Source organism: Salmo trutta, chromosome 26 (assembly GCF_901001165.1).
Source record: "Salmo trutta chromosome 26, fSalTru1.1, whole genome shotgun sequence".
Classification (NCBI taxonomy): Eukaryota; Metazoa; Chordata; class Actinopteri; order Salmoniformes; family Salmonidae; genus Salmo; species Salmo trutta.
Window position 1 is genome coordinate 40,158,188 of NC_042982.1, and position 71,446 is coordinate 40,229,633.

Below are 71,446 nucleotides of genomic sequence, written 5' to 3' on the forward strand. Positions count from 1 at the left end.
TCCGTGTTGTTAGCACATGATCTAAGCCAGCCGGACTTCACTTCACTTCACGAACGGAAAAAATATATTTACGTTCGTTCAAACATGTCAAACGTTGTATCGCATAAATCATTAGTGCGTTTTTTAACCAGAACATGAATAAAATTCAAGGCGGACGATTGCGTTCTCTTTTAAACCGTATTGGAACGAGAGTACCCAACATCAACTCGCGCGCCAGGTGTCTAATGGGCCATCACCATTCCAAGGCTCTTGTTCGGTCAGATCTCACAGTATAAGATTCAAAACACTTTGTAAAGGCTGGTGACATCTAGTGGAAGCAATAGGAAGTGCCAAAACATTCCTCAGCCCCTTTGTTTTTCAATGGCATAGGCTTAAAGTCAATTCAACACATCAGGTATCCACTTCCTGTCAGAATCTGTCTCAGGGTTTTGCCTGCCAAATGAGTTCTGTTATACTCACAGACACCATTCAAACAGTTTTAGAAACTTTAGGGTGTTTTCTATCCATATATAATAAGTATATGCATATTCTAGTTACTGGGTAGGATTAGTAACCAGATTAAATCGGGTACATTTTTTTATCCAGCCGTGAAAATACTGCCCCCTATACCATAACAGGTTAAACAGAAGGCGTTGTGAATTTTGGCTGGTTCTAAAACATGTGACAGTTGGCTTCTAAACAAGTTGGACAAAGTGGGCTTGGTGTCAGTCTGTGTCAGTTTGGTGTCAGAATGATATCTTATTGACTGATGGACGCTGACTTGATGGCTGACTTTTGTCTGTTTGCAATAAGTTTAATTAAACAGTGATGAACCATCACCAAATTGACAGGTTGAAATCAACACCAAAGATCGTTGGAGAGGCACCGCTATCACTGCCTGGCAATCCCGAGTTCAACGGGCTAGTCAATTGGGCATTTCTGCAGTATATTAGAGCACGGCGTCAACACCACAAAACCACAGCCACTGCTAGCTAGCCAACTTTACCAACTAGCAGTACTGTAGAAACTAAATACATTACAACGGAACGATTTGATTAGTGTAATGTTAGCTAGCTACATAGTTGTCTTTGTATCAAAGATAAAGGTAAACGCAGCCCCTGCTAGCTAGCCAACTCTACGAGCTAGCAGTACTGTATCATTTTTAGTCAATAAGATTTTTGCAACGTAAGCTTAACTTTCTGAACTTTCGAGTTGTGTAGTCCACTTGTGTAGCTAGCAGGACTGACTTTGTGTTAGCTAGCCAACGTTTAATTACTTCTGCGTTATGAAAGGAACTAGACACGGACACGAATGATCCATTGGTAGTTTTTTGTAACCAAGAATTGGTGCTAACCGTGTGTTATTGGATGCTAGCATGCTAGTTAGCTACGGCATCATAGGATACGGTGCACCGGGTGGGTTTCACGGAAGAATACTGTACCAAGTTATCTAGCTGAATAAACTAAGTTTGAGCCTATTCCTGGACACATTGAACCACTGTAGTTTACATCAATTATAATTTCTAAAGTGGAAGTTGGAAAAGTTATATTTGAGTGTTTCAGTGAATGGTTAGTGAGGGAGGCCCTGCTCTCTCGCTTCCGCAGTTGTTTAGTTAATTTTCATTCCAATCTCCTTTGCATTAGTGTAGCCTCTCCTGTAGCCTGTCAACTATGTGTCTGTCTATCCCTGTTCTCTCCTCTCTGCACAGGCCACACAAACGCTTCACACCGCATGGCCGCTGCCACTCTAACCTGGTGGTCCCAGCACGCACAACCCATGTGGAGTTCCAGGTCTCCGGCAGCCTCTGGAACTGCCGGTCTGCGGCCAACAAGGCAGAGTTCATCTCAGTCTATGCTACCCTCCAGTCCCTCGACTTCTTGGCGCTGACGGAAACATGGATTACCACAGGAAACACTGCTACTCCTACTGCTTTCTCCTCGTCTGCCCACGTGTTCTCGCATACCCCGAGAGCATCTGGTCAGCGGGGTTGTGGCACTGGAATCCTCATCTATCCCAAGTGGACATTCTCTCTTTCTCCCCTGACCCATCTGTCTATCTCCTCCTTTGAATTCCATGCTGTCACAGTCACTAGCCCATTCAAGCTTAACATCCATATCATTTATCGCCCTCCAGGTTCCCTTGGAGAGTTCATCAATGAGCTTGACGCCTTGATAAGCTCCTTTCCTGAGGATGGCTCACCCCTCACAATTCTGGGTGACTTTAACCCATACGGCATGACGAGGTACTCATAATGGCCCGATGTGGTACTAAATGCGGTTTTCCACTCGTCTCCATCCTTAATACGCACCAGGTTATACGTGCTCCTGAAATCCAGTTTTGTGAAGAATTTTGCTCCGTGAAATGATTCCAACACCGTAGCGATGAGAGGTAGTGGGTAACTAAACCCCACCGTGATAGCATTTAGACCTCTGTAATCAATGCACAGACGCAGACCTCCCTCCTTTTTCTTCACAAAAAATAAACTTGAGGAGACGGGTGAGATGGAGGGCCGAATGTACCCTGTGCCAGAGATTCCGTGACATATGTCTCCATAGCCACCGTCTCCTCCTGTGACAAGGGGTACATGTGACTCTTAGGAAGCGCAGCGTTAACCTGGAGATCTATCGCACAATCCCCCTGTCGATGAGGTGGTAATTTGGTCGCCCTCTTTTTACAAATCGGCGTATTCAGGGGGAATGCGCACGGTGGACACCTGGTCTAGACTCTCCACCAACGTGGCACCTATGGAAACTCCTAGACACCTACCTGCACACTCCTCGGACCACCCCTGGAGAACCCCCTGTTTCCACGAAATCCGGGGATTGTGATCAGCCAGCCAGGGGACCCCCAGCACCACCTGAAATGCAGGCAAATCGATAAGAAAGAAACTAATCCGTTCCTTATGATTCCCCTGCGTTACCATGTCCAGTGGAACCGTAGACTCCCTGACCAGCCCTGACTCTAATAGCCGGCTATCTAGAGAGAAGGGGGAATCTATCGGCACTCGCGGAATGCCCAGCTTAATAGCGAGTCCGTGATCCATAAAGTTCCCAGCTGTGCCTGAATCGACTAGCGCCCTACGCTGGGAAGAGGGAGAAAAATCAGAAAACAAAATTAATAAGAACATGTGACCTACAATTCGGGGTTATGGGTGAGTTTGATGCTGACTCAACTGGGGTGACAAAGAAGTGTTCTGCCTGCCTTCTCGACTCCCAGACTGACTCCTCCAGCACCGGTCGGCCGTGTGTCCTCTCCGACCACAGCTGGTACAAAAGGAGCCACCTCCTCCGTTGCCACTCGGCACAGCCACCCCTAACTCCATAGGAGTAGGGGTGGGGGTGCACGGAGGTGGAACGTACTGGACCCTTTCCGAACGCCCGCGTGCAGCCAGCAGATTGTCCAGTCGGATAGACATATCGATGAGCTCATCGAGAGAAAGAGCGGTGTCCTGACAGGCTAGCTCCCTGCGGACATCCGCCCGGAGACTACACCGGTAATGGTCTATCAGGGCCTTGTCGTTCCACCCCGCCCCAGCAGCCAAGGTCCTGAACTCCAATGCGAAGTCCTGAGCGCTCCTCGTCTCCTGCCTGAGGTGGAACAGCCGCTCACCCGCCACTCTTCCTTCCGGAGGGTGGTCAAACACGGCCCAAAACCGGCGGGTGAACTCTGGATAGTGATCCCTCGCCGAGTCCGGACCATTCCAGACTGCATTGGCCCACTCCAGAGCTCGGCCCGTCAGGCAGGAAACGAGGGCACTCATGCTCTCCTCCCCCGAGGGAGCAGGTCTGACGGTGGCCAGGTACAGTTCGAGCTGGAGCAGAAATCCCTGGCACCCAGCAGGCGCTCCATCATACTCCCTCGGGAGCGCCAGACGAAGCGCGCCAGAGCCAGATGCAGTGGGAGGCGGAGGTGGCTGAGTCGGAGGAGCCGGAGGTGGAGAGAGGAGACCACTCCTCTCCCAACAGTTCATCCTCTCCATTATTTGATCCATCGCGGATCCAATTCAGTGGAGGACTGATGTATGATGGAGCACGCGTTCCTCCATCGAGGGATGGGGGTTGGCAGCTGCTCCTGCTGACTCCATAGGTGGTGCGGAATTCTGTAATGCTTGGGCGTAATGGAGGAGGAATCAGACGCAGGAAGCAGCGATATGGGTGATGGCTTTTAATGAGCGACACAGCAAAACACCAGCCACCCCAAATAGCGAACTGAGCGCACACAAATATCAAAGTGCCCCAAACACAAGGGACAAAACAAGTGAGCGCAAAACCACGCACTAGCGCTAAATACACACAGCGCGTAACAAAGAAATAATCCCGCACAAAGAGCAGGCGGGCCAACTAGCTAATATAGCCCCGCTAATCAACCCAACTAAGGACAGGTGCAAACATTTACATTTTTGTCACTTAGCAACTTACAGTAGTGAGTGCATACATTTCATTTCATGCATTTTTTTTTTTGTATTGGCCCCCTGTGGGAATCAAACCCACAACCCTGGTGTTGCACACACCATGCTGGCATTGCAAACACCATGCTCTACCAACTGAGCCACAGGGCACATAACAGAAAGGGGGAAAACAAAAGGAATCAGTGGCAGCTAGTACGCCGGTGACGACGACCGCCGAGCGCCACCCGAGCAGGAGGGGCCGCCACCTTCGGTGGGAGTCGTGACAGTGTGACCGCGTGACAGCGCACCTTTCTTGTTTTTCCTTTTGTATTGATGAAGCTATTGTCCAGTTGAAATATGATCAATTATTTATGACAAAAACAACATGAGGATTGATTATAAACATGGTTTGACATGTTTCTATAAACTTTTATGGTACTTTTTTAGATTTTTCATCTGCCTGCTGTGACTGCGCATTGTTCCAATGGATTACTGAACAAAACGCACCAACAAAACAGAGGTTTTGGATATAAAGAGGGACTTTATCGAACAAAATGAACATTTATTGTGTGACATGGAGTCTTGGGAGTACAACCATATGAAGATCATTAAAGTTAAGTGATACATTTTATCGCTATTTCTGACTTTTGTTACTTCTCTACTTGGCTGGCTACTGTTTGTAACGATTTGTCTGCTGGGTGCCGTTCTCAGATAATCGCATGGTTTGCTTTCGCCGTAAACACTTTTTGAAATCTGACACAGCGGTTGGATTAACAAGAAGTTTATCTTTAAGCTGATGTATAACACTTGTATCTTTTATGTATGTTTATTATGAGAATTTCAGTTTTTTTGAGTTTCACGCTCTGCAATTTCATCGGATGTTGTTTGAGACAGTGGATTACTGAACAAAATGCGCGAACAAAACGCCGTAAAGTCTTTTTGAAATTTGACACGGCGGCTGGATTAACAACAAGATAAGCTTAATTTTGATGTATTGCACTTGTGATTTTATGAAAGTTAAATATTTATAGTAATTGAATTTGAATTTGGCGCTCTGCAATTTCACCGGATGTTGGCCAGGTGGGACGGTAGCGTCCCACACCCCCTAGAGAAGTTAATCCATAATAAAAACATAAAACACGTAGCTACGTGCAAGCTGCAGGTCCAGTTCTGACATTATGTGTAGGCCTAGCTGAGGTGACCCCGAGTTTCGGCTCGATAGGTCATTCGGAGCCCGAGCAGCGACCTTAATTAGTGCTGAAAGTTCACTTTTTCCGGGTGTTGCTACGGGGTCCCCGAATGAGCTATCAGACAGAAACTTTAGGCGCCGTTTCTATGGGCCGAGTCAGTTTCAATGCACCGATTGTTGTGATTCTGGGACTTTTCTAAGTCATTGCAAATGGACAAGGCTCTGTCTCGGCCTGAGAACCTTCTAGAGCCACATAACTCACCATGCACTATTGACTTAAGCTCTAGAACATGTATGTAAAGTTTCCTATAAAGTTTCAGAGCTCTAGGTCTGACGGTTCTTTGATAGTTCGAACGCAAGTAACTTTTGCAATCTAAGGAAGTCTCTAGATTTTGCTCGCCTGAAGTAGAATATATTGTGATAAATTGCCGGCTACACTACTTGCATAGAGAGTTTTCAGCTATACTTTTCGTGGCTGTTTATTTACCACCACAGACAGATGCTGGCACCAATACTGCACTCCGTCAGCTGTATAAGGAAATAAGCAAACAGGAAACAACTCACCCAGAGGCGGCGCTCCTAGTGGTCGGAGACTTTAATGCAGGGAAACATAAATCAGTTCTACCAAATTTCTATCAACATGTTAAATGTGCAACCAGAGGGAAAACATTTTTTTTCAGCATGTCCCTGATTTAGTCTGTAATACCAACATGTTTCAAGCAGACCACCATAGTCCCTGTGCCCAAGAATACAAAGGCAACCTGCCTAAATGACTATAGACCCGTAGCACTCACGTCCGTAGCCATGAAGTGCTTTGAAAGGCTGGTAATGGCTCACATCATCACCATTATCCCAGAAATCATAGACCCACTCCAATTTGTATACCGCCCAAACAGATCCACAGATGATGCAATCTCTATTGCACTCCACACTGCCCTTTCCCAGCTGGACAAAAGGAACACTTATGTGAGAATGCTATTCATTGACTACAGCTCAGCGTTCAACACCATTGTACCCTCAAAGCTCATCACTAAGCTAAGTATCCTGGGACTAAACACCTCCCTCTGCAACATGATCCTGGACTTCCTGACGGGCCACCCCCAGGTGGTGAGGGTGGTGAGAGTAGGTAGCAACACTTCCTCAACACTGGAGTTCCCCAGGGGTGCGTGCTCAGTCCCCTCCTGTACTCCCTGTTCACCCACGACTGCATGGCCAGGCATGACTCCAACACCATCATTAAGTTTGCAGATGACACAACAGTGGTAGGCCTGATCACCGACAACAACGAGACAGCCTATAGGGAGGTAGTCAGAGACCTGGCCGGGTGGTGCCATAATAATAACCTATCCCTCAACGTAGTCCCACTGTAGCTCAGTTGGTAGAGCATGGCGCTTGCAACGCCAGGGTTGTGGGTTTGATTCCCACAGGGGGGGCAGTATTTAAAAATGTAATAAATGACTAAAATGTAAATGTAACCTAGACTAAGGAGATGATTGTGGACTACAGGAAAAGGAGGACCGAGCACTCCCCCATTCTCATCGACACAGGGCTGTAGTGGAGCAGGTTGAGAGCTTCAAGTTCCTTGGTGTCCACATCAACAACAACCTAGAATGGTCCAAACACATCAAGACAGTTGTGAAGAGGGCACGATAAAGCCTATTCCCCCTCAGGAAACAAAAAATATTTGACATGGGTCCTGAGATCCTCAAAAGGTTCTACAGCTGCAACATCAAGTGCATCCTGACTGGTTGCATCACTGACTGGTACGCAATTGCTCGGCCTCCGACCGCAAGGCACTACAGAGGGTAGTGCGTACGGCCCAGAACATCACTGGGGCTAAGCTGCCTGCCATCCAGGACCTCTACACCAGGCGGTGTCAGAGGAAGGCCCTAAAAATTGTGAAAGACCCCAGCCACCCCAGTTGTTGACTGTTCTCTCTACTACCGCATGGCAAGCGGTACCGGAGTGCCAAGTCTATGACAAAAAGGCTTCTCAACAGTTTTTATCATATATGCATAGTCACTTTACTATACATTCATGTACATACTACCACAATTGGCCCGACCAACCAGTGCTCCCGCACATTGGCTAAATGGGCTATCTGCATTGTGCCCCACCACCCGCCAACCCCTCATTTACGCTACTGCTACCCTCTGTTCATCAAATATGCATAGTCACATTAACCATATCTTCATGTACACACTACCTCAATCAGCCTGATTAACCGGTGTCTGTATGTAGCCTCGCTACTTTTATAGCCTCGCTATTGTTATTTTTCACTTCTTTTTACTGTTGTTTTATTTCTTTACATACCTATTGTTCACCTAACACCTTTTTTGCACTATTGGTTAGAGCCTGTAAGTAAGGATTTCACAGTAAGGTGAAATACAACACCTGTTGTATTCGGCGCACGTGACAAATAAACTTTGATTTGATTTGATTGCAGGCTCTGTGTGTCTGTAAGCCTCACACTGTGTCACTCCCCATTGACTGTGTGTGTGTGTGAGTTCAGAAAATCACATAAAATCAAAGAAATCACGTAGAGCTCTGAAATCTGCCTTAACGGATTCGTCTGAACACGCTGCAGCTGTCCATAACTTAAAAAAAATAAATGATTTAACCATCAATCAACGGACATTTAATTATTTCTCGTAAATTACGTTAGATAAATGGTTGGTTCTTTTTTTCCTTACACCATAGGTTCATGACCATTAACTTCTTGTGGGCCGGTGGCAGTATTCGGTATTTCGGATGACTGACGTACCCAAAGTAAACTGCCTGTTACTCAGGCCCAGAAGCTAGGATATGCATATAATTGGATAGAAAACACTCTGAAGTTTCCAAAACTGTTAAAATAATGTCTGTGAGTATTGCAGAACTGATAAGGCAAAAACCCGAGGAGAATCCATCCGGGAATTTAATTTTTTGAGCTCACCACTCATAGATTGGCTGTCAGTGGGAATATCAAAGGAATACCTCCCAGATTGCAGTCCCTAGGGCTTCCAGTAGATGTCAACAGTCTTTAGAAAGAGTTAAATGCTTGTTTATTGAAAAATGAGCTAGAGTTTGTAGTTTTTCTAAGTGGCTCCCATTTTGTCTGTAGTTGTGGCACACATCGGTGAGGGAGCGCACTTCGTTATTTATCTCCGGTAATGAACATACTATTCTCCGTCTTAAATTTGATTGTTTATTTACATGTTAGAGTACCTGAGGGTTGATTAGAAATGTTGTTTGACTTGTTTGGATGAAGTTTATTGGTAACCTTTGGGATTCATTTGTATGCATTTTGAATGAGGGAAACCGGTGGATTACTGAGTCAAGTGTGCCATTGAAATCGGACAGTGTGGTTCGATGAACGAGAGTCTTGTCTTTAAATAGCTGTAAAATAGTCATATGTTTGAGAAATTGAAGTAATAGCATTTCAAACGTTATGAAAATCGCGCCACAGGATTCAACTGGCTGTTACGTAGGTGGGACGAATTCGTCCCGCCGGTCCCATAGAGGTTAAAATCAATTTTTATGCCATTTTTCTCGTAAAAAAGCGATAATATTCCGACCGGGAAATCGTTTATTATTACAAAGAGAGTGAAAGTAAAAGCATGCTATCCCCTCATGCACGAGCCTCAGTCTGATGGCCCTCTGATAGAGCACTTGCCAAACGCGCTAGTGTGTTTCAGCCTGGGCCTTGAATTACGTCATTCAGCTTTTTCTCGGCTTCTGAGAGCCTATGGGAGCCGTAGGAAGTGTTACGTCATGCCAGAGATCCCCTGTTTTTGTTAGAGATGATCAAGGAGGGCAAGAAATGGTCAGACAGGCCACTTCCTGTACAGAATCTTCTCAGGTTTTGGCCTGCCAAATGAGTTCTGTTATACTCACAGACACCATTCAAACAGTTTTAGAAACTTTAGGGTGTTTTCTATCCAAACCTGAACAATAATATGCATATTCTAGCTTCTGAGTTGGTGTAGGAGGCAGTTAAAATGGGCACATATTTTTTCCAAAATTCTCAATGCTGCCCCCTAGCCCGTAGAGGTTAACGAGAGTCTTGCATAATTATATAATTATATGCATATTCTAGTTACTGGGCAGGAGTAGTAACCAGATTAAATCGGGTACGTTTTTTATCCAGCCGTAAAAATACTGCCCCTTGCCCCAACAGGTTAATCCAGCCACAGTGTCTGATTTAAAAAAGGCTTTACGGCGAAAGCAAACAATATGATTATGTTAGGTAAGCACCTACTCACAAAAACACAGCCATTTTCCAGCCAAAGAGAGGAGTCACAAAAAGCAGAAATAGAGGGAAATTTAATCACTAACCTTTAATGATCTTCATCAGATGACACTCATATGACTTCATGTTACCCAATACATGTATGTTTTGTTCGATAAAGTTCATATTTATATCCAAAAATCTCAGTTTACATTGGCGCTTTATGTTCAGCTAACTTTTGCCTCCAAAAACATCCGGTGATTTTACAGGGAGCCACATCAATTTACAGAAATACTCATCATAAATGTTCATGAAAATACAAGTGTTATACATGGAACTTTAGATAAACTTCTTCTTAATGCAACCGCTGTGTCAGATTTCAAAAAAGCTTTACCGAAAAAGCAATAATCTGAGTACGGCGCTCAGACACAAAAACATGCCATACAATATATCCGCCATGTTGGAGTCAACAATAGTCAGAAATAGCATTATAAATATTCACTTACTTTTGATGATCTTCATCAGAATGCACTCCCAGGTATCCCAGGTCAACAATAAATGTTTGTTTTTTCAATAAAGTCCATCCATTATGTCCAAATACCTCCTTTTTGTTCGCTCCTTCAGTTTATAAATCCAAATTCAGGACGCGCATATCAGACGAAAACTCAAAAATGTCATTACAGTTTGTAGAAACATGTCAAACGATGTAAAGAATCAATCTTTAGGATGTGTGTAAGAGCTTTTCTTTGACATCTGATGGGATAAATGACTGATTTACAGTTCATGAGGGTTGCCTAGTCGCACATATGAAGTTTTGGAAATATGTGACTTTTTTAACCCTTCAAAACAGCTACTCTGACCCCAATTTAAGGCACTTCCGGTTGGCACAGGAAGCTTATAATCGACACATGTTGTCGTTGGGGTAGGCTTTCACAGAATCCTGAGTTTTAAGTTTTTACGTTAAGAATTGACTGATTTACACAGGGTTGAATTGAGTGATTTTCACAATCTGCAGGTTGGCTATATCAAACACCTTTAGGGTGTTTTTAAGAACTTCCGGTTGCTCCAGGAAGCTTAGAATCGACACAGGTAGTCCTCACAGTAGCCTGATGGATTGTCATCGAAGACAGGTTCATAAGGCATTCATAACCCACATAGGCTTCATGTTCAATTAGGGGGAATAGGCAATGTATTCCTATAGGGAGAGAAGTCATTGCAAACTGTTTGATTTAAACACCTTCTTTTCACTGTTAAGGGTTAATGCCACACGGTCACGGTTAGGCTTGCACATATCGGGACGACCTCAGGAACATTCCTGAGGTTGAATTGTAGTTCTAACCCTAATTGTTCTGCCGCTGTCACCCAAAAGCACTTGAAATTTAGGACCAGGCTTCATTTTGGGCCTACTTTTTCTCATGGTCGCTGCGCTCAGACCGAGTGAGCTACGGTCAAGCGGGGCATCTCGTTGAACTCGGCACAGCCTAGAGATAATGGTAATGCCATTGCAGACTCTGTGTGTCTTTAAGCACCGCACTGTGTCACTCCATCCTTGCTGTGTGTTTGTGTGTGTGTTAGTGTGTGTGTGCGTGTGTGTGTGTGTCTGTGTGTGTGTGTGCGTGTGTGTGTGAGAGAGCTTTTCTTTGACATCTGATGGGATAAATGACTGATTTTTAGTTCATGAGGGTTGCCTAATTACACATGTGAAGTTTTGAAAAGATCTGAACTTTTTAACCCTTCGAAACTGCAACTTCGACACCATTTTAAGGCACTTCCCGTTGGCACAGGAAGCTATAGGTAAACACATGTTCTTATTGGGGTATGCTCTTACAGAATCCTGAGTTTAAAGTCTTTATGTTAAGAACTGACTGATTTACACAGAGTTGAATTCAGTGATTTTCACATTCTGCAGGTTGATTATATCAAAACACCTTTAGGGTGTTTTTTACAACTTCCGGTTTCTCTAGGAAGCTATAAGTAAACACATGTTCTTATTGGGGTATGCTCTTACAGAATCCTGAGTGTAAAGTCTTTACGTTAAGAACTGACTGATTTACACAGGGGTGAATACAGTGATTTTCACAATCTGCAGGTTGGTTATATAAAAACACCTTTAGGGTGTTTCTAAAAACTTCTGTTTGGCACATGAAGCTTAGAATCGTCACAGGTAGAGCTCATAGTGGCCCGATGGATTGTCATCAAAGACAGGTTCATAAGGCATTCATAACCCACATAGGCTTCAGGTTGAATTTTGGGGCAATGTATTCCTATAGGGAGAAAAGTCATTGCAAACTATTTGATGTTAACTTCTTTGGGCTAGGGGGCAGTATTTTCACATCCGGATAAAAAACGTACCCGATTTAATCTGGTTACGACTCCTGCCCAGTAACTAGAATATGCATATTATTATTGGCTTTGGATAGAAAACACCCTAAAGTTTCTAAAACTGTTTGAATGGTGTCTGTGAGTATAACCTCTACGGGCCACGGGGGCAGTATTGAGAATTTTGAAAGAAATATGTGCCCATTTTTAACTGCCTCCTACACCAACTCAGAAGCTAGGATATGCATATTATTAACACATTCGGATAGAAAACACTCTGAATTTTCTAAAACAGTTTGAATGGTGTCTGTAAGTATAACAAAACTCATATTGCAGGCAAAAACCTGTGAAAAATAGATTAAAAAAAATGAGAATTTTGTGACTGTACTATTTAGTGTCATTGTTTTAAAGATACCACAGTGAGAAAGGATTCAGTTCGCAACTCCTACTGCTTCCACTAGATGTCAACGATCTTTAGAAAGTTGTTGGAAGCATCTGTCATGAATACAGACCGAATTAGAAAGCTTACAAGTTGACACGTCATCACTTCATTTTTTGCGCCTGCGCATGAATCTGAGAAGAGTGCCTTTGTCATTATCGTTTATTCTAGACACTTGATAGGTTGTGTGAAAATATTACTGATGTTTACTGATGTTTCACGTTAAAAATGGAACAAAAGATTAGTGCTAAACAACGTTTGACATGTTTAAACAAACGTAAATAGATTATTTACTAGGTTTTCTTTAGCTTTTCGACGTGACTTTACACTGCCCACCTCATTTTGTGGGAGCCTACTGAACGCTAACTATTTGGACATAAATTATGAACTTTGTCAAAAGAAACCACATTTGTTCTGGACCTGGGATCTCTGGCAGCGCCTTCTGATGGAGATAATCAAAGGTAAGGGGATATTTAGAATGTTATTATCGATATTAGATGATGCTAATGCTAACGGTATAGCTTAGCTTAGCTTAGCATATAGCTTATTGTTGTTAGCATAGTACCCAGTTTATGCAAAATGTGATTTCCCAGTAAAGTTATTTTGAGATCTGGCCATTCGGTAGCAATTACGAGATGATAATATATTATTCTTTGAATGACAATATTATAATTTACCAATGTTTTCGAATAGTAATTCCGTGATTTGTAATGCTGGATTCACTGGGTGCATTCGAGCCGAAAAAAATTCTGAATTTCACCGCGACTGTAAATGCTGTTTTTGGATATAAATATGAACTTGATGGAACTAAAAATGCATGTATTGTATAACATAATGTCCTATGAGTGTCATCTGATGCAGATTGTCAAAGGTAAGTGCATAATTCTAGCTAGTTTTCTGTCTGTTGATGCCCTTCTTTGAATTGGCTAAACATTACACGCAGCTATTGTCAATGTACTCTCCTCACATAACCTAACTTTATGCATTCTCCGTAATGCCTCTGAAAATCGGACAGCGTGGTTAGATTTAGGAGATATATCTTTCAAATGGAGGAAAATAGTTGATTATTTGATTTTTTGAAATGATTACTCTTGCAGTTTTGAATTCCCCGCCATGGTCACATGACAATGAATCCCAATACCGGGATAAGATCGGGATAAGATCCTCAACAGGATAACAGAACTCCTATGGCAGGCAAAAACCTGAGAAGATTTCATGCAGGAACTGGCCTGTCTGACAAGGTGTTGTTGTTCTTGCTTCTGTTTATTGAAGAGTCAGGATCTTAGCTGTAACGTGACATTTCCTACGGCTCCAATAGGCTCTCAGAGCCCGGGAAAAACCTGAACGATGACGAGGCAGCCTCAGGCTGAAACACATTATCGCCTTTTCCAAGTGGCCCATCAGAGGACAATGGAATTAGGCGCGTGCCCGATTCGACCCTGTGCAGTATTTTCCTTCGGCTGTTTACCTAATTGCAGATTCCCGGTCGGAATATTATCGCTTTTTTACGAGAATAATGGCATAAAAATTGATTTTAAACAGCGGTTGACATGCTTCGAAGTACGGTAATGAAATATTTAGAAATCTTTTGTCACGTTATGCGCCATGCGCATGACCGTTATTTACCATTGGGCTAGTGTCTAGAACGCACGAACAAAACGTCGCTGATGGAACATAACTATGGATTATTTGGGACCAAACCTACATTTGTTATTGAAGTAGAAGTCCTGGGAGTGCATTCTGACGAAGAACAGGAAAGGTAAGACCATTTTTGTTATAGGAAATGTGATTTTGGTGAAGGCTAAACTTGCCGGGTGTCTAAATAGCTAGCCCTGTGATGCCGGGCTATCTACTCAGAATATTGCAAAATGTGCTTCATCCTTAAAGCTATTATAAAATCGGACATATCGAGTGCATAGAGGAGTAATGTATCTATAATTCTTAAAATAATTGTTATGCTTTTTGTGAACGTTTATTGTGAGTAATTTAGTAAATTGTTAGTAAATTCCCCGGAAGTTTGCCGAGGGTATTCTTTTTCTGAACGTCACATGCTATACAGTTTTAGAAACTTTAGGGTGTTTTCTATCCAAATAAAATAATTATATGCATATTCTAGTTTCTGGGCAGGAGTAATAACCAGATTAAATCGGGTACATTTTATATCCTGTTTGACAATTTCTTTGGCTTCTTGACTCTCTTTATTGAAAACTGAGGATATTTGCTGTAACGTGACACTTCCTATGGCTCCCATAGGCTCTCAGAACCCGGGAAAAAGCTGAATGATGTCTTTGCAGCCCCTGGCTGAAAAACATTAGCGCCTTTGGTAAGTGGTCTATCAGAGGACAATGATACTGAGGCACGTGCACGAGGCGACCCCATGTTTTTATTTTCTCTGTCTTTGAACTAAAACAACGACTCCCGGTCGGAATATTATAGTTTTTTTACGAGAAAAATGGCGTAAAATTGATTTTAAACAGCGGTTGACATGCTTCAAAGTAAGGTAATGGAATATTTAGAATTTTTTTCTCACGAAATGCGTCGGGCGCGTCACCCTTATTTACCCTTCGGATAGTGTCTTGAACGCACGAACAAAACAGAGGATATTTGAACATAACTATGGATTATTTTGAACCAAACCAACATTTGTTATTGAAGTAGAAGTCCTGGGAGTGCATTCTGACAAAGAACAGCAAAGGTAATAAAATTTTTCTTATAGTAAATGTGACTTTGGTGTGGGCTAAACCTGGTGGGTGTCTAAATAGCTAGCCCGTGATGGCCTGGGCTATCTACTCAGAATATTGCAAAATGTGCTTTCACCGAAAAGCTATTTTAAAATCGGACATAGCGAGTGCATAAAGGAGTTCTGTATCTATAATTCTTAAAATAATTGTTATGTTTTTTGTGAACGTTTATCGTGAGTAATTTAGTAAATTTACCGGAAGTTTGTGGTGGGTATGCTAGTTCTGAACGTCACATGCTAATGTAAAAAGCTGCTTTTTGATATAAATATGAACTTGATTGAACAAAACATGCATGTATTGTATAACATAATGTCCTAGGATTGTCATCTGATGAAGATCATCAAAGGTTAGTGCTGCATTTAGCTGTGGTTTGGGTTTATGTGACATTATATGCTTGCTTGAAAAATGGGTGTCTGATTATTTCTGGCTGGGTACTCTGCTGACATAATCTAATGTTTTGCTTTCGTTGTAAAGCCTTTTTGAAATCGGACAGTGTGGTTAGATTAACGAGAGTCTTGTCTTTAAAATGGTGTAAAATAGTCATATGTTTGAGAAATTGAAGTAATAGCATTTCTAAGGTATTTGAATATCGCGCCACGGGATTACACTGGCTGTTGAGCAAGCGTCCCACCTAGCCCATAGAGGTTAAAGTCACACACATAGACAAATGAAGTAAATCAAAAACCTACTTAAAAGCCCAAGGAAAGAAATCATTTATTATGTGATTAATATTTTGTCACAGAACATGATAATTAGAACCAATTCCAGGCTACTACACATCACTAGGGTACTAACATAACAATTAAATCTCTTTAATTTGATATGATTTAATGCCATCAAACTACAAACAGAAGTGGAAACTAAAAGGAGGTACTAAAAACTATTTGAGACCATCATACTCTGTTACTACACATGTCTCCTTTCCTTTCTTTGCATTGAAAGAGTGTGAAGCAAATCCCTAGCAGGCATTGTACCTCCACCTAGTGTTCATATTTCAGATCAGCGCAGAGGACATGAAGAAGACGAGGAGAGGAATCAACTGTAAACTGTTGTTTTGGTATTGAGCCTATGGGAGGATCTCAATTTCATTTACGTGATTCCTCGTGTCCTCTCTCCTCGGTCTCCTTTTCAAAACCCAATAAATGAGAAGGTTAGATATCCCGCCCTTCCAAACCTTCTTATCTAATGTGTTTTGAGAAGAAGGCGAGGAGAGAGGACGTGAGGTATAATGGAAATGGAATGAAGATTCTCCCTATGTCTTGGTTGTGGCCCGGCCCATCAGAGCCTTCTTGGTGTTCCTCTCTGGCCTCAGCAGGATGATGTAACACTTTGGGCCGAACAGAGCCACCAGGAGGCTAAAGCTGGAAGCTAAGATGGCAAATATCTCCACAGCGTCTGCGTACCTCCCAGGGGAGCTGATGTAGGCAGGGACGAAGGAGATCCACACAGCACAGAAGATCAGCATGCTGAAGGTGATGAACTTGGCCTCGTTGAAGTTGTCTGGAAGATTCCTAGCCAGGAAAGCCAAGAGGAAGCTAAGGAACGCCAGAATTCCGATGTAGCCTAATAACGCTCCGAACCCTGCTACCGACCCCACCACACACTCATATACAATCTTATCAATATGGTAGCGCGTGTTTTTGTGTGGAGTTGGAGAGGCTGAAACCAGCCAGGCTGTACAGATAGCAGCCTGGAATGAGGTGAGAACCAGGACTGTTCCCCTCTGCTGCACTGCACCAAACCACTTCAGGCTTGCATTGCCCCCAGGCTTAGAGGTCCTAAACACAGCCAGTACCACCATTGTCTTCACCAGTACACAGGAGACACAGAGAACAAAGCTGATACCAAATGCTGCATGCCTTAGCTGACATGTCCACAGCCGGGGCCGGCCAATGAACAGCAGCGAGCACAGGAAGCAGAGTTTGAGTGACAGCAGAAGCAGGAAGCTCAGCTCAGAGTTGTTGGCCTTGACAACAGGCGTGTTCCTGTAGCGGGTGAAGATTCCGAGGACTACTGCACAGATGAGGGCTCCTAGCAACGAGGCAGTCATCAAGGAGATGCCCAGTGATTCCTGGTAGGAGAGGAACTCAACCCCCTTAGGGATGCAGAGATCACGCTCCGGGCTGGACCAGAAGTCCTCTGGACATCTCAAGCACTCTGCCGAGTCTGACAGAAAGACAGACAAAGAATATGTGGAAAACCTTTTCTACAGCCCCAAACCACCCTCAAATTCTTTAAATGACATTAATTTCACTGACCTGTGGTGTTGCTGACCTCTCCCTCAGCACAGGAGATGCAGTCGAAGCAGCAGACAGGCTCCCCCTTCTTCCTGGCTACACGGGTGCCTGGGGGACAGCTCTCACTGCACACTGATCGTGGGGGCTATAAGGACGAAGGCGACGGGGAATTCATCCTTTATTTTCATAGGCAAGTCAGTTAAAGAACAAATTATTATTTACAACGACAGCCTAGGAGGGAGAATACCAGACTTTCATATGACCATATTTATACTCCCACATTTACACACTGATATTTAATGCTTCTTTGCCCTCCACTGGTATAAGTTTACACTGTTTCTGTTGCAGTAGTGAAATATGCTATATTACTGTATAACTTTACAAATAACCTTTTTTGACTCAAAGTTCCAGAAAATTCTGTCCACGTCCAGAGTGAGCTCTTGTCCTGCGGGGGCTGATTCGTCAATCACACCCACATTCTCTACCTGCACGCTCCCGTCCTGGAGCCACGCCCAGTTCATGATGTCATAGATAGCCAGGGCGTCCCCGTTGTCATCGAAAGAAACGCGATCGCCAAATTCTGTGGTGAAGTTAACCCTCTCCAGGTAATGGACCAGCTGGTCAGAGGAGGGAGATGGAGGGAACAGAGGGAAGAGAGCAAATGGAAGAGATTATGAATCCAAAAGATAGTATGTAGTCTGGGGACCTTGACTAAGAAAACAGTAAACATAAGTAAACATTTGTCAAAGTGTATGTCTGCATCTGTTTGTGTGTGTGAATGTATCCCACCTGCCAGGGCTCCAGTCTCTGTAGGCTGGCACAGCGGTGCCCACTGAACGGTCCTCTCCCTGGCACACATTGCAATAGGTCATGCAGGGCATGGGCCAGGGCGTACACTGCCTTATACACGTTATATTCCGGCCTGAGCTCAGACACGTCCCCATAGTTAGTCTCCACATCCCTCAGGTCCTCCTGACCTGTACATACATCACCCCCAGCCTCCACCCAACCTGCTGGGGGCTCCAACCTGCACCCAAACACAGCCTCCCAGAACTGTCTCACCTTACCAGAACAGAGAAGGAAATGTTATAGAGGAAAACTCATTTTTTTCTTCTGTATTGTAGTATTTATAGGCAAAGTAGCCTTTTAAATGTTTTAAACATAATGTATAAAGTAATTAAATATATGGTTAGAGTTAAAAGACAGAAAAATACTTCACCATATTGTTTCCAGGGTTATTGGCAGGTTGGTCGTTAGGGCGGACGTTAAGCAGGTAGTCCCTTAGGCCGGGTATCTCTCCACGACGGATGGCGATACCCAGAGTACCCCCCAGGTAGGGCATGAGACGGGGGGTGTGAAACACAGTGGAGGAGGTCCAGGCTTCACTGGCGATCCACTGGAGACCCTTCACATTCTGCACCACCACCTTGTAAAACGGGTTTTATATTTTATAATCTTGGTTTTTAGAACACCACAATGGTAATATGCTGTAACACTTTTACACACTGTTGTTTGTGAGAGGGGTAACATCCTACAGCTGTTATGGCTGTAATAATGTCTGTAGAATGTATTTGAGGAAATAACGTACTTACTATGACTGTGATATGTGGTTGTCCCACCTAGATATCTTAGGATGGATGCACTAACTGTCCAGGGTTACCCATACATAAAATATATGCACACATCACTGACTGTAAGTCACTTTAGATAAAAGCATCTGCTAAATGGTATTACTAATATTATTATTATGAAGTGTAAATCTCTCTGGATTAGAGCCTCTGATACTAAAATCTGAATGTATTGTAAGTGTTGTTTTAGATGAAGTGTCAAGATAAAATCATCTCTGAACCTCGTCCATCAGAGGGAGCAGGTAGGCCTCATTGGAGAACACCACCACCACACGAGCAGTGGAGCTCTTCATCTCTCCCACAATCCTCTGCAGCTCTGTGGGGCGGTTGTCTTTGGGCAGGACCTGGGAATAGGCCACACAGCCCCTTGACTCGGCCAGGCTTGAGTGGAAAGACCGGGCAGCATGAAATCCGTAGTCATCATCACTGAACACCAGGCCCACCCAGGTCCAACCCAACCGATGTAAGATCTGGATCATGGCTCGCACCTGAGATCACATCAACAGGGATTAGACATTACTGATGTTATTACAGACTGGAGAGTATAGAGAGATCAACATAAATGAAATACATTATTTTTGTCACCTTTTATTTAACCTAATCTAAGCTTTTTTTTTGTTATTGAACCTTTTATTTAACTGTAATGTTGTTATACAGTATAAAGGGTATAGTGAGTACACATGGCAACTGACGGTTCACTGTGTAATCATGTCATTGTAGCCTTCTTAGTGACAGACCTGGAAGGCGTCACTGGGGATGGTTCTGAAGAAGGATGGGTACTTTCCCCGGTTGCTCAGACAGGAACATGTGGAGAAGTGACTCACCTGAGGGAGAGAAATATACAATGATTATTTTTTTTTTCTTCATTGAATTAATGAAATAGAAAAGTTTCATGCCTGGACACATTTAAGACCTAAACATGCTGTTTCTCACTCAAAGTGGGGATTTGGAATACAAGAAGGACATTTCCAATAATGTTGTCATCTTTCTATTCTTTCTGATTTACCATGGGAACCCGGAACAGCCCTAGGACACTGGAGATGGCAATGGAGTGTGTGGACCCTGGGTCTCCCACAATCCCTAGCACCGGGGGTGACCCAGAACAAGTCTCATCCAATAGGAACTCTTCCTCTGTCCCACTGGCCAATGACATTGCAGCACGGAGCGATACTCCCAGCTTCAGGCAGTTGTCATAGAGCTGGTATCCAAGCTTGATGTTGGGCAGAAGGTCAGGGTTTCTGTTGATCTCATCTACAGCAAACGCCATAGTCTGGGCCTGCTTGAAACCCCGACTGGTAAAACTGAAAAGGAACATTCAATCAATTTGTAAATGTTTTAAATCACTCTAGAGGTGTTGAACCCTGTGCACCTCTTAAGGGGTGTGTGTGAGAGATTGTTGTCTTAAGGCGTTGGGAGAAGAAAACAAATTACTTTTGTCAAGGATAGATAATAAAATAGCTTTATCTTAAAGGGATATGTGCTTAGAAAACAGGAATAAGGATTGAAAACAATGGAATGCACACAATTAATTCCCAGATTTTTTGATACTGCAATGTACTATTCACAATTAATTAATGTACTATTCACCAATGTAACACGAACCCAGTAGGTCTCCGGGACCAGGGTTGGTTAACACTGATCATAGTGAGGCTTCTTATAGTAGGGATGTCTCTCTGTCCTTTATAGGAGAGTTGCAGACACACATCCAGTCCAGTCCAGTTCAGTTCAGTCCAGTAGATGAATACTCACCCCTCACAGTAGAGCTGCTGGGGTTCTGAATTGAAAGATAGCTCAGGGAACACAGTGAAGTAGTGGACCTCAAACAGACCTCCCAGAATCACATCACCCTTCTGGTACATCCCATTCAGACTGAACTGCTCCCGCAGACGACAGGACAAGGAAGAGGATGAGGCAGAGGAGTCGTTCAATAGAAGGCTCAGAGATGAGGAGTTCAGAATCATGATTATAGATAGGTAAAGGTTAATATATTGCCTGACCCTCATAGCTGTACTCTGTCTCTCCCCCTCTCTCTTGCTTACTCTCTCTCCCTCTCTTTTATAGTGTCAGTGGAGGTTGACAGTATAAGGCAGGGAGAGGAGTGGCAGGGGGGAGGCAGAGGGAGGGATTTAAGGGGGAGGGAGTTGGGGGGAGGAGGCGAGGCAGGGGGGAGGGATTGCAAGGGGAGGGGTGGCAGGGGTTGGCTGGTAGGGGAGGCAGGGGGGGAGGGGGGCAGAGTCGCATGTAGGAGATGAGATGTGAGAGTGTCAGAGAAACACGATATGTGAACTGTTGCTACACAAAAAGTGAAACCAGTAAAAAACAAATACCACACCACATATTCATGTTTATTTATTTTCCCTTTTGCACTTTAAAGAGGTGGGGTCTCAGGTGTCTCCGGAAGGTGGTGATTGACTCCGCTGTCCTGGCGTCGTGAGGGTGCTTGTTCCACCATAGGGGTGCCAGAGCAGCGAACAGTTTTGACTGTATAAAAAGAGATCTCCGAGTCTGGGACCGGCAGTTGCTCCATGGACCAACTGTGCTTGTTACTTTGTAATAAAGTCTATTTTGATTTCACAAGCCCCAGTGTCTCAGAGATATTTAAGAAGTATTTCCACGACAGCATCTGCCTGAAAACCAGCTGACAGTAAATCAAGACCACTAGCAAATTCACCAAAACAACTTAGCTCTTTCCGGATCATCCGTAATAAACGGAGGCAGATCCGCAACTACAACCCTTGTCGATAGAGACGAAAGAGGAGAAATTGGTACAAACACATCCCTTACAAATATTCCACTAGCAATCAGCCTGCCCACTACATTTACTCTTTTCATGAACACAACCACAGTGTCATGACTGTCCTGTGAGGATCACAATGGGTCAGATCAGCTTTGGCTGACAATAAGCAGACCTTCTCTATCCGCAGGGGGCGAAGGGAACTACCGGGTTGACAGCTCACACTCGGTTGTAAATTAAGCAGGAGAGGACTCTCTCTTGCTCTCCACTATTGGCTAAAGGAATGTCCAGTGTCAGCTACAGACTTACAGAAATCTCTGGAACAAGCTAACATCTCTGTTTACGAGTCTATGATATCTTAAAACACTAAACAAGAATGGTGTTCATGGGAGGACACCACGGAAGAAGCCACTAATGTCCAAAAAAAACATTGCCTTCTGAAGTTCGCAAAAGAGAACCTGGATGTTCCACAGCGCTAATGGCAAAATATTCTGTGAACAGATTAAACTAAAGTTGAGTTTTTTGGAAGGAACACATAACACTTTGTGTGGAAAAAAAGGGACAGTACACCAACATCAAAACCTCATCTCCATTGTAAAGTATCATGGAGGGAGCATCATGGTTTCGGGCTGCTTTCCTGCCTCAGGGCCTGGACAGCTTTCTATCTTTGACAGAAAAATGAAATCCCAAGTTTATCAAGACATTTTGCAGGAAAGGCTATCTGTCCACCAATTAAAGCTCAACAGAAGTTGAGTGATGCAACAGGACAACGACCCAAAACACAGAAGTAAATCAACAACAGAATGGCTTCAACAGAAGAAAACACACCTTCTGGAGTGGACCAGTCAGAGTCCTGACCTCAACCCGATTGAGATGCTGTGGCATGACCTCAAGAGAGCAGTTCACACCAGACATCCCAAGAATTTGCTGAAATGAAACAGTTTTGTAAAGAGGAATGGTCCAAAATTCCTCCTGACCATTGTGCAGGTCTGATCCGCAACTACAGAAAATGTTTGATTGAGGTTATTGCTGCAAAAAGGAGGGTCAACCAGTTATTAAATCAAAGGGTTCACATACTTTTCCCATCCTGCACTGTGAATGTTTACATGGCGTGTTCAATAAAAACATGAAAAACTATAATTGTTTGTGTGTTATTAGTTTAAGAAGACTGTGTTTGTCTACTGCTGTGGCTTAGATGAAGATCAGATCAAATGTTATGAAACAGTTCTGCAGAAGGACAGGTAATTCCAAAGGGTTCACATACTTCTTGCAACTGTATGCCATGTCCTCAGTCAAAACCTTCACTTATTTATCTCCTCCTATGTCCGAGGTTTAGTCCAGTTGGTGAGCCACTTCGGCTGGCGCAGGTTGGCATGCTGGGAATCCCGGACGATTAAAGTCACTATGTCATCCAGGCCTTTACACAGCAGCTGAAGGACCAGGTAGGCTGCCTGGCGCTCCAACTCATCATCCCCAATTTTCCCTCCCCAGTTGGGCTACGTGCCATGGCCCTCCAGAGCTCAAGGCTCATGTGGTGGTTCGCTACAGAGGGCCAGATGCTGGGCTTTCTCTCTGAGGTGAGTTCTCCCCTTTAAAATAATAATATTGTGTTAGGGCTATACTTCATTATTTATTTTTCCTTTCTTCAACTTTTATTGTAAAAAAATTAAATAAAATGTGAATGTGGATAAGCAACAAACAATTCCAATTGTTAAATTCCTCATCCTCAGCTGGCAGCGAGGAACGTGATAGGGATGCGGCCAGCCTGCTCACCTCCCCCCAGTTTCACTCGCTGCTACAGGGCACCCTGGGCTTCTCCTTCCCTGGAGTCAGTATCCCTGGCCTGGGGGACTTCCTGCTGAAGGTCAGGCCCTCGCCCACACAGGGGTCAGAGTTCATCAATATGTTCTGGGAGGAACTGTTTGACTACAAGATGGATATTGGGGCGGGCATTGGAGATGGTGTTGGGTCTAAAGGTCCTGGGTTAACTCCTATCTGTACTGTTTCAGAGGATCACAGAGCAGTTACTATGATGCGGCTCAGATCAGGATCTCCCATAATGTGTATGTAACCTTTATTTAACTAAGCAAGTCAGTTAAGAACAAATTCTTATTGATAATGATGGCCTACCGGGGAACAGTGGGTTTAATTATTCGGGATAGGGGGAGTTTGGATGAATGAGGTGCCCAAAGTAAACTGCCTGTTACTCAGGCCCAGAATGCTAGGATATGCATATAATTGGTAGTATTGGATAGTAAACACTCTAAGTTTCCAAAACTGTTAAAATACTGTCTGGGAGTATAACAAAACTGATATGGCAGGCGAAAACCCAAGGACAATCCATTCAGAATTTCTTTTTTCAGCTCACCACTGATTACAATGGCTGTCAATGGGAATATAAAATGAATACCTCCCAGATTGCAGTTCCTAGGGCTTCCACTAGATGTCAATAGTCTTTAGAAAGAGTTTCAGGCTTGTTTTTTGAAAAATTAGCTAGAATTTGTAGTTTTTGTAAGCGGTTCCCATTTTGGCTGTAGTGTTTGTAGCTCTTTCCGGTGAGGGCAAAAGATGGACTTTATCAAACAAAAGGACCATTTGTAATATAGCTGGGGCCGTTGTGATTGCAACCAGATGAAGATCTATAAAGGTAAGTGATTTAATTTATCGCTATTTCTGACTTTCTTAACGCCTCTGCTTGGTTGGAAAATGTATGTCATGCTTTTGTGTGCGGGGCGCTGTCCTCAGATAATCGCATGGTGTGATTTCGCTGTAAAGACTTTTTGAAATCTGACCTGGATTAACAAGAAGTTAAGCTTTTAAATGATGTATGACACTTGTATTTTCATGAATGTTTAATATTACGATTTTGTAATTTGAATTTCACGCTCTGCAATTTCACCGAATGTTGTCGAGGCCGGGCACTAGCGGTACGCCTATCCCAAAGAAATTTTAACTGCTTTGATCAGGGGCAGAACGACAGATTTTTACCTTGGCAGCTCCGAGATTCAATCCAGCAACCTTTTGGTTACTGGCCCAACACTCTAACCACTAGGCTACTTGCCGTATACCATTGCTCAGGAGAAGTGTAACACCAGCACGTATTTTACACAGACAGGAATGATGTGTGTTTGGGGTTGTGTGTATGCGTGTGTAAATAAGATTATTAATCTATTTCTAGTCATATTTAATCATCCCTCAATGTTAAGTGTTGGTACTGCATACCGCCCTCTCTTTTCCATCAGCTCTTACACCAACATACAGTAAGAGGCTGAATCTCAGCAATCAGTTTGATGCCAATGGGAAGCCCCTTCCCCTCTATGATGTTAATAACTGGCAGAAGGTCAGCAGTGGAGATATCAAGTAACAGAAGGTAGGAAGCTATGATGGCTCTGCCCTCCCTCAGCCACCAGCTGCAGATGAAAGACAGCACAATCATGTGGACAGGAGGGCAATCACAGGTGGGTTGTAATAGAAGTTGTGGTGTCGAATTGGGTGATGTTTCCATTTAAGCAACATTTATTATTCTGTTTTCCTTATCTGAATTCAACTTTCCGCAAATAAGACTTAACTAGAACTAAAGTAAATTAGGGGCCTTTCTGTGGGTTCAGAGTGTTCTCCCCTATGCAGTGTTCAATAGGCACAGGTGAGGGCCTGTGTGTGTCACTGTGCTCTGTGTCTCTCCCCAGGTGAGTGTCTCTGTGCAGTGCCTACCTGCACCCCTGGCAGCAGATTGGCCCATAATCCAGGAAAGCCTCCCTGCTGCTTCGACTGCCTGCCCTGTGCTGCTGCGGAGATCAGCAACCAGACAGCTACACACAGTGACACGTCATACCATGATTTGATTATCATTTTATATAGGCCAATGTGTGTGTGCATCATGTCCTCCCATGCGGGTTCCTTTGAGTGCACTAGGTGTCCTGAGTTCTAGTGGTTACAGACAGGATCAACGTGGTGCTGGTTAAGACCATTTTAAGACCATTGTGGTGCTGCTGGCCTTCAGGGCCACTGTACCAGGCTCCAATGCCCTTATGAAGCTGTTTGGACCTTCCCAGCAGAGGACACTGATGCTGTTGAACTGATGCTCTGCTCCACCGTCCCTCAGGTAGAGCTGTTGAACTGATGCTCTGCTCCACCGTCCCTCAGGTAGAGCTGTTGTGCTGATGCTCTGCTCCACCGTCCCTCAGGTAGAGCTGTTGAACTTATGCTCTGCTCCACCGTCCCTCAGGTAGAGCTGTTGAACTTATGCTCTGCTCCACCGTCCCTCAGGTAGAGCTGTTGAACTGATGCTCTGCTCCACCGTCCCTCAGGTAGAGCTGTTGAACTGATGCTCTGCTCCACCGTCCCTCAGGTAGAGCTGTTGTGCTGATGCTCTGCTCCACCGTCCCTCAAGTAGAGCTGTTGTGCTGATGCTCTGCTACACCATCCCTCAGGAAGAGCTGTTGAACTGATGCTCTGCTCCACCATCCCTCAAGTAGAGCTGTTGAACTGATGCTCTGCTCCACCATCCCTCAGGAAGAGCTGTTGAACTGATGCTCTGCTCCACCGTCCCTCAAGTAGAGCTGTTGTGCTGATGCTCTGCTCCACCGTCCCTCAAGTAGAGCTGTTGTGCTGATGCTCTGCTCCACCGTCCCTCAGGTAGAGCTGTTGTGCTGATGCTCTGCTCCACCGTCCCTCAGGTAGAGCTAGTTCTACTACATAACCTTTTGCAGACAGTCATGATTGCCAACCATATGATGCTTATTGTTCCACTACTTCCCCTAGGTGTGTCTCTGTGTTTACTGGCTTCCACGGCTCTCTCCATCCCGTTCAGGAACTCTTCGTACCAGGGTCTGACCAGCATGGTGGTGCTGGAGTGTAAAGGAGCCCTGGTCCCCGGGGTTCTAACTGGTACTGGGCTACGTCAACCTGCTGGCCTCGGTCTGTCTTCTCCTAGCCTTCCTGGGATGCAAACACCTCCCTGACACCTTCGACGAGGCCAAGCTCATCCCCCTTCAACATGCTGTTCTTCTGTGCAGTGTGGATCTCCTTTGTCCCTGCCTACGTCAGCTCTCCTGGGAAGTACACTGTAGCTGTGGAGATATTCACCATCTTATCCTCTAGTTTTATCATCTAGTCCTCTAGTCTGCTGCTGTGCATCTTTGCACCTAAATGTTACATCTTCTTAGTGAGACCAGAGAGGAATACTAAAAAAGGGATGATGGGGTAACACCAGGCTGAGACCAGAGAGGAACACTAAGAAAGGGATGACGGGGTAACACCAGGTTGAGACCAGGCTTTATAGTCCTCTTGGCACTTGCAGTCTAGTCCTCTTGGCACACTAGCTCTAAACAGTATTTCTCTTACAGTCTTGTCCTCTTGGCACACAAGCTCTAAACAGAATTTCACTTAGTCTAGTCCTCTTGGCATGCTGGCTCTAAACAGTATTTCCCTTACAGTCTAGTACTCTTGGCACGCTGGCTCTATACAGTAATTCCCGCAAAGTTTTTTTTTTACCCATTAACTTTTGGGATAGGGGGCAGTATTTTCACGGCCGGATAAAAAACGTACCCGATTTAATCTGGTTACTACTCCTGCCCAGAAAGATTTGGATAGAAAACACTCTAAAGGTTCTAAAACTCTTTGAATAGTGTCTGTGAGTATAACAGAACTCATATGGCAGGCCAAAACCTGAGAAGATTCCATGCAGGAAGTGCCCTGTCTGACAATTTGTTGTCCTTCTGTTACATCTCTATCGAAATTACAGCATCTGTGCTGTAACGTGACACTTTCTAAGGCTTCCATTGGCTCTCTAAAGCCGCCAGAAAGTGGAATGGGGTGTCTGCTGTCTCTGGGCAAAGTATAGGAGCAGAGTTTGTAAGTGGTCAGCCTGGGGACAGTGAGACTGGAGATGCGCGGTCACGAGAACTCGCCATGTTTTTCTTTCTCTCTTTGAATGAATACAACGTTGCCCGGTTGGAATATTATCAATATTTTACGAGAAAAATAGCATAAAAAATGTATTTTAAACAGCGTTTGACATGCTTCTATGTACGGCAATGGAATATTTTGAAATTTCTTGTCACGAAATGCGCTCGCGCGTTACCCTTCGGATAGTGACCTGAACACACGAACAAAACGGAGCTATTTGGATATAACTATGGATTATTTGGAACCAAAACAACATTTGTTGTTGAAGTAGAAGTCCTGGGAGTACATTTTGACAAAGGACAGCAAAGGTAATCCAATTTTTCTAATAGTAATTCTGAGTTTAGGTGACCTCGAAGTTGGCGGATGTCAAAATAGCTAGCCGGGATGGCCGAGCTATGTACTCAGAATGTTGCAAAAAAGCTATTTTAAAATCGGACATAGCGATTGCATAAAGGAGTTCTGTATCTATAATTCTTAAAATAATTGTTATGTATTTTGTCAACGTTTATCATGAGTAATTTAGTCAATTCACCGGAAGTTTTCGGTGGGTGTGCTAGTTCTGAACATCACATGCTAATGTAAAAAGCTGTTTTTTGATATAAATATGAACTTGATTGAACAAAACATGCATGTATTGTATAACATAATGTCCTAGGTGTCACATTCCTCTTCGTCTGAAGATATGTTGAAATCGCTGTCGGACAAAGTGGACCAATATGCAGCGGATTGCGTGCTCATCATCTTTTATTTTAAATGAGAACACGAGGAAAAAAACAATAAACAAAACTCACGACAGGAACAGTGTGGCAGGCTAAACAAAAGCAGTGCTAACAAACAACTACCCACAAGTGACAAACAAAACACACACCTACTTATAGGACTCCCAATCAGAGGCAACTAGAAACACCTGCCTCCAATTGAGAGTCCAGCAACCAAACCTGCACATAGAAAACTTAATCTAGAACCTACTCATACTAAAACATACACCACAAAACCCCGGAACACATAAATAACACACCCCTCTAAGCTATACACAAAAAAAACCACCATACAAAACAAACATACCTCTGCCACGCCCTGACCAAATAATACAAATAATCCTCTATACTGGTCAGGACGTGACACTAGGAGTGTCTTCTGATGAAGATCATCAAAGGTTAGTGCTGCATTTAGCTGTGGTTTGGGTTTATGTGACATATATGCTTGCTTGGAAAATGGCTGTGTGATTATTTGTGTCTATCCACTCTCCTAACATAATCTAATGTTTTGCTATCGCTGTAAAGCCTTTTTGAAATCGGACAATGTGGTTAGATTAACGAGAGTCTTATCTTTAAAATGGTGTAAAATAGTGGATTGTTTGAGAAAATTGAATTGTGGAATTTTAGTTGGTTTTGTATTTCGCGCCGTGCGATGACATTGGCTGTTGGCTAGGGGTTCCGCAGAAGGAACGGGGTTCCGCTAGCGGAACGTCCGTCCTCAACAGGTTAACTACATCTAATCCAAAAGTTCTGTGCGTCCATGAATCCACGTAACTCCACCGAATCTGTTACCTTTCATCTGAACCTTTCATCTGAACTATCTGTTGCGATCGGGAGAGCGGGCCATCAATTATTGTTCATAGTTACTACCGCGGAGCGCGGCTTGGAGAGCGCGCTTCAAACCTATTGTGTAATGTAAATGGTCAATGATCACGGCCCTACAGATCATCACAGGCCAATTATGCCATCGATATGGTAATATGCATTGAAATTACATGTACATATGAAGACAAACTTGAAAGGGTGAAATATGAAACGTCATTGTTTGCTGAACTGATCAATTCTGATATCAAACTGATGGGGATTATATATTGAATAACTGATCACTGATTGAATTATTTGTATTAGTCTTCTCATGATTATGATGAATAGTTATGAGCCTAAATGCCTCAAGGATGATTCCTGTTGATTTCCTATTGAACTGAATGACCTAATTATGTTAAGAATGAATGATTGTTATGATTTGATCTTTGTGATTATGAATTTGATTGGATACATGCTATGAATTCGATTGGATACATGTTATTCTGTTTCCTTTGTTATGCAGCACAGACTACCCAGTAAATATACTACTTCATGGTTAAAGGAATTCCTGCCTCATCCTCTGTCACCTGACCTGTGGCCACCTGTTCACATTCACTGTCAGTCATCCTACCTGTCCAGCTACCCACAGAGATTCCACTAATCGTTCATACACAATCCATGTCTCAATCGTCTCAAGGCTTAAAAAACCTTCTTTAACCTGTCTCCTCTCCTCACCTTAACCTGTCTCCTCTCCTCTCCTTAACCTGTCTCCTCTCCTCTCCTTAACCTGTCTCCTCTCCTTAACCTGTCTCCTCTCCTTCATCTACACAGATTGAAGTGGATGTATCAAGTGACAACAATACGGATCTTAGCTTTTACCTGTATTCAGCTGGTTAGTCTATGCCATGGAAAGATCAGGTGTTGTTATTAATGTTTTGTTTACTCAGTGTAGATTGTAGCCTATATGGGATAAACTGTACATTTTAAGTAACAAAAGCACATACATAAGGAAAAATACATTTTGTATTACTCATTCACTACTTTTTATTCCCCATGAGATGTTGTTTAGTGTTCTTCTCTGGCTTCAGGAGGATGATGTAACACTTTGGAGCAAACAGACAGAACAGCAGCCCAAAGCTGGAGGCTAGGATGGCAAAGATCTCTACAGCCACTGTGTACTTCCCAGGAGAGCTGACGTAGGCAGGGATGAAGGAGATCCACACGGCACAGAAGATCAGCATGCTGAAGGTGATGAACTTGGCCTCATTAAAGTTGCCTGGAAGTTTCCTGGCCAGAAAAGCCAGGATGAAGCACAGACAGGCCAAGAGGCCGATGTATCCGAGAACGCACCAGAAGGCCAGTTGGGAGCCCACACTGCACTCCAGAATGATCTTAGACCGTTGGTCCTGGATATTTCTGTAGGGGTAGGGAGGGGCAGCCATGAGCCAGGCAGCACAGATCAGCACCTGAACCAGGGTACAGGAGAATATGATGACCCTCTGCTGTTTGGGCCCCAGCCACTTCATAATGTTGTTCCCAGGCCTGGCGGCAGTGAAGGCTGCCAGGACCACCAGAGTCTTGCCCAGGATGCAGGAGATGCAGAGGGAGAAGGTGATGCTGAAGGCGGTGTGGCGCAACATGCAGGACCAGGAGGTGGGCTCCCCGATGAACATCAGCGCACACAGGAAGCACAGAGTCAGGGAGAGAAGGATAAAGAAACTCAGCTCAGAGTTGTTGACACGGACGATGGGAGTGGTCCTGTGATGGAGGAAGACTGCCAGGACGGACACGGTCAGACAGGCGCCCACTACAGCGATCACAGTCAGGGCTATCCCCATTGCATCATGGGAAAGGAACTCCACCACTTTGGGGATGCACATTGTTCCATCAGCGTTTGACCAGTAGTCCTCGGGACATTCTGTGCAGTCTATAGAATCTACACAGAAAAACAGTGAGAAAGAGAATATGAATTTATCATTGATGGGTATGTGATGGAGTCAGGTGATATCCTACAGGTAAGTGACATTTGGTAGCAGATGTGGGACTGGTGTACAGATCATAAGTCTTAAAATACCAACAAGGGTAAATTGTCATAATTTCAAAACTATTTTTTTTTATACAGAGAAACGTTAAAATATGATCTATTTTGTATAATATTGGCGCACAGTGGCTAAGCTGAAAATGTTGACTGAATTTTCAACTTTGTGACAGAGCATTTGGCACAGAGAAGTAGATGTATGTACCCTGAAAAGATATACAGTGTATGCGGAAAGTATTCAGATCCCTTGACTTTTTTCACATTTTGTTACGTTACAGCCTTATTCTAAAATGTATGAAATTGTTTTTTTAATCTATACACAATACCCTATAATGAGAAAGCAAAAACAGATTTGACATTTTTGCAAGTGTATTATTAATAATAAAAAACGCAAGTATCACATTTACATAAGTATTCACTATTCCCTTTACACAGTACTTTGTTGAAGCACCTTTGGCAGGGATTACAGCTTCGAGATTTTTGGGGTATGGCGCTACAAGCTTAGCACACCTGTTTTTGGGGAGTTTCTCCAATTCTTCTCTGCAGATCATATCAAGCTCTGTCAGGTTGGATGGGGAGCGTTGCTGCACAGCTATTTTCAGGTCTCTCCAGAGATGTTCGATGGGGTTCAAGTCCGGGCTCTGGCTGGGCAAGTCAAGGACATTCAGAGACTTGCCCCGAAGCCACTCCTGCATTGCTTTGGCTGTGTGCTTAGGGTCATTGTCCTGTTGGAAGGTGAACCTTTGCCCCAGTCTGAGGTCCTGAGAAGGTCCTTTTACTGAGGAGTGGCTTCAGTCTGGCCACTCTACCATAAAGGTCTGATTGGTGGATTGCTGCAGAGATGGTTGTCCTTCTGGAAGGTTCTCCAGTCTCCACAGATGAACTCTGGAGCTCTTTCAGAGAGAATATCGGGTTCTTGGTCACCACCCTGACCAAGGCCCTTCTTCCCCAATTGCTCAGTTTGGCAGAGCGGCCAGCTCTAGGAAGATTGTTGATGGTTTCGAACTTCTTCCATTTAAGAATGATGGAGACCACTCTGTTCTTGCGGACCAGAAATGTTTCTGTACCCTTCCCCAGATCTGTGCCTCAACACAATCCTATCTTGGAGCTCTACGGACAATTCCTTCGACCTTATGGCTTGTATTTTGCTCTGACGTGCACTGTCAACTGTGGGACCTTATATAGACAGGTGTGTGCCTTTCTAAATCATGTCCAATCAATTGAATTTACCACAGGGGGACTCCAATCAAGTTGTAGAAACATCTCAAGGATGATGAATGGAAACACGATGCACCTGAGCTAAATTTCGAGTCTCATAGCAAAGGGTCTGAATACTATTGTAAATAAGGTATTTCTGTTTTAATTTGTCATTATGCGGTATTGTGTGTAGATTGATGTGGATTTTTTTTTATTTAATCCATTTTAGTATAAGGCTGTAACATAACAAAATGTTAAACAAGGGAAGGTGCCTGAACACTTTCCAAATGCACTGTAGATGTGGAGCCACTCCAGATTTGGCCTCGGGGGGGGGGGGGGGGGGGGGGGGCAGCCAATAGAACTAAAGAATAACTCAAATGTAAATTCTTATTAAGCTTCCAGTCAATGTCTCTATACAAAGTCAAGAATTTGTTAGAGCCATATCGGCCATTTTAGGTCGTACCGGTGTCAGGTTAGCTCAACCTCCATTTTCTCAGCCTCTAAGTATCACAGAACACTGTGATTGGATAACAGACCAAGTTCATAACAAGTGGATGAAATGTATCACATTTATCAACACACACTAGTGGCTATGGATGAAATTGATCCAGAAATCTGATAAAAACAAACATCTGTTTTTTTTTTAAACATCAAATTTGACGATTAACGTGTGGAATGTTTTACATATATGCTTATTTTGGGGAATTTAAACAATTTTCTTGTGTTACTAAGGGTTAATCAAATAAAAAGTGTTACTGCTTGACAGAGTGTCTCTTTGCAATCATTACCAATTTGGGGTAACTGGAGGTATTACCCGTTGGCACAAGAAATACCTTGGTGCTTTTAGGGTTAAATGAGGCTACAGGAATAAGACAACTGGAGGAGGACGTGCTGCTGGACAACACAAGGCCCTTTCTGTCAGCATCAACACAACACACGGACAGGATGTGCATAGTTGCTAGATCGAATCCCCGAGCTGACAAGGTAAAAATCTGTCATTCTGCCCCTGATCAAGGCAGTTAACCCACTGTTCCTTGGCCGTTATTGAAAACAAGAATTTGTTCTTAACTGACTTGCCTAGTTAAATAAAGGTTAAATTAAATGTAAAAAAAAAAATAGTGCACTCAACTGGATCTAGAGAGACTATAAAATCTACCAAAAGAAAGTTGTTCTATTGATTAACATAAATCAGAGTCCTCACCTGTCTGATTACTAATCTACAGGTAAGTCATTATATTGATTAGGGTATATCTGTCCTCACCTGTCTGATTACTAATCTACAGGTAAATCATTATATTGATTAGGGTATATCTGTCCTCACCTGTCTGATTACTAATCTTGCCGCTGTCACATGGTACACAGTCAAAGCAGCACAGAGGTTCCCCACGACGGACAGCCTTCCTGGATCCTGGAGCACAGCTGGCACTGCACACGGAGACCACCAGCTGAACACCACAGAGACAACACTGATTAAGCTGGTTCACCGTGAACCAGTTGTATACATTTAGCATAAAATGTATTGTCTTCATTACTATTAGTTTTTAACTTCACACTATGTGAGAGGGACACTTTGCAAGACCAACATGCATCTTACATTGGAATCACAGTATTTCATCAAATCCCAACCTATCCCATTCCACCTACTTACCTCCACCTCACCTTACAGAACGTCAACAGTTGGCATCTGATGTGGTTAAATACACAGTGTGAGCAGCTTGCCTTGCTCTGATGCCCCGCCCACACGATCTTCTCCTCCTGGATCACCAACTCCTTCCCAGAGTCCTTTGCTCCGTCGAACAGACCGACGTTGATGAACTCCATGTTCCCACCCGAGCCCCTCTGCCAGTTGATGATGTCATAGTACGGAATGGAATCCCCTTTCATGTCAAAATTCACCTCCTCCCCAGAAATGTAAAAGGCAAGTTCTTGTAGATAGTGCTGCAGCTTTGAAGAAACATTGCAAAACCAGAAAAAAAAGATATGTGATATTTTTGCAGAGTAGTATGAAGCCCTATAGCTGTCAATTAGCATATGGATTTGCTAGAGATGACAGATATTGAACAGGTACAGTAGATGATCTGTTGTATTCTTTTTTCAAACGGTCCAGATAGTTACAATACCTATACCTGCCAGGGGTGAACGTCGGTGCTGTGAGCGCAGGAGCGGTTGTGGAAGGGTCCTGCCCCAGCCTGGCAGTGGAGGAGGTTGTGCAGTGAGTGAGCAATGGCGTACACAGCCTTGTACACATTATAGGCCACTCTGGGGCTGGAGGTGTTCATGTAGGCTGAGTGCTGCTCCAGAAGAGTCTCCTGCCCTGAGCAGGGGGGCATCAGGGGTCTGGAGGGGGACAGAGAGGGAGAGCAGCCATACAGAGCCTCCCACAGCTGCTGCACCAGGGGGTTAGAGGGGTACCTGCGGGGGTTCACCGTCTGCAGGTAGTCCCTGAGCCCTGGGATTTGTCCCTGCCTGATCCCAAAGCCGATGGTGCCCCCCAGGTAGGGGAAGTACTCGCTGGTGGTGAAGAGAGAGGCAGTGACCCAGGCCTCGCTGGCCACCCACTGGATCCCTGTGATGTTCTGTGCCATGTAGTCCTTCAGGAAGGGAGTCATTTCCCCCTCGGCAGAGAACACCACCACTACCCTGGCTGTGGAGCTACGCATGACCTAGAGAGAAGAGAGAGTGGGGAGAGATGAGAAGATAATAGAAGGTAAAGGTGAGAAAGATGGAGGCAGAAGAGGGAAGAGGAAGGAGAGAGAAGGAGACAGGGTGGGAGAGGAGTTAGAAGGGGAGAGAGAGAGGAGAGAGGGGAGACAGGGAGAGAGAGAGAAGACAGGGAGAGATATAACCTTTAATTTTGTATAGTACTCGTTTTTTTTATATATGCAAGACACATTTGCGTCAGGGACAGAACAGTCTCTCTCCCTCTCTTCATACCTCTATGATCTCCAGGGCTCTCTGCTGATTGTAGAGCAGAGGGATCATCTCCTGGTAGGCCACACACACCCCCGTCCCCTTTAGCTCCCTCAGCAGCCCTTGTAGGGCGAAGTGCCCATATTCATGGTCCCCACGCACCACCCCCACCCAGCGCCAGTCATACCGCACCAGCAGCTGAGCCATAGCCTTCACCTGGGATAGAAGAAAGGAGGATTAGACAGAAACTAGGTCATAACAGATCAGGAAGTGAACATACTTTGATTCACTGCATTTAAGTTGACTGCAGGGAGATCCACTTCAGAAATATTTCCTGAAGAATCCCGAGATTCATGAGATCATTGCCTAATCCTTTTTTATTTAATTCCAGGCCTTCACCTGGTAGTCATCGTTGGGGATTACTCTGAAGAAGGTGGGGTACTTCCTCCTGTCACCGAGGCACGCGCACGACGAGAAGTAGCTGATCTGAGGAAAGACGTTGTTAGTAAAACACTCGTTCTCCTTACAATACAGACACAAGAACACTCATATGAAGAGTTTCTTTCCAAAACGCTACGTATACATTTTCAGAAATGTTGGTAAATTAGCTTTTATTGCTAATTAGCTTTTATTGCTAATTAGCTTTTATTGCTGAAATGGTTAAAGAGATTGCTGTGTTTTTTCTCTAATCTAATCATGGCATGGGGTTGTTTAATGATGCATTTATTTGTTTAAAATCTATCACTTGATGGTTTCATTTCAGAGAGACAAATAATCATGTTTTTTTACTAAATTATATACATCTGCCTCATTTTCAGAGAAATAAGTAGGACTGCTAGGTTTTACACAGTAATATATATAATCATAATCATAATAATTCAATACAGTAATATGAGATCTGTAAGTAAAACATTTACATTTTACAATTTAGTCATATAGGAGATGCTCTTATCCAGAGTGACTTACAGTAAGTGCATTTATCTATAGCTCAGTGAGACAATCACATATCACAGTCAAATAGACAGGATATGTACATTCCATTGCAGCTAAACAATGGCTATATAGTGTTTTTTCGAATAAACACATTTTCTAAAATGTTTGAATAAAAAATCTGAGAACAGTAATATGTGACACACACATGAAGGTACCCATAAGCAATCACTTCTGATGAAAAAAAAACACAAATGTGAACAACTGCTGTAAAAAGCGTTTTTTGGAAATTACCTCTTCATATACATATTTACACACAGAGAACCAGAAAGGTTGTACAGTATCAGTTGATCGATAAGTCAAATAATAAAAAGGTAAATCCTTAACATAGCTGAACTCTCAGTGGAGCCCTACCATGGGTATTTTAAAGGGCTGCAGGATTCTGGATACGACAATAGACTGAGCAGAACCGGATTCTCCGATAACAGCCAAGAGAGGAGAGGCACCAGAACACATGTGAGTGTGAGCCTGGCCCAGTCCGTTCAACATTGCCAGAGCAGCCCTCTGCCCTGTCAGAGGATAGGCACATGAGTCAAAGATCTTGTAGCCAAGCATGTGGTTGGGCAGCAGCTGCACACTCTGGTTGATCTCCTCCACCGCCAGCCTCATGGTCTGAGCCCAGCGGAAAGCCCTCGGGTCAAACCTGAATACACACAGAGAGAGAGAGAGAGAGGCAGATGTTAGTGAGAGAGATGAGGAGGGGAGGAAGAATGAGGAAAGAAAGATAAGGAAGGACGGAAGGAAGGATGAGGAGAGAGATGAGGAGGAGAGGAGGAGGAGGGGAGGAGGAGGGGAGGAAGGATGAGGAGAGAGAGTGAGAGAGATGAGGAGGAGAGGAAGGATGAGGAGAGAGAGAGAAAAACACAGAGGAGAAAGTGATGATAAAAGGAGTCAAATAGAACTAGAAACTACACGAGGGAAAGAGGCTACAGGTCAAAAAGAGTATTACTGGTTAACACTGAAAACTCACCCATTGCACCTGACTGCTGTTGGTTGGTAGGTGTAGTTAACGTCTGGCATCTCCTGGTTGTAGTGCAAGGGGAAAATACCCCCAATGACAAAGTCACCATCAGCCACGAACCCAGGATCAAAGCCACTCAGCAGAACACACTCTGAGTCTGTGGCTAGGGTGGAGGATGGGCCGAGTGTGAGGGAGGAAGATAGAGACCACAAGAACAGCAGAGACATCCTCACTCCTATCCCCTCTAACAGTCAGAGAGAGGGCAGGAGAGCAGTTATATATATGACCTATCGTCTCTCTGCATCTCATTACTGACAAGACAAGCTCTGGATTGGACATCTGTTTAGAAGGCATCTGACATCATCACATCATCACAAGTTTATACTGTACTATAAAGGGGTGTCTAGGCTAGGGATGAGGGTATGATTACAGTTTGTTCACCAGTGCCTTGCAAAAGTACTCATCCCCTTGGCATTTATCCTATTTTGTGGCATTACAACCTGTAATTTAAATTGATTTTTATTTGTACTTCGTGTAATGGACATACACAAAATAGTCAAAATCGGTGAAGTGAAATGAAAAAATACATATGTATCCACCCCCTTTGCTTTGAAGCCCCTAAATAAAATATGGAGCAATCAATTACCTTCATAAGTCACATAATTAGTTAAATAAAAGTCCACCTGTGTGCAATCTAAGTGTCACATGATCTGTCACATGATCTCAGTATATATACAGCTATTCTGAAAGGCCCCAGAGTCTGCAACACCACTAAGCAAGGGGCACCACCAAGCAAGCGGCACTATGAAGACCAAGAAGCTCTCCAAACAGGTCAGGGACAAAGTTGTTGAGAAGTACAGATCAGGGTTGGGTTACAAAAAAATATCAGAAATTTTGAACATCCCATGGAGCACCATTAAATCCATTATTAAAAATGGAAAGAATATGGCACCACAACAAACCTGCCAACAGAGGGCCGCCCACCAAAACCTACGGACCAGGCAAGGAGAGGCAACAAAGAGACCAAAGATAACCCTGAAAGAGCTACAAAGCTCTACAGCGGAGATTGGAGAATCTGTCCATAGGACCACTTTCAGCCGTAAACTCCACAGAGCTGGGCTTTACAGAAGAATGGCCAGAAAAAAGCCATTGCTTAAAACTTCTTCAGGATTGGTGGGTCCCCTGTGGGACGGTTGGGCTAATGTAGGCTAATGCGATTAGCATGAGGTTGTAAGTAACAAGAACATTTTCCAGTACATAGACATATCTGATATTGGCAGAAAGCTTAAATTCTTGTTAATCTAACTGTACTGTCCAATTTACTGTAGCTATTACAGTGAAATAATACCATGCTATTGGTTGAGAGTGCACAGTTTTGAGCATGAAAAGTTATTAATAAACAAATTAGGCACATTTGGGCAGTCTTGATACAACATTTTAAACGATTCATTGGATCATTCTTAAACTTTGCACATACACTGCTGCCATCTAGTGGCCAAAATGTAAATCGCACCTGGGCTGGAATAATAAATGATGGCCTTTCTCTTGCATTTCAAAGATGATTGTACCAAAAAAATATATTTTACCAGATCTATTGTGTTATATTCTCCTACATTTCTTTCACATTTCCACAAACTTCAAAGTGTTTCCTTTCAAATGGTACCAAGAATATGCATACCCTTGCTTCAGGGCCTGAACTACAGGCAGTTAGATTTGGGTATGTCATTTTAGGTGAAAATTGAAAAAAGGGTCCGATCCTTTATTCAAGAAAAAAATAAGCAAACACGTTTGGTGTTCGCCAAAAGGCATGTGGGAGACTACCCAAACATATGCAAGAAGGTACTCTGGTCAGACGAGAGTAAAATTGAGCTTTTTGGCCATTAAGGAAATCTCTATGTCTGGCGCAAACCCATCACCCCGAGAACACCATCCCCACAGTGAAGCATGGTGGTGGCAGCATCATGCTGTGGGGATGTTTGTCATCAGTAGGGACTGGGAAACTAGTCAGAATTGAAGGAATGATGGATGGCGCTAAATACAGGGAAACCTGTTTCAGTCTTCCAGAGATTTGAGACAGGGATGGAGGTTCACCTTCCAGCAGGACAATAACCCTAAGCGTACTGCTAAAGCATCACTTGTGTGGTTTAAGGGGAAACATTTAAATATCTTGGAATGGCCTAGTCAAAGCCCAGACCTCAATCCAATTGAGAATCTGTGGTATGACTTATAGATTGCTGTGCACCAGTGGAACCCATCCAACTTCAAATCAAATCAAATGTATTTATATAGCCCTTCTTACATCAGCTGATATCTCAAAGTGCTGTACAGAAACCCAGCCTAAAACCCCAAACAGCAAGCAATGCAGGTGTAGAAGCACGGTGGCTAGGAAAAACTCCCTAGAAAGGCCAAACCCTAGGAAGAAACCTAGAGAGGAACCAGGCTATGAGGGGTGGCCAGTCCTCTTCTGGCTGTGCCGGGTGGAGATTATAACAGAACATGGCCATGATGTTCAAATGTTCATAAATGACCAGCATGGTCAAATAATAATAATCATAGTAGTTGTCAAGGGTTCAACAAGTCAGCAACTCAAGAGTAAGTGTCAGTTGGCTTTTTCATAGCCGATCATTGACAGTATCTCTACCGCTCCTGCTGTCTCTAGAGAGTTGAAAACAGCAGGTCTGGGGCAGGTAGCACGTCCGGTGAACAGGTCAGGGTTCCATAGCCGCAGGCAGAACAGTTGAACTTGAAGGAGATGGATCAGTTTTGCCTTGAAGAATGAGCAAAAATCCCAGTGGCTAGATGTGCCAAGTTTATAGAGACATACCCCAAGAGACTTGCAGCTGTAATTGCTGCAAAATGTGGCTCTACAAAGTATTGACTTTGGGGGGGTGAATAGTTATGCATGCTCAAGTGTTGTGTTTTTTTGTCTTATTTCTTGTTTGTTTCACAATAAAAAAATATTTTGCATCTTCAAAGTGGTAGGCATCAAATTATACAAACCCCGCCACAATCCTTTTTAATTCCAGATTGTGAGGCAACAAAAAAGGAAAAATGCCAAGGGGGTGAATACTTACGCAAGCCACTGTACGACATAGCATTAGCATTATAGTGTGTAAAACCTCTGGTAGCACGATTCAAATGCTGTAGCATTTAATTCTTTATTTATTTGACAGTTTTCAGGATGAAATCTCTTGAGATGCACCATTTTGTTTTCAAAGGACAAAAAAATTAACAAAAAAGCAATGCTTAGTAACCAGAATAATATGAAAAAAGGAAGATAACACAGTAAAATTGCTAAGTTAAAACAATAAAAAAAGAAAACATCTATAATAACTACTGTCTACTCATAATAAAACAATCATTGTTAAAACAAAAACGTATCATGACTATAGCATGACTAAGCCTCTCTCTAGATCAGGGGTAGGCAAACTTTTTGGCTCGAGGGCCACGTCGGGATTTTGAAATTCAACGGAGTGACGCATGTCTTTGGGGACCAACTATTTGTTTAAATCTATTTGCAGAGGCCTCCTGAGTGGCGCTGCAGTTGAAGGCACTACATCGCAGTGCTTGAGGCGTCACTACAGACCCGGGTTCGATCCCAGGCTGTGTCACAGCTGGCGGTGACTGGGAGACCTATGAGGCGGCGCACAGCAGGCCCACCATCATCTGGGTTATGAGAGGGTTTGGCAGGCCAATATTTCCTTGTCGAATCGCGCTCTAGCGTTCTCCTGTGGCGGGACGTGCGCATACGTGGTCGCCAAGTGTACAGTGTTTCCTCTTACACATTGGTGTGGCTGGCTTCCGGGTTAAGTGGGCATTGTGTCAAGAAGCAGTGCGGCTTGGCTGGGTTGTGTTTCGGAGGAAGCACGGCTTAAGACCTTCACTTCTCCCGAGTCCGTATGGGAGTTGCAGCAATGGGACTTGCAGCAATGGGACAAGACTTTAACTACCAATTGGATTCCACGAAATTGGGGAGAAAAAAAATAAAAATGTATGCCTCACAGGCCGGATTGAAGTGCCCCGCGGGCCGTACTTTGCCCCCCCCCTTGCTCTAGATACAGTAACCATAACATTTGCTAACTTGGGTGAGCTATATCTTTGATCAGGAAAATGGTACAGTAATTCAACCAAAAAAAGTATAATTTCTAGCTTGCCACATTCCACAAAAATGTCCCAAAGACACAATAAACATCTATTTCATTTATGGGTTTACAGTAGGTCAAAATTAAACTGAGAACTATGACAAATAAATGTGTCCTCATTAATCTATGCATTTTTATTTCCTCCCCATGAGATGTGGTTTAGTGTTCTTCTCTGGCTTCAGGAGGATGATGTAACACTTTGGAGCAAACAGACAGAACAGCAGCCCAAAGCTGGAGGCCAGGATGGCAAAGATCTCTACAGCCACTGTGTACTTCCCAGGAGAGCTGACGTAGGCAGGGATGAAGGAGATCCACACGGCACAGAAGATCAGCATGCTGAAGGTGATGAACTTGGCCTCATTAAAGTTGCCTGGCAGTTTCCTGGCCAGAAAAGCCAGGATGAAGCACAGACAGGCCAAGAGGCCGATGTATCCGAGAACGCACCAGAAGGCCAGTTGGGAGCCTACACTGCACTCCAGAATGATCTTAGAGTGTTGGTCCTGGATATTTCTGGAGGGGTAGGGAGGGGCAGCCATGAGCCAGGCAGCACAGATCAGCACCTGAACCAGGGTACAGGAGAATATGATGACCCTCTGCTGTTTAGGCCCCAGCCACTTCATAATGTTGTTCCCAGGCCTGGCAGCAGTGAAGGCTGCCAGGACCACCAGAGTCTTGCCCAGGATGCAGGAGATGCAGAGGGAGAAGGTGATGCTGAAGGCGGTGTGGCGCAGCATGCAGGACCAGGAGGTGGGCTCCCCGATGAACATCAGCGCACACAGGAAGCATAGAGTCAGGGAGAGAAGGATAAAGAAACTCAGCTCAGAGTTGTTGACACGGACGATGGGAGTGGTCCTGTGATGGAGGAAGACCGCCAGGATGGACACGGTCAGACAGGCGCCCACTACAGCGATCACAGTCAGGGCTATCCCCATTGCATCATGGGAAAGGAACTCCACCACTTTGGGGATGCACATTGTTCCATCAGTGTTTGACCAGTAGTCCTCGGGACATTCTTTGCAGTCTATAGAATCTACACCAAAAAACAGAGAGAAACAGCTTAGGAATTTTGAGTATTTGATGCAGTCATGCGATATTCTACAGTGACATTTGGTGGCAGAAATGGGACTGGTGTACATAGGTTAACCCTTAAAGTACCAACAAGGGTAAATTCTCATAATTTCAAAACTCTTTTATTTTTTATCCTTCTGAAATTTCTTTGTATACTAGATATGCATAGTGGCTCAGCTGAAAATGTGAACTCAAAAGTTAAACTTTGTGATCAAATTTGGCACAGAGAGGTAGATGAATGTATCCTTACATGTATAGATATGGACCCGCCCCAGATTTGGCCCCTAGGGGGGGCACTATAAATACATGTTTAGTTGCCTGTCTGTGTATCCATGCCAAGTCCAGAGTCTAATTTTTCAGATGCAATTGGTAGCCCATAGCGTTCCAAAGTTAGAGCTAAAAGTCTGATGTCACCGGTGCTTAATCGCCATATCGGTGGTCATCTTAATCGCCTATATCGCCCATATCAGTGGTCATCTTAATCGCCTATATCGGTGTCCATCTTACTCGCCTATATGGCCCATATCGGTGTCCATCTTGATCGCCTATATGGCCCATATCGGTGTCCATCTTATTCGCCTATATCGCCCATATCGGTGACCATCTTAAGTCGTACCAATATGAAAGATTAACTCAATCGCCAATTTCTCAGCCTCTGAGTATTGCAGAACACTTTGAATGAATAACAGACAAATCTTCATAACAAGTGGATGAAATGTATCACATTCATCAGCACATACACTGCATGTATGTAAATGCATTTAAATGTTTGTAAATTGTAACGTCTTTTGTCTGTAATGTATTTTTTGCTATATGTCGGACCCCGAGGAAGACTAATTGTCGCCAATGGCATCGGCTAATGGGGATCATAATAAATCAAATCAAATCAAAATATATGTTAAAAACATGAAAAATACAAAAAACAAAAATGTGTGAAAATGTAAAAATATATGCGTATTTTGGGGAATTTAAACAATTTTCTCATGTTACAAAATGGTTAATAAAATAAAAAAGTGTTACTGCTTGATAGACAGTGTCTCTTTGCAATCATTACCAATTTGGGGTAAATGGGGTATTACCCGTTGGCACTATTAAACAAAAAATACTTTTTTAGGGTTAAAGGAGGCTACAGGAATAAGATGACTGGTGGAGGACGTGCTGCTGGCTCTTTCTAACACAACACATGGCCAGGATGTACATACTGCACTCAACTGGATCTAGAGAGACTATAAAATCTACCAAAAGAAAGTTGTTCTGTTGATTAACATTAATCAGAGTCCTCACCTGTCTGATTACCAATCTACAGGTAAGTCATTATATTGATTAGGGTATATCTGTCCTCACCTGTCTGATTACTAATCTACAGGTAAATCATTATATTGATTAGGGTATATCTGTCCTCACCTGTCTGATTACTAATCTTGCCGCTGTCACATGGTACACAGTCAAAGCAGCACAGAGGTTCCCCACGACGGACAGCCTTCCTGGATCCTGGAGCACAGCTGGCACTGCACACGGAGACCACCAGCTGAACAAATCAAAGATCAATATCTTCAGACTATTTAATGCTACCTTAATACTCATATTATTCCAGCCACTATAGGGAACTCAATATGAGATCATTGGAGAAATTTCACTGACAGTTCTAGTAGGATGGTTAGAGAATAAGAAAAGGACATCAAGCATTGGAACGCATCGACTGGGTTACCTGCAATACAAGCTTTGGAGAAACCAAAATATTTCAGGACAAATAATCCTGTTTAAAAATAGCTATAATAATATGTTTACATTCACAATGCAGAGGAACTTACATCCAGGACTCTCTACACAACGTCAACAGTTGGCATCTGATGTGGTTAAATACACAGTGTGAGCAGCTTGCCTTGCTCTGATGCCTCGCCCACATTATCTTCTCTTGCTGGATTGCCAGCTCCTTCCCAGAGTCCTTTGAGCCATCATACAGCCCCACTGTGACAAAGCGGGGACCTCCGTTTGGCCCCCTCTGCCAGTTGATGAGGTCATAGGATGGGATGGCGTCCCCTTTCTGGTCAAAGTTCATATTTTCTCCAGATACATTGAAGGACACGTCCTGGAGATATTGCTGGAGCTATGATAAGAGGAAAATAATTATCTCATTCTTTAACTAAATCTAATTTCATTTGTTGACACACCAAAATCTTTTCAACATTCATCTGTTTAGTTATTTACATAATGATATGCTTCCGCCCCACTTTAGTAAGTAATTGACACATACCTGCCAGGGGTGAACGTTGGTGCTGTGAGCGCAGGAGCGGTTGTGGAAGGGTCCTGCCCCAGCCTGGCAGTGGAGGAGGTTGTGCAGTGAGTGAGCAATGGCGTACACAGCCTTGTACACATTATAGGCCACTCTGGGGCTGGAGGTGTTCATGTAGGCTGAGTGCTGCTCCAGAAGAGTCTCCTGCCCTGAGCAGGGGGGAATCAGGGGGCTGGAGGGGGACAGAGAGGGAGAGCAGCCATACAGAGCCTCCCACAGCTGCTGCACCAGGGGATTAGAGGGGTACCTGCGGGGGTTCACCGTCTGCAGGTAGTCCCTGAGCCCTGGGACTTTCCCTGAGCGGATGGCAAAGCCAATAGTCCCATCCAGGAATGGATACGTCTCTGCCAGCACATTGGCAGTGACCCAGGCCTCGCTGGCCACCCACTGGGTACCAGTGATGTTCTGCTTGACAAACTCCTTGAGGAAAGGGTATAACTCTCCCTCCCCAGAGAAGACTATCACCACCTGCGCTGTGGAGTGCCTCATCACCTCCAGGATCTGCAGGACCCTCTCTCTGCTGTAGTCTTTAGGGATCATCTCATCATAGGCCAGACAGACATCTGTGTTCTGGATCTCCCTCTTCAGGCCCTGCAGGGCGAAGTGGCCGTAGTCGTGGTCCTCGCGGATCACACCGATCCACTTCCAGCCGAAACGCTGAAGCAGACTGGCGATGGCCTTCACCTGATAGTCGTCATTTGGAACCACTCTGAAGAACGTCGGGTATTCTTTCCTGTCACTCAGGCATGAGCAGGTGGAGAAATAGCTAATCTGAAAGAACATAGAACACCTATTTTAAGCAAACGTTAACTTCACTTAATAATTTCAAGGTGTGCATGTAAACCACATATACCATTATTACAAAATGTAAAGTACATTAATATATATACAAATCATGTATTATTTATGAGAGCGCTAATCGTATTTACAGTAGTCATAAACAAAAGACAACATATTTAATAAAATTGTTAACAAACTATGTAATTCTAGCTACAAGTTGTTGATAAGCGCTTTTAAATATGTGTTCAGAGTCACAGACACACCATCCTTTTTGAATAGTAGATTAGCTATTTACACTAAGATAATTCAACATTTGTAAATTTGAATACTGATCCACAGAATCTGAATTTTATTCCGTTCCCCCTAGTTCAACAGTGGATCTTAACTTAAAAACAAGAAATGCCTTTTCATCAGCACCAGTGGTGTAGTGCCACTTTCTGATGTACCGGAGCCCACATCTAAAATAATAAAGTCATAATTTCTCATTCAAAGTTTGTACTGACTGATGCAGCCTATTGAATATCATTTTAGAATATGTATTAAAGGCATTCTCCAAATGCAATGTCTGGCCATACCCACACATATTGTCTCAATAAATAGTTCTGTCAATCGTGAATGATAATTATTCTCGTTTTACCAGTGAACCATCCAATCATTTGATCATAATCAGTCTCATGGGAATATACATTTAGATCTTATTGAATTATGTAGGGCTTAACTGTGGTTTCGTGAGCAAATGAGAGCAGATGGTGGTAACAAATAGCATAGGCTTACTTTACCTGGATTATGGTCCAGTCGCTTGTGGCACAATGTTGAGTTTAGGCCGGATGAGAAAAGAAATGTGACCACTCAGCTTATCATCCTAAAATCTCATGAGAAATGAAGTGGTGTTTTTGATCTAACAGTCACTTTACTCTATTCAATTCTGTAGAGTACTAACAGAAAATTATGTGAATTCGCAGATATTGATTCAGCTTGGAGTTAACTGTAGTAAACTGGCACCACTGTGAGAAGTGGCGGAGCAAGGTTCTGGTGAGCTCTGGCAGCACTACAACCCTGATCTGAACCCTGCAAAGATAAACATCATCACTCACCATGGGGATTCTGAAGGGCTGCAGAGTTCTGGACAAAACAATGGACTGTGAGGAGCCAGACTCCCCTACCATGGCTATTAACGGGCTGGCACCAGAACACATAGGGCTCTGTTCTTCACCCTGTCCGTTCAGCACCGCCAACACTGCTCTCAGAGCCGTGACTGGCGTGGCACACGAGTCAAAGATCTTGTAGCCCAGCGTGTGGTTGGGCAGCAGCTGCTCACTCTGGTTGATTTCCTCCACTGCCAGCCTCATGGTCTGAGCCCAGCGGAAAGCCCTCGGGTCAAACCTGAGAGAGAGAGAGAGATAGAAAGAGAAAAACAGAAGGAGAGAGAGCGAGAGAGAGAGAGAGAGAGAGAGAGAGAGAGAGAGAATGTTTCCCCATTTCCACTTCCACTGATGGTCAGTCTTGTCTGAACAACACAACTAGACCGAGAAATTTGATCTCAATGAACGTGGCAACAATCCCACCACAGAACACGGTGTTAAGGGATTAGGAGGAAAACACAGAAAAGGAGAGGAGATTCCAGTAGACAAGAGTTCACAGTAGAGGTCAAAGATGGGACCTGGCAATCAATGGGACCTGTGTGACCTCAATGGGACCTGGCAATCAGAACCTATTCTCCACAAACTCTTATTGTTTACAGTAGGACTTGAGCCACACATCCAGGCCCCCAGTAACCCAGTAACTCAGCTCACATAGAGAGAGAGAGAGAGAGAGAGAATGATAGAGAGAGAGAAAGAGAAAGAAAGAGAGAGAGAACTGTAGGACTTGAGCCACACATCCAGGCCCCTGAGAGAGAGAGAGAGGACTGTAGGACTTGAGCCACACATCCAGGCCCCCTGTGAGTCAGCTCACCCTTGACACAGTGCTGCCAGAGGCTGGTGGGTGTAGTCCGTGCCAGGCAGCTCCACCCGGTAGTGAAGGGGAAAGATCCCCCCCATCATGAAGTCACCCTGGGCTGAAAACCCAGGCAGCTCAAAGGCCCCCTGCGGGGAGCAGGCTGGCTGGGTAGAGGTGGCTTCTGTCAGAGGGGAAATAGAGACAGGGTAGTATAGGGACCACCACAGAAGAAGAGACATCCTCAGACTGGTCCGATCGATGCAGAGAGATCCTCCTGCTCATAGACAAGCTGATATCCTCCCACACAGACTGTTCAGGTTGTTCTGTTTTATACTCCTTGGTCTCGTCATCATTTCATCTGATTTAATTTGGTATCTCCGTGGATTTCACGTGATCCGCACCCCTCCCTCCCAAACACTCACAGTGGCTTGGAGAGGCAGACTGGGACTTTTATGGCAGACAACATGTATGATAGGTAATAAGAAACCCACGCAATATAACACACTTCACACTGTGTTTTAAGTGATTGTAATTTATTTCATGATATTTTATTAAGAGGCCTATACAAAGGTATTGAAGCACTTTCCTGCAGTCAAATGACCAAATCTCCCTCTAGTGGCCTCATGGGTGGAATGTTACTAATATTTCTCATCATTTCATAATTAATCAACATTATACATTTTGAAATAATAATGTGGTGTTTTTTCTATGTCAATTGATTTTGCTATACTTCAGTCTTCTGTGATGTATATAAATAAAGTGTAATATTGGGATGAAAACTTAAAATGTAATACATTTCATCTCTCTATCTGACATGGTACAGGAGTGTTCCTTTCTTTAGCCCATAACCATGTGTGTGAGGTGTATACTTTTGTTTCAAAGTAGATTTGTTTAAGACTACCAATAAACATCTGTGACCCTGATTTAGCCCACTGCACTAAAAGATCAATATATTACTACCCTCCCTCGGTATAAATTGCGGTGACATCACACACAGACAATACGACACAGCTTTGTTCCAATGCAATGCAGACACTGCCACCTACTGTTGAGCGAGAAATCTGGTACGAAAATGTCTGACATCCACTTTGATTATGGGGGTGAATGATCCCTGTAAACAATGTAAATGTAAACAAACACTGTATAGCCTCACAACATGGTTAAAACTATAATTTTAATATCATGGATGGTCAGTCCTTGCATTAATTTCTCTGTCTATTAATCTGAGAGTGGTTACATTTTTCCAGACACATCCTTTTTTTTGTTTACCAAAATAGAGGCGGGGTAAGGGCTTTGCTATTGTTCCAACTAAGATCTACTCATTAGAGAATGCACTGCAATAAAAACATGGAAAAGTAGGACCTTGTCTGCAGTGATGTCATGACAACCTGGGCCTATATAGGGACCAAACCTCGTACCCACAGCCACACAAGTGAGAATTGGGGGTTAGACGAGGACTGGAAGCCCTAACTGATCTCACATCATACATCCACTCTCTGCCTGCCATGGCACACCTCTCTGCCAGACTCCTGCTGCTGGGGCTTCGCCTGTGGGCCAGCCGGATTTGCTCTGCTGCAGCCCAGGACGGGTGCACTTTCCTGGGGGAAGAAGAGACGAGCAGCTTCTATCAGGAGGGAGACGTGGTTCTTGGGGGCTTGTTCCCGCTCCACTATAGTCCTGTGTCCTCTGTGACATCATTTCAATGGGAACCGCAACAGACTACATATGAGTAGTAAGTGATGGGAAATTAAGAATGTTTTCTGTCTGTCTGTTTGTCTCTTTCTCTCTGACGTGCATTGCTTCTAAGCCACTTGCTATTCTCTTCCCTGTAGTTTCAGTGCCAGGGCCCTGCGTTGGATGGAGACCATGATGTTCGCAGTGAGAGAGATCAACCAACGAAGGGACCTGCTCCCACACCTGACACTGGGGTTCCATATCCGGGACAGCTGTGACCATGTCCCTGTGTCCCTGAGAGGCTCCCTGCTGCTGGTCAACGGGCAGCCAGAATGGGGGGCAGACTCCAGGGGAGCAGGTCAGGGTCCAGGTTCGGACTGTGCCGCTGTACGCAGGGCTGTGTCCCCTGTTATCATAGGAGATGCCGCCTCTGGAGTGTCTATGGCTGTGCTCAGAACTCTGGGCTCCTTTCAAATACCCCTGGTGAGACTAGGGTTACGTATATTGCACTTTTATCATTGTGTAATCGTCTTCTTATAGTTGATAAATGGCTTTTGATGGAGGTAGATCCTTGGTAAAAGTATGGCTCATAACAATAGCCGAAACGGAAATACCCTAAAATACAGATGTCTTGAAGCTTTTACAGTTACATGTCTGATTGTTATGTACGTACTGTTACTTTGACAGGAGCCATACTATTTCATGACTTAAAAGCTACTTTCAAGATTCTATACATTTTATTATGGAAATGCTTTCCTTGATTGCTACATGAAAATGAAGGGCTATATGCAATGCTTGAGTAGAACTTACAGAGTGCACATTTAACCTGCTGTTCTCTCTGCTCTGGACTGGCTTGTAGATCATAATATACAGGTAAGGGATCTTAATTTGATCACTCTTTTGTTGCTAAGAATTTTTCTGCACCGCAAGAAATGCAGATGAGTTTGGCGATTTACATAAATTCACTGGAAAACCACACTGACGTACGTTATATTAACAGTGTAGGCTAATTTGGGCCATCTAATAGCCTGACCACCAATCAAGCTACACAATGGACTAAATGTTCATATTCTGTTGCTGCAGGATTATTTTGCTGTGACAATACTAGACAAATGAAGATCCCACATCTGTAATGTATTTTTACTTTGGCAGGAGACATGTTAATTCATATCTTCAAATGTTATTAAAAAAATTCATGAAATTGAGTTCATATATATTGTAAATATTAAAAGCTATATGTAATGCTTGAGTACATCTTACAGAGTGGACTTTTAACCTGCTGTTCCCTCTTCTTTCAGGTGAGCTACTTTGCCTCCTGCAGCTGCCTGAGTGACCAGAAGCAGTTCCCTACGTTCATGCGCACCATGCCCAGTGATGCCTTTCAGATAAGAGCCCTGGCTCGCCTGGTACGCTACTTCCACTGGACGTGGGTGGGCGTCATCGGGGTGGAGTCTGACTATGCCCGTTTTGCCATCCAGTTGTTTCTTCAGGAGTCTGTTCACTTTGGGATGTGTGCTGCCTACGTCCACTTCTACCCAGTGGTCCTTACCCAGCATGCTGTGGGACAGCTAGTGGACACTATCCAGGTTAGCAAAGAAATAAACGTATGATGTCTTCAAAGCACATGATTATACATTTTGTTATTCTTGTAATTGTTACCCAGGGGTCGTCCTCCCGAGTCCTCCTGAATTTCTCCGGTGAGTCGGAGCTTCGGAGTATCCTCAGGGAGTGTCTCCATCGGAATATCACAGGGCTGCAACTGATCGCCAGCGAGGCCTGGGCCACCTCCAAGTCCCTGTGGGGAGAGTTTGGAGATCTCCTGACAGGAACGCTGGGATTTGGAATACGGAAGGCTGATGTTATTCCCGGGCTCAAAGACTTCCTGACCAGACTAGGACCATCCGACAGAAGTCAGTCGGCTTTCCTGGCAGAGTTCTGGGAAGAGACATTCAACTGTAGAGTGAACGATTCCTTAAACACACACACTCACTCCATCAGTTACCTGGACAGAGAGCCCTGTAGTGGAAGAGAGGATCTGGGGGATGTGTACACACCCTATGCTGATGTGAGCCAGCTCAGAGTGTCCTATAATGTGTATAAGGCTGTGTATCTCATCGCCCATGCCCTGCAGGATATGACCAACTGTGTGGATGGGCAGGGGCCTTTTATCAATGGCACCTGTGGGGACCCAAAGCATGTTAAACCATGGCAGGTGAGTCTATAGCTGAAGATACTTTGCTCGTTATTGCTGAATAGATATCTATGCCTGTTTCTCATTCGCACGCATGCAGACACACACACACACACACCAGTAGGTGGAGTAGAGTGCATATTTTCTCGTCTCACCCTCTCCACTCCTCTTTCCCCAGCTATTACATTACATGAAGCAGGTGAAGTTTTCCACACTCGGGGAGGAGGTCAGCTTTGACCACAACGGTGACCCCATCGCTTCCTATGACCTCATGAACTGGCAGAGGGGGCAGGATGGCTCCCTGCGATTAGTTAAAGTGGGGTTCTATGACGCCTCATTGGCCGATGGCCGAGACCTGGTCATAAATGACACAGTGATTCAGTGGCCTGTGGGAAAGCAGGTGCGCCCTATATCACAGTCTAGGTGCTTGGTTCTACGTTTTCTTCTCAGTCTGTTCTTTGTTGTCTTCTTAACGCCATTGAAGAATATCAAGTTGGCATTTTATAAACTACATTTGGCTAGTTTGAAAAGCGTTCTGAAACACTTTCCTGCACACCGCTTATTACACGCGAGATGTATCAGTATATCTGAGTGGTGCCCCTCTGCCCCCAGGCAGCTCGATCAGTGTGCAGTGAGAGCTGTCCCCCAGGCACCCGTGTAGCCAGGAAGAAGGGGGAGCCTGTCTGCTGCTTCGACTGCATCCCCTGTGCTGAGGGGGAGGTCAGCAATCAAACTGGTGTGTTTTCCCTTACTTCTAAGCCTTTCTCATCAGTCATTGGTCAGAACTAAAAAAACAGTGTTGCTGTTGCAATCCCTGTTTTCTCTTTCCTCTCTGTCAGATTCTTTAAACTGCATACGCTGCTCTGACGTCACGTGGCCAAACGAGGCCAGAGACCACTGTGTTCCAAAGACCATAGAGTTCCTGTCCTATCAGGAGTCCATGGGTGTCGTCCTGTGTGTGGTATCCATTCTTGGGGCCTGTGCCTCACTCTCTGTCTTGGCGGTGTTTGTTGCCAACCGACACACTCCCATCGTCCGTGGCAACAACATGGAGCTGAGCTTCCTTCTCCTCTCCTTCCTTTCCGTCTGCTTCCTGATTGGCCTGTTGTTCATCGGGGAGCCCTCTGATTGGCTGTGCCGGATCCGGTACCCAGCGTTCGGGGTGAGCTTTGCCCTCTGCATCTCCTGCCTCCTTGCCAAGACCATGGTGGTCCTCATGGCCTTCAGGGCCACCCTGCCAGGAAGTGATGTCATGAAGTGGTTCGGCCCTGCCCAGCAGAGAGCCAGTGTTGTGTTGTGCACTGCCGTCCAGGTACTATTCTGATCTTGTTGCTTTTCTTTTCATTGACTTCTACCTTCTAAGGCTGCGTTAACACAGTCAGCCAGCCTTGTGACCAATCAGATCTGATCTTTTGCCATTAACTGGGCTAAAGCCTAGATTTGGGCTGCCTGACTAAATGCAGCCTAAGTGAAAGACATTCAAATGAATCAGACTATTGAATAATTTGATCAATATTAAATCCGATATGGTTCCCTCTGGCCGACAGGGATTGATCTGTCTCATCTGGCTGCTGACCAGACCTCCCTACACCAACCTCAACACCAGCCACATCAGCTCTGTCATCATCATCGACTGTGCCATGGGGTCAGAAGTCGCCTTCTGGTGCGTTCTGGGATACATCGGCCTCTTGGCCTGCATGTGCTTCATCCTGGCCTTTCTGGCCCGGAAACTGCCGGACAACTTCAACGAGGCCAAGTTCATCACCTTCAGCATGCTGATCTTCTTTGCTGTATGGATAACATTTATCCCTGTGTATGTGAGCACAGCAGGAAAGTACACAGTGGCCGTCCATGTCTTTGCCATTCTAGCCTCGGCCTTTGGCCTCCTGGTCTGTATATTTGCCCCTAAGTGTTACATTGTAATGCTCAGACCAGAGAAAAACAGCAGGAAGCACATGATGCTCAAAGGATAATAGATTTCCACGTGATGATTCCTGATCAGTATGTTGAATCAATATATTTTATTAATAAAAAGTTGTACTAGTTTATATTACATTCACCACTGAGTTACGTGCAATATTGACCATGTTAATATGTTAAATATTTTTCATAGGTTAGGAGGAATTTGCATAATATTATATTAAATTGAATAAAATGTACAAATGTGGTCTTTATTCTGAAATAAAACCAGACACTCCAATGAGATTTTATGGTGCATTATTGATTAGCGTTTGACTTATCTGCACACATCTTGGTAAAACAAATATAAATTGGAATAAAACAAGTAGTACATAAAAGGCTGATTATTAGTCATTAATGGTCATGTGATAAAACACCTTCCATAGATTTGTGATAAAACACCTTCCATAGATTTGTGGTAAAACACCTTCCATAGATTTGTGATAAAACACCTTCCATAGATTTGTGATAAAACACCTTCGATAGATTTGTGATAAAACACCATCCATAGATTTGTGGTAAAACACCTTCCATAGATTTGTGATAAAACACCTTCCATAGATTTGTGGTTAAACACCTTCCATAGATTTGCTTAGCAGCAGCAGGAGGAAGTAGTATAGTACGAAAATGTGATTATTTAGCACTCAGCGATCTGAGAAGACATTTCTTTACACTGCTAGCTACATAAAAGCAAAGCTCATAATAAAAAACAAAGATAATCAAGGCACACATACTTGGTATTTTAATAACCATAGCTGAGTGCATCACTGTCGTTTGTTAAAATGTTTCCATAGGACATTTATTTTTATATATTTTTTTATATTAGGCTTAATAGGCTTTTTGGGGGAAAGAAGCAGGCTTTCTCTTGATAATTGCTGAATGTTAAAGTAGCGTAGAGAATGCATGTCGGGGAATGTTGAGGAGAGAACGTGCATTGGTGTGATCACTTTTGGCAGGTTATGACATTGTTGCGCTGATTCATTGCAAATAGTTGCACAGGACATACAGAGAGAGCACAGTGAAAAAGAAGACCGAAAGGAATTGACAACATTTAGAAAAACGGAAATCACTTGCAAACCACTTGAGCAACGAGGCAGTGACATACTTGCTGTAAAATATATGCAGGCTAAATGGCGTTTGTTGTTCGATTGCTGCATTTAAATACGATTCACTATAATATTTTTCATTAGGCCACATGTACATTGAAGTATCATTTGCAGTTGTCACTATGACAATGAGCACACCCTGAAAGCAATGAATGGTCACACGGAAGCAGTGCGTTAGAGACCTCATGAAAGGTCGGTCTTATGTTGGCACCTTATTAAATAGGCAGGGTTCAGTAGGATGCGTTGATCAGTTGCTTGACAGGTGTAGGACTGTAGAACGATACATTTTTCTCAAGTGTGGATGCTCACCAATGTTTTATAGTTCCAGTGCATCCTATTGTCACGCCCTGACCAGGGGAACTCTGCTATTTTGGTCAGGGTGTGGTATTTCTATGGTTTATTTTCTATGTTTTGTTATAGCCTTTCTTTGTGGTTTATTTCTATGTTGGGCTCGGGGGTGATTTCCAATCAGACAGCTGTCGCTAGTTATGTCTGATTGGGAATCACATTTAAGTTCCTTTCCCCCCACGATGTTTGTGGGTTGTTGTCTCTTTGTTTTTGAGCAAGTAACGTATCGGCATTTTTCTTGATTTTGTGTACATGTTTAATTCTAGTTCGTTGAATAAACATGTATTCGCTCCCAGCTGCGTTTTGGTCCGCTTCCTCGTCACTAGACGCCGAACGTTACACCTATAGTTTATCATGATAGTTATTGTTATAGTTATTGGGTTGGTGGATGGCCACGCCGTAATGTAGTCTACCATAACACAACTAACGTTATTATCACAACAGAACAAGCCTACTAGTTGGTCTAGCTAATGTTATTATCACAACAGAACAAGCCTACTAGTTGGTCTAGCTAACGTTATTATCACAACAGAACAAGCCTACTAGTTGGTCTAGCTAACGTTAGCGACCTTGAATTAAATAAATATAAAATTACACGTATACACTTATATTGTTAACCTGACTGTTATATATTCTATAAATGGACTCTTTGAAATAATTTACTATAGCAAGTTTACCACCAGCAAGCTGCAGTAGGGAAGTAAAGCAGAAGTCGAACCCATCACTTCCGTTGTTTGGCTGTGCCCATAGCAACGTTCGAAAAGCAGCTGGATACCTACAGTATCACGTGGTCTACCATGGCATTGTTGAATACTCTTTTCTGATTGTCTTGAAGGGCATTCTAGAGCATGCATTTTTTTCCTTTATAAACTGGGTGGTTAGAGCCCTGAATGCTGATTGGCTGACAGCCGTGGTATACCAAATCAAATCAAATTGTATTTGTCACGTGTGCCGAATACAACAGGTATTCACCTTACAGTGAAGTCCTTACTTAAAAACCCTTAAAACTTCTTCAGGATTGGTGGGTCCCTTGCGGGACGGTTGAGCTAACGTAGGCTAATGCGATTAGCATGAGGTTGTAAGTAATAAGAACATTTCCTAGGACATAGACATATCTGATATTGGCAGAAAGCTTAAGTGCTTGTTAATCTAACTGTAGCTATTACAGTGAAAGAATACCATGCTATTATTTGAGGAGTGCACAGTTTTGAACATGAAAAGTTATTAATAAACAAATTAGGCACATTTGGGCATTCTTGAATCAAAATTTTGAACAGAAATGCAATGGTTCATTGGATCATTCTAAAACATTGCACATACACTGCTGCCATCTAGTGGCCAATATCTAAACTTCATCTGGGCTGGAATAATACATGTTGGCCTTTCTCTTGCATTTCAAAGATCATGGTACAGAAAAAGGCTTGGTTTTCTCTTTGTATTTTCTTTTACCAGATCTAATGTGTTATATTCTCCTACATTGCTTTCACATTTCCACAAACATAAAAGTGTTTCCTTTCAAATGGTACCAAGAAAATGCATATCCTTGCTTTAGGTCCTGAGCTACAGGCAGTTAGATTTGAGTACGTCATTTTAGGCGAAAAATGAAACAAAAGGGGCCGATCCTTAAGAAGATTTTACCCAATAATGCAGTTAAGAAAAATACCTTAAATAACAAATCAAATTAAAAGGTTATTAAAGAGCAGCAATAGAATAACAATAGCAAGGCTAAATACAGGGGGTACCAGTACAGTGTCAATGTGCGGGGGCACCAGTTAGTCGAGGTAATTGAGGTAATATGTACATGTAGGTAGAGTTATTAAAGTGACTATGCATAGATAATAACAGAGAGTAGCAGCAGTGTAGAATAGAGGGCAATGCAAATAGTCAGGGTAGCCATTTGATTAGATATTCAGGAGTCTTGCAGTTGGAGGCCGAGCAGTTGCCATGCCAGGCAGTGATGCAAACGGTCAGGATGCTCCCGCTGGTGCAGCTGTAGAACTTTTTGAGGATCTGAGGACCCATGCCAAATCTTTTCAGTCTCCTGAGGTGGAATAGGTTTTGTCATAACCTCTTCATGACTGTCTTGGTGTGCTTGGACCATGTTAATTTGTTGGTGATGTGGACACCAAGGAACTTGAAGCTCTCAACCTGCTCCACTACAGCCCCATCAATGATAATGGGGGCATGCTCGATCCTCCTTTTCCTGTAGTCCACAATCTCCTCCTTTGTCTTGAACACATTGAGGGAGAGATTGTTGTCCTGGCACCACATGACCAGGTCTCTGACCTCCTCCCTATAGGCTGTCTCATTGTTGTCAGTGATCAGGCCTACCACTGTTGTGTCATCTGCAAACTTAATGATTGTGTTGGAATCATGCCTGGCCGTGCAGTCATGAGTAAACAGGGAGTACAGGAGGGGACTGAGCACGCACCCCTGAGGGGCCCCCATGTTGAGGATCAGAGTGGCGGATGTGTTGTTACCTACCCTTACCACCAAGGGGCGGCCAGTCAGGAAGTCCAGGATCCAGTTACAGAGGGAGCAACTGGATCCTTTTGTCCAGGTGTGAAAGGGCAGTGTGGAGTGCAGATCCGTTGATCTGTTGGGGCGGAATGCAAATTTTAGTGGGTCTAAGGTTTCTGGGATAATGGTGACAATGTGAGCCATGACCAGCCTTTCAAAGCACTTCATGGCTACAGACGTGAGTGCTATGGGTCGGTAGTCATTTAGGAAGACTATGGTGATGGCCTGCTTGAAACATGTTGGTATTTCAGACTCAGACAAGGAGAGGCTGAAAATGTCAGTGAAGACACTTGCCAGTTGGTCAGCGCATGCTCGGAGTACACGTCCTGGTAATCCGTCTAGCCCTGCGCCCTTGTGAATGTTGACCTGTTTAAAGGTCTTACTCACATCGTCCGGAACAGCTGATGCTCTCATGCATGTTTCAGTGTTACTTGCCTCAAAGTAATTTAGCTCGTTTGGTAGGCTCGTGTCACTGGGCAGCTCTCGGCTGTGCTTCCCTTTGTAGTCTGTAATAGTTTGCAAGCCCTGCCACATCCGACGAGCGTCGGAGCCGGTGTAGTACAATTCGTTCTTAGTCCTGTATTGAAGCTTTGCCTGTTTGATGTGTCGTCGGAGGGCATAGCAGGATTTCTTATTAGCTTCGGGGTTAGAGTCCCATTCCTTGAAAGTGGCAGCTCTGCCCTTTAGCTCAGTGCGGATGTTGCCTGTGATCCATAGCTTCTGGTTGGGGTATGTACGTACCGTCACTGTGGGGACGATGTCATCGATGCACTTATTGATGAAGCCAGTGACTGATGTGGTGTACTCCTCAATGCCATCGGAGGAATCCAGGAACATGTTCCAGTCGGTGCTAGCAAAACAGTCCTGTAGCTTAGCATCTGCGTCATCTGACCACTTCTTTATTGACCGAGTCAAAGACGCTTCCTGCTTTAATTTTTGCTTGTAAGCAGGAATGAAGAGGATATAATTAAGGTCAGATTTGCCAAATGTAGGGTGAGGGAGATCTTTGTACGTGTCTCTGTGTGGGGAGTAAAGGTGGTCTAGAGTTTTTTTTCCCTCTGGTTGCACATTTAACTTGCTGGTAGAAATGAGGTAAAATGGATTTAAGTTTCCTTACATTAAAGCCCATGGCCACTAGGAGTGCCACCTCTGGATGAGCGTTTTCCTGTTTGCTTATGGCCGTATACAGCTCATTGAGTGCGGTCTTAGTGCCAGCATTGGTTTGTGGTGGTAAATAGACAGCTACAAAGAATATAGATGAAAACTCTCTCGGTAGATAATGTGGTCTACAGCTTATCATGAGATACTCTACCTCAGGCGAGGAAAACCTTGAGACTTCCTTAGATATCGTGCACCAGCTGTTGTTTACAAATATACATAGACCTTCACCCCTTGTCTTACCAGACCAGAGGCTGATGTTCTATCCTGCCGGTACCGTGTATAACCTGCCAGCTGTATGTTATTCATGTCATATGTTATTCATGTGTCAGACCGTATACCACAGGTAAGACAAAACATTCACTTTTACTGCTCTAAATATGGTGATAACCAGTTTATAATAGCAATAAGGCACCTCAGGGGTTTGTGGTATATGGCAATATGCTAAGGCCTGTGTCCAGGCACTCTGCGATGCGTCGTGCGTAAGAACAGCCCTTGGCCGTGGTATATTGGCCATTTACTACAAACTCTGAGGTGCCTTATTGCTTAAATAATGCCCGGTATATCAGCAAGGTAGTATTCAATGTCTATAGTTCATTCTTAAATGTGCTATGTTTGAGCTGCTTTAGAATACAAAAGTCTAATGGAAATCATTGTTGGCATTGTTGAATTCAATTTTCATAATAGCAAGTTAGGCTGATGTTTTGGTTAGTTAGCAAGTCTGTTTGTTTGGTTTGTAAGGTAACTTAGCCTTAGCTATCTTGTAAACTTGCTAGCTACTTCAGTGAATGTTGAACACATTCCTAGCGTCAAATGTGCTCAATTATAGCCATGGCATAAAAGGGATAATCAATGAGGTGTTCTGCATTCTCTGGAAAATAATCCAACTTCATTGAAGGTTAGTTCCACTCCGATAGGACATTGTGGAACACACCTTCCACATTGTTCATTATTTTCCATAGAACGCACAGCCCCTCGTTGACCTGTTGATATTCCAGCGTGTTGTCTGTAAGCCTACCTGTTGATATTCCAGTGTATATACTGTAAACCTACCTGTTGATATTCTAATGTATATACTGTAAACCTACTTGTTGATATTCCAGTGTATATACTATAAACTTACTTGTTGATATTCCAGTGTATATACTGCAAACCTACCTGTTGATATTCCAGTGTATATACTGTAAACCTACTTGTTGATATTCCAGTGTATATGCTATAAACTTACTTGTTGATATTCCAGTGTATATACTGTAAGCCTACCTGTTGATATTCCAGTGTATATATTGTAAACCTACCTGTTGATATTCTAGTGTATATACAGTAAACCTACTTGTTGATATTCCAGTGTATATACTATAAACTTACTTGTTGATATTCCAGGGTATATACTGTAAATATACCTGTTGATATTCTAGTGTATATACTGTAAACCTACTTGTTGATATTCCAGTGTATATACTATAAACTTACTTGTTGATATTCCAGTGTATATACTGCAAACCTACCTGTTGATATTCCAGTGTATATACTGTAAACCTACCTGTTGATATTCCAGTGTATATACTGTAAACCTACCTTTGATATTCCAGTGTATATACTGTAAACCTACATGTTGATATTCCAGTGTGTTGACTATAGGCTTACCTATGGCCTCCCGAGTGCCGCAGTCCTCCAGACTATGCTATCTTCCTGGATGCTGAGCTAGTAGGCCTGGTTAGCAGCTAATCCAAACATGCTGCACCTGCCCTGCCCTCAGCTGCCAGTTGAGGATGTCATACAAGGCAAGGGGGGTCTCCATTTTTGTGAAAGAACACAAAATCACCAAATTGATTTATGAAACGCACCGTCTTTAGTTGATCAATGACCTAACGATGAGAAGATGGAGAAATATGCATGTTATTTCATGAATATAAGTATCACAAGAAAGAAGCCAATCCTTTTCCAACCAGCTCGCCTCAGTAGGCTGTATCTGTGATAGATTCACTCACGGTCTCATTGGGCTTTCCCTTTCTTTTTTGAAAAATATTAAGTGATGAAGGCCGTGTGCAATAGTATACACTGCTTTATAGACACTGTAAAACCATGTCAGCTGTGTGACGTTGAAGAACAGATCCTGTGAGTCCACAAGTGTCTCTGCTCCAGTACAGGTCTTACTGCTCCTCTCAGAGCCTGAGGGCTCACCGGCTGAGAGAGGCCAACAACCCACCTTCTTCTCCCAGAAATCCCTCACTGAGGCAGCCTTTGGAACTGTGTAGGGAGTGATGCCCATGAGAAAGTGTTGCAGTTTTGCGGATGGCCTTATTCCGCACCACAAATCCTATGGCCCCACTGACGGAGCTGTATATTTCTGAGGTGTAGTGATCCAGTCCTCACTGGTGATCCACTGAATGTCTGTTAGGTTTTGTCTCACCGCCTCCCTCATCAGTGGGTAAAGGTCCCTCTCAGGAACAATTAACAGGATGACTTGGACTGATGATTGTTTGATAATGTCCACCACATCAAGGATTTTACTACTTGGGTAGGTTCGTAGCACTGTCCCAACGAACGCAATGCAAGGCTAGGACACCATTATCCATAGTTCCTAGTCATTATCAGACTGTATCGCCCCAATCCGAGTCTAGCCAAAATGCTTGACCAGGGCTGCTAAAACTTTAGCCTGGTGGTAGTTGCTGGGGATGGTATGAAAACATTTCTGGTATTTAGCTCTAATACTCAGACATGCACATGTCGAGAAGAAGAATGAAGAAGAACGTCAATAAAAATGCTTTCTTTCTTCACTCTGGGCATTATTTTGATTTGCAATTATGAGAACACACACCTGGCATGTAAACATTACAATTAACTAGACACCCAGCCACAGCCAAGGACTGAGAAGAGCCTGATTCAACTATAAGGGCAGATATAGTAGAGGGGCATGGGGCAGTAGGCTCGATCTCCTCTGGACTGCTAACCAACGTCAGAGCAGCCCGTAAAGTATTGGTGGGAGATGCACACGAGTCAAGGATACAATAGCCTAGGGAGACGTTGGGTAGTAGACTACTGTAACGGCCGTCGTATGAAGTGGACCAAGGCGCAGCGGGTTGAGAGCTCATTTTAACTTTTATTAGAACACGTAACAAAAACAAGAAAAACGAACGAACGACTAACAGTCTTGCAGGCTACACACAACAATGCAAAAACAACTTCCCACAAAGGACAGGTGAAAACAGGGCTACCTAAGTATGACTCCCAATCAGCAACAACGATGTACAGCTGTTCCTGATTGAGAGCCATACCAGGCCAACACAAAGAAATACACAACATAGACAGAGCATAGAAATACAAACCATAGAACATAACCAAAAACCCCGGAATACTCTAAACAAACACCCCTCTACATAAACACATATCCCAATGAACCCCGAACCACATAAAACAAACACCCCCCTGCCACGTCCTGACCAAACTACAACAACAAATAACCCCTTTACTGGTCAGGACGTGACAGTACCCCCCCCCCCAAAGGTGCAGACCCCGGATGCACCTCACACAAAAAATAAACACAAAATAAACCCCCCAAACTAAAGGGAGGGAAGGGAGGGTGGCTGCCGTCACCGACGGTTCCCGTGCTACACCCCCCCTCCCCAATCCTCTTACTGTGGAGGTGGCTCAGGCTCTGGCCTTAGTCCCCCACCTAACCTGTCCACCCCCGCTGAATACCTCGGGCTGAAGCACGTCGCTGTAGACCTCGGGCTGAAGGGCGACTCTGGGAGCTCCGGACTGTAGGGCGACTCTCTCGGTTCCGGACTGTGGGCCGTCTCTCTCGGTTCCGGACTGTAGGCCATCTCACTCGGTCCTGGACTGTAGGCCGCCTCACTCGGTCCCGGACTGTAGGCCGCCTCACTCGGTTCTGGACTGTAGGCCGCCTCACTTGGTTCTGGACTGTAGGCCGCCTCACTCGGTTCTGGACTGTAGGCCGTCTCTCTCGGTTCTGGACTGTATGCCGTCTCTCTCGGTTCCGGACTGTGGGCGGTCTCACTCGGTTCTGGACTGTGGGCCGTCTCACTCGGTTCCGGACTGCGGGCCGTCTCTAGACGGGGCACTGTCGCCGGACACTCTGGACCGGGCACTGTTGCCGGACACTCTGGACGGGGAACTGTTGCCGGACACTCTGGACCGGGCACTGTTGCCGGACACTCTGGACGGGGAACTGTTGCCGGACACTTTGGACGGGGCACTGTTGCTCGACACTCTGGACGGGGCACTGTTACCGGAAGCTCTGGACGGGGTACTGTCGTCCGAAGCTCTGGACGGGGACTGCGCACTGAAAGCCTGATGCGTGGGGCTGGTAGTGGAGGTACCAGACTGGCGACACGCACCCCAAGGCTAGTGGGAGGAGCAGGAACAGGACGAGTTGGACTGGGCTGACGCACTAGAGGCCTGGTGCGTGGGGCTGGTAGTGGAGGTACCAGACTGGAGACACGCACCCCAAGGCTAGTGCGAGGAGCAGGAGTAGGACGAGCTGGACTGGGCTGACGCACTGAAGGCCTGGTGCGTGGTGCTGGCTTTGGACACGCCAGACTGGATACACACACCTCAGGGCTAGTGCAAGGAGCGGGAACAGGATACACTGAGCCGTGAAGGCGCACTGGTGGTCTCGAGCGCAGTACTGGCACCACCCTTACTGGCTGGATGCCCGCTTCCCCCTGGCAAATGCGGGATGCTGGCACCGCGCACACCGGCCTGTGAATGCTCGGCCTCAACGCCGTGCGCCTCACCCCATAGCACGGGGCCTGACCAGTAACATGCTGCCTCCGGTAAGCTCGAGGAGTTGGCTTGGGACTTAACCCTGGCCCAGCCAAACTACCCGTGTGCCCCCCCAATTTTTTTATTGGGGCTGCCTCTCAGGCTTCCATGCCAGCCATGTTCCGATATAACAGTCCCAGTCCATTCCAGCCTTCCTCCATGGTCCAGCCCCAGCTAAAATCTCCTCCCAGGTCCACGACTCCCGATAGCTTTTCTCCAGCTCCTTACCCCGCAGCTTGGTCAATTGTTGGTGGGAAGTTCTGTAACGGCCGTCATATGAAGTGGACCAAGGCGCAGCGGGTTGAGTGCTCATTTTAACTTTTATTAGAAGACGTAACAAAAACAAGAAAAATTAACGAACGACTAACAGTCTTGCAGGCTACACACAGCAATGCAAAAACAACTTCCCACAAAGGACAGGTGAAAACAGGGCTACCTAAGTATGACTCCCAATCAGCAACAACGATGTACAGCTGTTCCTGATTGAGAGCCATACAGGCCAATACAAAGAAATACACAACATAGACAGAGCATAGAAATACAAAACATAGAACATAACCAAAAACCCCGGAATACTCTAAACAAACACCCCTCTACTTAAACACATATCCCAATGAACCCCGAACCACAAAAAACAAACACCCCCCTGCCACGTTCTGACCAAACTACAATAACAAATAACCCCTTTACTGGTCAGGACGTGACAACTACTGTCTTTGTTTATTTCATCAATCGCAAACATCATCACTTGGGTCCAGCGAAAGGCCCGCAAGTCACATCTGCCAGAGCAGGTTTTCAGGAGAAGAAAAGGTTAAAAAAATGAGTTAATAAACAGAATGAACAGACATACAGTATGAAAGAGACACACAACTGTTATTTCATGGTAAAGGTTGGTGACACACTTACCCAGCACACTTCAACTGGCTTCTTCACAAAAGAGGTATTGCTGTTCTCTTGTTTGTTGAATACAGGGAAAATGCCCTCTATCTTGACATCCACTGCCTTGAACAAACTAGGCATGTCAAACCGGCCCAGTAGTTCACAGGCAAACACTGTGGATAGAGAGCAATGGCACTGATTGCACATACAGTGTGATCGCTCAGCATCTTGTGAGCGGGTTGCGTTCTATGTCTGGATCTTATATACACCCCTGTTCTTGTTGGGGATGTGTGTGTGTGTGTTGTGGATGTGTGTGTGTGTGTTGGGGATGTGTGTGTGTGTGTGTGTGTATGTGTGTGTGTGTGTGTGTGTGTGTGTGTGTGTGTGTGTGTGTGTGTGTGTGTGTGTGTGTGTGTGTGTGTGTGTGTGTGTGTGTGTGTGTGTGTGTGTGTGTGTGTGTGTGTGTGTGTGTGTTGGGGACGTGTGTGTGTTGTGGATGTGTGTGTGTGTTGGGGACGTGTGTGTGTGTTTGAGTCTAGACAGGCAAAATGGAAAACCTGCTCAGTGATGCTTCAGAGGGGTTGGGCTAAAGCGGAAGACAAATTTCAGTTGAAGGCATTCAGTTGTACAACTGACTAGCTATCCCCATTTCCATTTCCCTCCCTGAGGGTTCAGCACTGGCAGTCTTGGATTGGCACCACTTGGCAAAAAAAGGGGGAACAACGTTAAAAGGGACTATAGAACAATAGAAAAGTCTATTGAGAAAGCGGAAGCCTGGAGAATCACTATCTAATAGACAATAAAGGCTCTTTTTATTTTTAATTTCTGCTCTGGAGAGGGAGACTAGAAACTTAAAAAATCTTAAATCATGCAGTGTGTTATATCAAGATCGCAGATTTTAGAGAAACAACAAATGTCGGTACATTTAAGTGTCTTATATCGGCTGAGAGCTTCAATTGTTGTTAATATAACTGCACTGTGCAATTTACAGTAGCTATTACTGTGAGAAAATGCCAAACAATTGTTTGAGGAGAGCTCCCAACAAAAAACTTTTTTCTTCGTAATAGGTTTGATAAATTCACCTCTGAAGGTGAAATGTGTACCTACATTCTGAACTATTGCTCTGATTTATCATCCAAAGGGTCCCATAGATAACATGAAGTGTATCATCTGGGACTGTCATCTTGGCCATGTTCTGTTATAATCTCCACCCGGCACAGCCAGAAGAGGACTGGTCACCCCTCAGAGCCTGGTTCCTCTCTAGGTTTCATCCTATGTTCTGGCCTTTCTAGAGTTTTTCCTATTCACCGTGCTTCTACACCTGCATTGCTTACTGTTTGGGGTTTAAGGCTGGGTTTCTGTACAGCACTTTGTGACATCAGCTGATGTAAGAAGGGCTTCATAAATACATTTGATTGATTGATTGATAGTTTTATTAGATAAAATCCTTTTTCATATCCAAAAAACATCCATATAGCATGCACGATCAATTTCATATTTCCACTCATTCAATTTGCAAAGAAAGGAATCTGTCTAAATCTCACCCTAAATGTTGTTTCAACAAGTCAAATCACATTCATATCTATTCCTCAGAGATCCTAGAAGGTAACAAGACTTCACTATTTCATTAGGGGTGTCGTATATCCTATAGGACACCATAATTGATCAGAGAGCGACGCCTTCATGGCACGCCGATGATGCGGGAGCCATCACCTGAACGACTGTATCTTTGGCAAATAAGCACCAATCGGGGTCAAACAAAGCTAGCTAGATAGCCAATGAGCTGGGCTTTATGGGAGTATCTGGAAACCATGTATATGTTGTATAATGTAGCTACTAACCTTGTACGACAGCATGCCTTTTCATTTTGGACAAAAATTATAAGGATATTCAGAGCTGAAGTTATGAAAACTGGTTGTTTTGCAAATGTTGAACTTAAAATATGGCTACTAATACTTGAAAAGCTAAATCAAAGTCCAAATATACAGATTTGACGATATTCTTGCAGAAAAATGTAATATGAATGCGAATGTCTCCTTCACGATTTGTCCAAATGTACCTGGGGACTTCACACTAAAGGTCTTGTTGTTCACAGATTTTTCAAGTTATCCATCTGAAACTTTGCACATACACTGCTGCCATCTTGTGGACACTATCAGAATTACAACCAGAGTGATGGCTGGAACTGTGACTTTTCTCTTGCCTTTCAAAGATGGTGGTAGAAAAGACCGGTTAGTTTTCTCTTTGTATTTTCTTCTACCAAATCTATTGTGTTATATGCTTTTACATTCAATTCACATTTCCACAAACTTCAAAGTGTTTCCTTTCAAATGGTACCAAGAATATGCATATCCTTGCTTCAGGGCCTGAGCTACAGGCAGTTAGATTTGGGCATGTTAGATTTGGGAAAATTTAAAAATAAAGGGGGCCGATAGCGGGACGCCAGCTGACAACATCCGGTGAAATTGGAGGGCTCGCAATTCAAATAAATATTTGTAATATTAAACATTCATGAACATACAAGTATCTTATACCATTTAAAAGCTTACCTTCTTGTTAATCTAACTGTGTTGTCCGATTTACAATAGGCTTCACGGTGAAAGGGTACCATGCGATTGTCGGAGGACGGCGCCCCACACCAACATATTTTTCAGCACAGGCCTCTAAAAATCACAAATAGCGATGAAATAAATCACTTACTTTTGAAGATCTTCCTCTGTTTGCAATCCCAAGGGTTCCAGCTACAACATGCATGGTCATTTTGTTAGATAAAATCCTTCTTTATATTCATTCTGTCCCTGAACAAGGCAGTTAACCCACTGTTCCTACGCCGTCATTGAAAATAAGAATTTGTTCTTAACTGACTTGCCTAGTTAAATAAAGGTAAAATAAAATAAAATAAAATATCCCAAAAAGTCAGTTTAGTTGGTGCCATCGATTTCAGTAATCCACTCGTTCAACATGCAGTCCAAGTAGTCCAAAAAATTACCGCTAAACTTCGTCCAAACAAGTCAAACGACGTTTCTATTTAATCCTCAGGTACTCTAAAATGTAAATAAACTCTAATATTTTATATGGAAAGTAGTATGTTCAATATGAAAGCAAAATTAGTGAGCACGCGCCCTCTCACTTGCGCGCCGAAAGACTGATATTGTTCCGGTGCTCTCCTCACCAAAACGCCAAATTCTTGCTTGTTTTTCAAAAAACTTTTCAAAGAAGCTTCTGGGACTGAGTAACGGGCAGTTTACTTTGGACACGTCAGTCAGGCGGAAATTCAGGAAATTAGACCCTATCCTTTTCATTTCATGAGGAATATTTAAAAAATATTATAAAGCTGAATGTCTAGAAAGAGCATTATGATGCATTTATATCACACTGCAACATTCTACGGCAGCCATGTTATGCATCTCTCCATTAACATTACATCAGGAATATAAAAAAAACACCATAAAGCTGAATGTCTAGAAAGATTATTATTATGCATTTACATGACACTACAACATTCTATGGCAGCCATGTTATGTCCCATTAACATTACATGAGGAATATTGAAACGGTGTAATGTAACTAAATGTCTAGAATCAGAACGATATTCAACATTCTAAAGGTAGCCTACCTCTCTAAATACGGCTCTGGACAGGCTGAATGTTGGTGGTAAAACACTGTGGCGGTTAAGAAGAAGTCTATCAAGTGAGGTATTAGCAAGAATGACGCAACTACATCAAACACATGTATAATCTTTATTTTTAAGGTGAGTGTCAAAGCACCATTTTAGAGAGAGGACACTTTCCGGAGTGTGTACACATGTTTGTCAAGATGTTTTATGGTGTTTTCTTGTTTTTATGAGTTAATGAATGTCCGATAACCTTCCCTAGCAAGAGATTTAGAAATCCAGAGAGTGAAATGTTAAGTTACTAGCTAGAGAATGAAACAAATTTTAACTAGATCATGGAAAAAGATGACTACTTTAATAAATCGTATTCCTTGTTACGTTGATGAATGTAGGGTATACTCTATTGCATTTATTGTGAGATTTATTGTGAACTTGTGTTATTATTAGCAGCAGCTAAACAGGCAGTTTCATCAATTAGGCCTGGCTAACGTTAATATGTCAATCTATCAATTATTCTGAAAGGCGAATCCAAAATATTTATATTTTTTCTTTTATTACCCCTTTTTCGTGGTATCCATTTGGTAGTTGCAGTCTTGTCTCATCGATTCAACTCCCGTACGGACTTGGGAGAGGCAAAGGTCGAGAGCTGTGCGTCCTCCGAAACACAACCCAACCAAACCGCACTGCTTCTTGACACAATGCCCACTTAACCCAGAAGCCATCCGCACAAATGTGTCGGAGGAAACACCGTACACCTGTGGAGAGCTGCCGCAGAGAGAGTGAAATGTCCATGCTCCAATTGAATGAGTTTCCAGTAGCATAGTTTAATGTTGAAAACAAAAAATGCTGTAATTTATTGATGAAAGGAGATAGGAGCCTAGAGAATTTGAATAAATACGTATATGTATATTTATTCAATATGTAATACAACACAGTTAATTTATTGTTGTAGCATACAATTTATGTCAAGAGGCTAGCCATGTCGATAACAAAATATTTATTTAATATGTCTTGGATAGCATATTACCCATCATAGCCTTCCCTGTAGCTCAGTTGGTAGAGCATGGTGTTTGCAACACCAGGGTTGTGGGTTTGATTCCCACGGGGGGCCAGCACAGAAAAAAAATGTATGATATGTATGAAATGTATGCATTCACTACTGTAAGTTGCTCTGGATAAGAGCGTCTGCTAAATGACTAAAATGTAAATGTAATAAGTTCCTTTGAATTGAATTCAGGCTTCAAAATTAATATTTAACACTTTGGTACAAATAAACACGACAATAGAGCAGAACTGAAGGCCAAAATATGTTTCTTTAATATCGTATATCATTGGATGTCTTCCAACACAGCCCAGAAACCAATAGCTGAACCCACATCACACTCTAGAATGATCTTCTCCTTATAGGTCTTCATGTTCTTGTAGGGGAAAGGAGGGGAGACTGTTAACCAAAGAACACAGATCAGGACCTGTATGAGAGTGAAAGCCAGAACACTGAGTCTCTGTTGTGGAGGACCAAACCATTTCATGACATTACTGGCTGGAAGTGTAGCCCTGAAGGCCATCAACACCACTATTGTTTTCCCCAGAACACAAGAGATGCAGAGGACGAAGGTGATCCCAAACGCTGTGTGACGCAGCATACAGGACCACTCAGAGGGCCGGCCAATGAAAGTAAGAGAACACAGAAAACACAGAGTCAAGGAGAAAAGCAGCAGGAAGCTCAGCTTGCTGTTGGCTCTGTAGACAGGGGTGTCTCTGTGAGACATGGTATCCGCTGTACTGGTCTAGATCCCAAGCCAGAACAGAGCTGTTAGCAGTAGTCTTTCTTTCTTCCACCCAGCCATAAGAGACACACTGATGGCTACTCTCATCAATCTTGCTGCGCAGGATATGTGGGATATGTTCACTATCATCTGCCAAAGAAACACAGGATTTAGAACAGTGTGAGGATTTTACATGGTCAATAAGGAAAACAAAAACACAGCCACATTGTGGCCTGAATAGATTCTTTAATATGGTTTATGGTATCCTGGTTAAGATTACACTGACTTAAATTGTTTCAGAATTCACATTTTATTTTAGCATGAAAAAAAACAAAAAAGTTAGCTTAAATCAAATGCTTGATCATACATTTTATTCAAACAGATTATTTATAAACTATTGTAGTTCATGATTTGTTACACAAGTAGAACCATTATAATAGTGGATAAAGAGGAAGTCAACATTACATCATTCACAACTAGTGGTTTTTTCCCCAAACCATTTTCTTTTTACCATGTTCTCGGTCAGTCGTCACTTTTATGCTAAAACAATGTGATACTTGTTTGTAAGCATGACTCCATCTTCCCAGTGGATATATCTTTATGCACACCGTCTTTGAGAGCTGTCAGTGGAATACTACAATAGTTACTATCACGTTTAGGTAAGACCCAAATTCAGACAGTGTAGAAGTAACAAGAGTTTATAACAACCACAGGGGCAGGCAAACGACAGGTCAAGGCAGGTAGGGGTCAATACTCCAGAGAGGGTGTGAAGGGTCCAGAACGACAGGCAGTCTCAGGGTCAGGTACGGCAGGGGTCAATAATCCAGAATGGTGGGGTAAGGTACAAAACGGCAGACAGTTTCAGGGTCAGGGCAGGCAGAAAGGTCAAAACCAGGAAGGACTAGAAAACAAGAGCAGGAAAACAGGCAGCAGCAGGGAAAACAAACGCTGGTAGGATTTACGAACGGAACGAACTGGCAACAGACAAACAGAGAATACAGGTATAAATACACAGGGGATAATGGGGAAGATGATCGACTCCTGGAGGGGGTGGAGACAATCACAAAGACAGGTGAAAGAGATCAGGGTGTGGCAAGTCACCACAATGTGGACACACAATGCACTTAGACTCAAAAGCTCTACATACTTCCTACTTTTAAACAACTAAGATATTTACATATGAAGAAAAAAAAACGTGGAGAAATCAGAAGCTTTATACACTGTGCTTTTCACTTGGCTCTCATTGCATTGAATAGGAAATAGTACAGTAATCACAACATTACCAGCGAGCAAGTACCTGGTTTGGTATAAATCCAGCAACTTTTAGACAGGCATATTTAGTTTGAAAGTCTCTGCATTCCTTCCGCAAGAGCATGTCAGATGCCGTTGTCAATACACACATGGCCCCATGGACATTGGATTGGCCCTTCAGTAAAGGGGAGCACAGAGCAGAGCAGCCAGGCTCCAGTCACAGATTAAGGTACTCTATGCTCCATCTGAGGTCATCTAACTCAGTAAGAACTCAGCCAGGCCTGCGAGACCAAACTCCATCACTTCCTGTAAGAGACTCTGACTCTCAGCTGTACCTTCCAGTTTGTATGTCCCACAGACAATGTCCACCCTGCTCCAGGTGGCAGAAGCAGGGCTAGGATCTGGGCATAGTGACTGGACTCTGCTCTGACGAGAATGGCTCCAGGGTCACAATGTGTACTGCTGAGTATCACACTTCCTGACAGTCTCACCTGTAGCCAGTGAGAGGGGCTGCTGGGTCCAGAGGGGGAGTGTCCAACCAGTG

At 43.8% G+C, this 71,446-nt stretch overlaps 4 protein-coding genes and 1 pseudogene across 4 annotated transcripts; 2 read left to right on the forward strand and 3 right to left on the reverse strand.

Annotated features, from left to right (window-relative positions):
- Nucleotides 1-16,399: 16,399 nt before the first annotated feature.
- LOC115163757 (extracellular calcium-sensing receptor-like) lies at nt 16,400-21,134 on the reverse strand. The gene is made up of 9 exons (XM_029715922.1): nt 20,879-21,134; nt 20,136-20,430; nt 19,867-19,953; nt 19,351-19,617; nt 18,721-18,927; nt 18,291-18,563; nt 17,891-18,118; nt 17,523-17,646; nt 16,400-17,430 (listed from the first exon to the last, which is right to left on the reverse strand). The coding sequence occupies exons 1-9, from the start codon at nt 21,130-21,132 to the stop codon at nt 16,517-16,519; spliced, it is 2,649 nt and encodes an 882-aa protein (XP_029571782.1). The 5' UTR covers nt 21,133-21,134; the 3' UTR covers nt 16,400-16,516.
- Nucleotides 21,135-22,467: 1,333 nt separating this feature from the next.
- Nucleotides 22,468-27,069, forward strand: LOC115163914 (uncharacterized; annotated as a pseudogene).
- A 3,300-nt stretch (nt 27,070-30,369) lies between these two features.
- LOC115163764 (extracellular calcium-sensing receptor-like) lies at nt 30,370-37,655 on the reverse strand. Its single transcript, XM_029715930.1, has 9 exons — nt 37,438-37,655; nt 36,822-37,110; nt 35,877-35,963; nt 35,502-35,693; nt 34,980-35,230; nt 34,694-34,904; nt 34,311-34,511; nt 33,889-34,012; nt 30,370-31,268 (listed from the first exon to the last, which is right to left on the reverse strand). Exons 1-9 carry the CDS (start codon nt 37,653-37,655, stop codon nt 30,370-30,372), a joined length of 2,472 nt encoding a protein of 823 aa, XP_029571790.1.
- Nucleotides 37,656-41,704: 4,049 nt separating this feature from the next.
- Nucleotides 41,705-47,888, reverse strand: LOC115163763 (extracellular calcium-sensing receptor-like). The gene is made up of 7 exons (XM_029715929.1): nt 47,665-47,888; nt 46,806-47,094; nt 45,179-45,702; nt 44,893-45,103; nt 44,539-44,745; nt 44,043-44,166; nt 41,705-42,600 (listed from the first exon to the last, which is right to left on the reverse strand). Exons 1-7 carry the CDS (start codon nt 47,886-47,888, stop codon nt 41,705-41,707), a joined length of 2,475 nt encoding a protein of 824 aa, XP_029571789.1.
- A 1,266-nt stretch (nt 47,889-49,154) lies between these two features.
- On the forward strand, nt 49,155-53,487 carry LOC115163761 (extracellular calcium-sensing receptor-like). Its single transcript, XM_029715925.1, has 8 exons — nt 49,155-49,378; nt 49,482-49,806; nt 50,622-50,909; nt 50,987-51,535; nt 51,693-51,914; nt 52,127-52,250; nt 52,354-52,826; nt 53,062-53,487. The coding sequence occupies exons 1-8, from the start codon at nt 49,155-49,157 to the stop codon at nt 53,485-53,487; spliced, it is 2,631 nt and encodes an 876-aa protein (XP_029571785.1).
- Nucleotides 53,488-71,446: the final 17,959 nt, after the last annotated feature.

Excerpts from the sequence above, each read along its gene's own strand:
- LOC115163757 (XM_029715922.1), bottom strand. The coding sequence starts at position 21,132 with ATGAGGGTCAGGCAATATATTAACCTTTACCTATCTATAATCATGATT. Across the intron at positions 18,928-19,350 it reads TGCTCCCTCTGATGGACGAG|GTGGTGGTGCAGAATGTGAA; the intron begins GTTCAGAGATGA and ends CCGTTTTACAAG. Across the intron at positions 17,647-17,890 it reads GGAACTTTGAGTCAAAAAAG|CCCCCACGATCAGTGTGCAG; the intron begins GTTATTTGTAAA and ends TCGTCCTTATAG.
- LOC115163763 (XM_029715929.1), bottom strand. The coding sequence starts at position 47,888 with ATGTCTCTTCTTCTGTGGTGGTCCCTATACTACCCTGTCTCTATTTCC. Across the intron at positions 45,104-45,178 it reads CAGACGGTGAACCCCCGCAG|CCCCCTGATTCCCCCCTGCT; the intron begins GTACCCCTCTAA and ends GTCCCCCTCCAG. Across the intron at positions 42,601-44,042 it reads CAAGATTAGTAATCAGACAG|ATTCTATAGACTGCAAAGAA; the intron begins GTGAGGACAGAT and ends TTTTTGGTGTAG.
- LOC115163761 (XM_029715925.1), top strand. The coding sequence starts at position 49,155 with ATGGCACACCTCTCTGCCAGACTCCTGCTGCTGGGGCTTCGCCTGTGG. Across the intron at positions 50,910-50,986 it reads AGCTAGTGGACACTATCCAG|GGGTCGTCCTCCCGAGTCCT; the intron begins GTTAGCAAAGAA and ends ATTGTTACCCAG. Across the intron at positions 51,915-52,126 it reads AGTGGCCTGTGGGAAAGCAG|GCAGCTCGATCAGTGTGCAG; the intron begins GTGCGCCCTATA and ends CTCTGCCCCCAG.
- LOC115163764 (XM_029715930.1), bottom strand. The coding sequence starts at position 37,655 with ATGTCTCTGCTGTTCTTGTGGTCTCTATCTTCCTCCCTCACACTCGGC. Across the intron at positions 34,013-34,310 it reads TGATCCAGGAGGAGAAGATC|CTGGTGGTCTCCGTGTGCAG; the intron begins GTGTGGGCGGGG and ends TGTGGTGTTCAG. Across the intron at positions 31,269-33,888 it reads CAAGATTAGTAATCAGACAG|ATTCTATAGACTGCACAGAA; the intron begins GTGAGGACAGAT and ends TTTTCTGTGTAG.